Source organism: Nelumbo lutea, chromosome 5 (assembly GCF_056320005.1).
Source record: "Nelumbo lutea isolate HS-2025 chromosome 5, American lotus-T2T, whole genome shotgun sequence".
NCBI classification, from domain to species: Eukaryota; Viridiplantae; Streptophyta; class Magnoliopsida; order Proteales; family Nelumbonaceae; genus Nelumbo; species Nelumbo lutea.
The window spans coordinates 58,087,775-58,148,722 of record NC_142688.1 but is presented as its reverse complement, the minus strand read 5'-3'; the positions used below and the strand labels follow the sequence as shown (position 1 = coordinate 58,148,722).

Genomic DNA, 60,948 nt, shown 5'->3' with positions numbered 1-60,948 from the left:
TTTCCCCTTGTAGTTATGTATAGCTTGATCCCCCTTGACCACTCTAGGTAGTTTAACCCATCAAGAGGAACAACAGCCATAGGGAATGATAGGTCACTGTTCCCACTCATTCCATTCAACATTGTGGAGATTCTGGATGTAGCTGAATCTTCACTACTCATGATTCTCAGTTTAGAAGTACAAAAAACCAAAGCACAGTCTTACAAAGCTGCAACAGTCCACAACTAGACACAGTCCACAACCAAAGCACAGTCTTACAAAGTTGCAACAGTCCACAACTAGACACTTGCTGATTTTCGGCCTCACAGAGAGCCAAGCACAAACACTATAGCTGCAGTACTAGGGTTTATAACCTACACTATGTAGGAGTTCATAGAACAATATACGAACTGCACATGCAGTGCAACCAGGTCTGAATGGCCTACAGTTCACAACTTTGATATAGCTTCTCAGCCCCAAAAAAAACACAGTAGGAATAGTAATACAAGTGGTAATTCACCACACCTAATCGCTTGATATCCACTTTCCAGGGCAGCCGAATAGTCACTCAAGTTCTAGAGTTCATCAACAGCCCCTTAGAGAGCAGACTAGGGCAACATACAATTGGAGGAAGGGGAACAGTCCCTACTCAGATTTTGGGACATTAACAGTCATGCAAGAAGCCATAAACAGGGAAAACAAATCAGTTCAGTACTAGCAATAGGCAGTCAGTCATGACTCGAACTTCCCTTCAGGTCAGAGCCTTCCTTCGAACATCTGAGATGGTTTTCTACAGTCCTCTTAGCCGAAGCAACCCCAGTTACCAGCAAAAAATACATGTAGCCAAACCCTTTTTCTGTGCTAGGAAGTTGAACAGTCAGCTTACTTGTAGCAGACCCCTACTCGGTAGTGGAGACTAACCATAGCACTAGAGAAGCTTCCTCTTCCTTGTCTTCAAGCATCAAAACTATAGCTCCTCAGCAGTAGTGGAGAGAGACCTCAGCAACTATAGCTCCTTTGCAGCAGGCCTAGATGGACCTACTCTGATACCATGTTGAGCAGGAGACCAAGAAGAAGAAGAAAGAAGAGGGAAGAAGAATAAGAGGCAACTGAGTTAAGGCCTCAATCAAAGCTTAGCTTCACTTGAGTGAAGCTTTCTATTTATACTATTCTGGCCGTACATAACAATATGTCTACAGAATTACAAAAACACCCCTACAGGTACTAAGACTGTGTACAGTACATATAATACACCTGTTAACACCTTCAATAAAAGGTGGGTCGTCCTAATTTTCCCTCTTGTTGTCTTGACATTAATTTTATACCAATTGTTAATTATCGTTTTGGGTGGTGATTGGGTCTTGGGTCACACGGTTCAGCCAAATGATTTAACTAGTTAACTCATTCAAGTAAAAATATCAAAAATCTAAAATGTTGAAGATAGTTTTGAGCTCATTTTTAAAGTTAATTTTACGTCAAAATAGATTCATAATTTAGACAATATAGTACATCTTAAAATATGCAAGAGTAAGCTTGACCAAACCAGCATTTATATGAAGCAGGCTCCTAGTTTTGATGGTCAAGTCGGATCTCCTTAAAACAAAAAATGAGGACATGGAATCCAACCACACATTGGTAATATCTCCTATATATACATGTATCTTAAATTTGAATTAATATTGGCTCCTAACAAAGCGCACCCACATGCACATCTCAATGTGCAATAGGAAAATCACCCGTACTACTTGTCATGGGGAGATGTTCTCAATGCATAGTTGGGATTTTCTTTGGGGTGCATGTGGGGCATGCTATCTATCTATCTATCTATCTATCTATCTATCTATCTATGTATCTATGCATCTATCTATCTATCTATCTATCTATCTATCATCTATCTATCTATATCTATCTATCATCTATCTATCTATCTATCTATCTATCTATATCTATCTATCATCTATCTATCTATCTATCTATCAATCAATCAATCAATCAATCAATCAATCAATCTGATGTAGTGCAATTCGGGCACTCCTACCTGGCGGTGAGCTGGCCTCTAGCTGGCGACGGACGACACTTGAGAAGGAGATAGTGAAGGATTCCCAGGGGGATTACCCAGTGGGAATACTTCGACGGTCAAGTTAGAACGCTTGAAAGAGTAGTGAATAGTGCAAAAGAAGCTAAGAGCGTAAGTTGCGCTAGATCAATGAGAATGTAAAGCTAATTCCAGATCTCCCTTCCCCTTCGGCTGGGGGCTCTTAAATATAAGCGTTCTTGTCGAGCTGGGCATAACCGCCATTGGATCTCTGTCGCAGCCGTTACTGGCCAAGGCTGCGTAGGTGATTATTGCAGGGTACTACCCAGTCGGGTGAGTGACACGTCTCATGAGGACAGGCACGCCTCCATCTGTCAAGAGAGACATGGGTGTAGACTGCTGAAAAGATAGGGACTGCTCCGTCATTCCAAGGACGTGGCGCAGTCTAACGGATACGGTCTTGTCAGATAGAAGCTTCCTGAAAGCATCACGTTACTTGGTCGCAAGCTACTTTATAGCGATCTCTTAGGGATGCTTCGGGGTGGTCCTCGTCAAGATTGTCTTAGGGGCAGCTCTTCTGCTCAAATGTTGGAGCAAGCTAGCTACCCTAGCTTGCGAGCTAGGATGATCCTGGAGTACTCCCTTCTAGTAGCTCGGGAGACCTCGAGCTCGTGCGGTAGCGAACTCTTCCTTCAACGAGCTATTGCGTAACGAGCTATTCTGCGGGCTCGTTGCTTAATCACAGTCAAGGTGCGGTGCTGAGTTGTTGCTCGTGCTGAGTCACATCCACATGCCATCGTCTCAAGGGGTCGGGTCAAGTCATCCTCCATCACAATCTATCTATCTATCTATCTATCTATCTATCTATATATTATTTTTAATTATATATAACAACAAATAATTTTTTGTATGTAAATTTTTTTATTTTCTACATCTACTATTTTATATTTTTATATGAAATTTGGCTCAATATCTAGCGTGATCCAATCTAAGCTTGAACATATAAGCTTTTGAGTAAAGTCGAATTTGAGCTCATATCTCTAGCTTGAATCAAGCTCGATTCAAGGGACTTGGTACAAAGACGATTGGTAGAATCAAGAATGCATAATGTTTAATATCACTTTAGCTATTTAAGGTAATGCAATTGGAAAAAAATAAAGATATTTGAGAGTCTTACATGCTTGAAAATGTTTTATTTATTATCCTTTATTTTACTTAAATTTTCATTTTAAATATGTTTTTCATGTTACGGTTATGTATTTTAATTTGAAATAATAATATTTTAAATATTTATTTTAAAATTTAAGTTTATATTTTTAATTAATATTATGCTTTATTTACATTTTTTAATTTTTATCATTTTCTAATTGTTTAACTTTCTTTGAATTTTTCTGCATTTTGGGCACAAGATGCCCCTTGCAATATTTTTGCGCCTTGCATTTTTAAAGACTGACCAATGTGCAATATCTTGATAATACTATCCTAGGGAGTAAAATTAATATTGATCTTGAGAAGATAATACACATGGTGAATTGGGCTCATCCCATGACCCAAAAGGCCTTGAGAAGTTTCTTACGTTTAACTAGATACTATAGCCAGATTATTAGGTTGCGTTTGTTTGCGATACAAATGTCGAACTGGGGTATTTATGTACTCTAGTTCGCATTTGCGAGAGTTTGTTTGCGATACATATATGTATCGAAAATGAGTGCAAAACTGTATTTTTGTCTTGAACTTCAAAGATCCAATTTTTTTCTTCGACTAATAAAGGTTTTCATCATTTTTGGTTGACTCTTTCTCAGACCTAGCCAAGTTTTCACATCTTCCGCTCTGTCTTCAACAATAAAGTACGTGCACGGTGAAATTCTTCCTCTTTGTTACTCTACTTCCTAATTAATCATTTTTTATGCTATCATTCTTGTTTGATAAAGATATCTTCTTCAATATGTGATATTTTTCTTTGAAGGTATATGTATGATATTTGCCTTTCAATATGTGATATCTTCATTAACAAAGCTATGAATTATAAATTGCATATATATATCACAAAAAGAAACCAAAAGAAACCAAATCTGGAGAGATAAGAGGACGCTCTGTGAAGAAATGAAGACCAGAGAGAGACTCTAGTTGGGTTTCTTTTAGTAGGATTGTTCAATATGTTTATGACCATGATTTTTCTTTCTTTTTGTTTTGTTTCCAAAGTTAGTTGAATTTTTGTTTTTTGAAGCAAGTTAGTTGAATTTTCGTTGGTGGTGGATTTATTGTTGTCTTGCATTCGAAGATGCAATGTAACTTTTCTCTCTGTCTAGGTCTTCATAAAGGATCTTACCTATCTTTTCACAATCTATGGAGTCCAACACTAATTAAATCATTCATCAGATCATAGTTTGAAGCAACACTGCTGAAAACATTACCAACCAATTCTCCTTCCTTTACCTCCTTGACAGAGAAACTAATGTATTTTTATAAAGATAGACAAGATAGCCCCTACCAAATAAGATGCATTTTTAATACATCTTTGACAGAGAAACTGATACTTGAATTTGATAGCTTGGTAATGAACCAAACTAGGCCCAAGACACAATCTGTAGTTGTCCTGCTTCTCAGGCCAAGGTAGAAGCAAGACACAGACTAAACTGAACTCCCCATTTGCCTCTGGTTTTATCTTTGTAAAAATTCCTTACTACTGAAGCTAGTTGTGGTAGACCCAATTTTTTAATAGGGTTATTCTTAGGGTACCTACTCTGTTGTCTGTGATTGCGTCTTTTTTAACAAGGTTATTCTTAGGGTATAGGCTGAGATCCTACTGATATGGGTCTATCCATATTGCATACATCATCCAATTTACAAGTAAAAAATCAACATCAAATTGAAGAATAACTCTACTTCTAAAGGATAAAGGTTTATCATATATGGTTAGACTTCTATAAGCATTGACTTACCAGATGTAGTGGATAAGTGTTGCATGACTCAATTTTCTCCTCACAGTAAAGATTAGATAGAACTAGGGTGAGACCAACCCTAACCTATATAAAGCCAATCTACACAAGCCCACACCAATTCTAAGGTTTATATCTGATCAGCTTTATCCAACTTAGTTGGCTACTCTTGGAATGGCTAATAAGGTTCAATTTGAAACTGCAGTTCATAATTGTTTTGAACTTAATCTAACAATTCTTAATAAAGATCACAAATTTGGTAGGGTCTCATGAATCCAACAAGGGGGATATCTCATGATGCAAGATTTACGGCTTGAATGTGCAAAGTTTATAGCTCTAAATAGTGCTTTCATTGTAATAGCACTCTAAACATTATTTTTTCCTTTTATAATGACCCATTCCTTTCATAAATATATTGGATAATTCTCATGGGCTCTTTTGACTTTTCAATCAAGCATGGAGATAACACATGACACTATGGCCAAGCATAGGCGGATCAATGCGGCCATTAGTTCAATTATGGCATATCTTGTGGTGGTTGTCAGCGTCAAACATTATACTGAATCTACAAGTCGAAGGGTGTGGGAGGTCAGAAGCCTAGGGAAGGGAGTGTTTCTTAACACTATATTTAGTAGTGAGTCATCTTGTTTATCTCAGATTAGGATGAGAAAGCCATGTTTTGATTCCCTCTATCATTTACTTGTTACACATAGTGGACTTTGGCCAACCATTAACATGTTTGTCAAAAAGCAAGTTGCAATGTTTTTGCACACCATAGGGCACAATGAAAGGTATAGTGTCATACATGTTACCTTCGGGCATTTACAAGTGATCGTAAGCTGGCATTTCCATAAAATCTTGTGTGTTGTACTTAGATTGTACCTTATGTTGGTTATACAACCTACTAGAGAACAAGTACCGCCAGAGATTAGGAATGACTCCCGATTTATGCCATATTTTAAGGTATGTAATAGATTACTATACTTTTTACCTTAACACCTCCCCAGATCATGAAATTAACTAATTTAGTTAAATGTAAGACTGTATAGGTGCAATTGATGGGACCCATATCCCATGCAAAGTGCTTGTTGAGGAGCAAGGCAAATTTTGTAGTAGGAAGGGGAAAACAACACAAAATGTAATGGTTGCAGAGACATTCGATATAAAATTCACTTATGTATTAGCTAGGTGGGAGGGTTCGACCACTGATGCCATAGTCCTGTATGATTCCCTACAAAGGGAATGCAAACTCCACGTCCTAGAAGGTAACTTAAATTGATACTTCATCCTTTCTAATACTCGAACAATGGACTTCATTGTCTTAACTAATCGCTTGTTGCTAATGATCACTCAACAAAATATAGGAAAATACTACTTAGTAGATTCCATATACAAAAATATGCCAGGCTTCCTAGCACCTTATCGAGGCTCCAAATACCACCTCAATGAGATATGAAGGCGGTTGCTAAAGTCCCTTCGGGAGATTTTCAACCACAGACATTCATCGTTGACAAATGCATGGAACGTGCTTTCGGTGTTCCAGAGAAGCATTGGGCAATTCTTGATGCAACACAACATTTTGACTTTGACACATAGGTCAAGATTGTGATAGCTTGTTGTGTGCTTCCCAACCATATCATGGGAGTTATTCCATGTGACCGGTACACTCGAGAAGGGATCCGTGAGGTAGACAGGCAAAATACATCCGATGGGGATGAATTTGTGGAAGAAAGCACCAATGCAGATTCTCTTGCACCAAGGCTACAAATAAATGAACTAGCAAAGTGGTCCACATTTAGGGACCAGATTGGGTTAGACATGTTTTGGGACCAGAGGAGACTACGAAGTGATTAGGAGTTGTAGTATTTGGATTAATTGCACATCATCATTGTTAGAACCAAATTGTGTCAATTGTAGTTCTTATCATGTTTAAAACATCCAATATATTTGTTTTATTAAATATCCATGACTTACTTGTTAGGTAGTTTAATATATCAGCAATATTGTTTAAACACCATATTTCTGTATTGCACATGCTTACTTTTATATTATTGATTACTAGAGGTATTTTCAATATTTCTTCATGATAATTATGTACATGTCTATGTGTTATTTATTTATTGCATGAAATGGAATACTTTTGGCCAGGGATGGCCTCTAGTAGAGATACAATAGGAACATCTATTAGTAATAAGAAAGATGGCAATAAAGGAAAGGATGTGTTGTTTGTCTCTCAAACTATGTCCAAGAAGGGTGATTGAAGTTGACAAGTAAGATGGAATGATGTCATGGACAAGGCATTGATTGAGCTACTTGCTGATCAAGTAACATTGGGCAATAAGATTGATAAGGGGTTTCAAACATCTAGATACACATCAGTATGCAAGGAGATGGCTGCCTGCTTCAATATTGATATGAGAACAACCCATATTAAGAGTAGAATGAGAACAGTAAAACCCATATACATGGAAGACAAGAAGCTACTCGGGACTAGTGGCTTTAGTTGGAATGAATCCATGAATCAAATCATAAATGACCCAATTGTTTGGGATGATTACATCAAGGTAAATGTGGCATATTTGGTTTTTTAATTAATGTTTAAAAATTAGCAACTAGTAATGATGCCATCTACAATGTAGGCCAACCCACTTGCATTGTACATTAAAGACAAGGTGGTGGAGATGTTTGATAAAATGTATACAATTCTAGGAAATGATTAGCCTATGGGTGATAATGCTATGGTAGGGTTTGAGTCCATGACTGAGTGTAATGCTAATGTTGATGGTGCTAAAGAGGATGACCCTGAGTTCAATGATGATGCAACAACTCTATTGATTGTTGATGAATTCATCTATGAAGATGGCACTCAATCAGTCTCCAACAACAACCGGAGGCAGGTTCCTCAAGCTCAAAAAAAGAAAGAGTGCATGGATCAAAACCGAAGCCCAACCAGGACTTTATTGATGCAATTGACAGAATGAATATTATAATGTCAAAAATTGCACATGCACTTATAGTGGACACTGAGATGGATTTTTAAACCATTTATGGAAGGAAGTTATTGACTTGGAAGGGTATGATATCCAAGTTTGGAACACTAACTTTGGGTACCTAAGTGAACATGAGAAGGAAGCAATGATTTTCCTTGTAAGGGACAAGCCATTTAGGGCTTAGATGGTCCTGTCCATCATATCTAAGATGATTGGTTTTGGTGGAATGCAATAGTACCTCTTCTCTTATTATGAAGTTTAGACAATGGAACTTTAACACTTTTACCCTTTTTTGTTATAACTTAGGTTGATGCACTTGTTGATAAAACATATTAACTAGTTGGTGGCAGTTATAATATCTTCTAATACTCATTTTAGTACTTACTTATACATTGATACTTTTGACTTATTGATATAATGGAACTTTCTTGTTATATCTCTTTGTTTGTAGTATATCATAATATGTTTGTTGCTTTGCAAGGGGAGAAAGCCAGTTGTGTAGGATGAAAAAATCCTATGTTGTGTTCAAGGGAAGAAAGCCAGGTGTGTAGGACTCGTGGCCTGAGTGTCAAAAGCAAGTTGCAGGGTTTGGAGGGAATTCTTATTGTTCATATAACAGTCAAGAAGAAGTTAAAGATGTATACTATAAGTATTGTGAAGTATAGTTGGATACAACATATTCCTCTGAGAAGTTGGTTGCAGAGCCATCCACATCAATAATTAGGCCATATCTGATAGGAGGCATCATTGAATATATATATATATATATATATATATATATATATATAAGAGAGAGAGAGATAGGGAGAGGGAGAGAGAGAGAGAGATTGATAAATAGATAGATGAAGAGAGAGAGAGAGAGGGGGAGATGTGTGAGGGAAAGAGAGAGATAGGGATGGTTCAAATGCAACAGTAGGTGTGTGTGTGTGTGTGTGTGTGTGTATTTGGTGTCTTCTATTATGGTCATGGGTTTGTTTTCATGTATTCCTTTTTATCATATTATCATTAGCAGGTCACTTATATTGAGCAGGAACCACATGTTGGATCACTTATCATTATCATTATCAGAACCAATTTTAGCATCTATTATGGATCACTTATAGGAATAGATTGAATAGGATTTGGAAGGAGATCCAACAAATGAGCTGATATAGAGTGAAATACTCATATATGTTATCAAATGAGCAGATATATGGACTGATATTCAACAAAATATGGGTCTGCCCATATAGTCTACATCATCTTAATCTAAGGGAGACCCAACCCATGTTACCAAAGTTCATTTGTTAACAAATGAACAGATATATGGATACAATGCAGTGGGAATGAAGTAGATGCTAAGAAGAGGAATTGTGAAGATGGCATGGCAGCAAAGCCTAAACAATGATGTAGTCGATGCAGAATTGGATAATGGATCAGAAAACAAGTTGTGTGTGGAACTTCTAATTAACCAGATGCTAATTATCATTGTTTAATCAAATTCAATCAGTTGGGCTTAAAATACCCACAGATGTAGTTGATGCAGAATTGGATAATGGATCGGAAAACAAATCTATGTACGAGCCTAGATTCAAAGAAAATCGACGATGGTGTGGAACTTCTAACTGTCTAAGCAAGCTTTTGTGTACGATTGCAATAGAATTAAGAAGATATCTCTCTCCTGCATGAAAATTGTAAGGATTCCTTCGCACTAATTTAAGACGATTTCCGCTAGAAGAAACCTCTCGTATATGAACGACTGGTATGGATTAGCTGCCACTAGCTGAATTGTGGACTCAGGACTATAAACATCTTGGCAAGCTCGACCAATTGGCCTCAAACACTACTAGACCGAGCTCACATGCACATTTGCTATCACTATGGTTGTAACAATGGATGGTCCAGATTTCTTGCACCTGGACTGGTGGTTATTATTGGAAAAAGGACACTAGGTAGTTAGAGCATTTATCTTTGCTCTCAATGATAGTGGGGCAAAGGTTTTCTTTCGAGAATTTTCATATTCCACTTGAGCATTTTAGATATGCTTTTTGGTTTCAATTCTTCCATATACTCCATAAAATAAAAATACATTTCTCTTTGAGATTAAGAATCTCACTTAAATCAGTAGCCCTCACTTTATGCCACTACTCAAACAGAGAAGAATCGTCATCATTAGGATTAAAAGAGGGCACCATTCTCCAAATTTGACAGGCAATCTCACAGTTTTTAAAAATATGGTCAAGATCTTCATCTTCGCCATAAAAACTGCAAGCCCCATCAATATTAAATCCTTTGTTTCTAAGGAAAACTTTTGTAGGGAGTTTCCTTTTAAGGAAAAGGTACATGAAGGTTTTCAATTTTGGGGTACAACTGAAATTTCAATTCAGGTTACTATTTCCATTGAATTACATTTAATTTTATAGGCCGAACTGGTAGAAAATTTATGATTTGTATTTAATCTCTAGATTAATTTGTCTTCCCTTGAGTCCGAAGGAATAAAATTAGTTTTAATTTTCTCCCATAAATTGATGGGGACCAAGCTGTTGATTTTACTCTCCATCCAAACATTCCTCTCTTTGTCCATAACCTCACTCACTAAAAGCTCAATATTATTAATCATTTCTTGAGGGATAGTCTCCTAAAAAACCACATCCTCAGCCTATCTATGTTTCTAGAATCTTATTGATCTCGCCGTGATGTTGGGTAGTTCTTATCCAACAAGGTCAGCCTCTAACTTTCTTTAGCAAAGCTTTGACCAGGCATGCTTACTTGAAGTCAACTTAGAAAAAAAAAACTAATGGCCATTGTGTTAGCCATCGACAAATGGCAAACCTACATGCTAAGGAACACATTTTATCTGTACAAACCACTGTAGCATTAAGCACTTGCTGGGTCAAAGAAAACTCAGCCAAAAGCAACAAAATGGGTTGTTAAGCTGTTCGGCCATGACTTCAAGATAGAGTACAAGCTGGGTCCTTCAAACACTGTGGCTTAGGGGTACAAGTCAAGCCAGCTTAGGTTTGATTGTGGTCAACCCTACCCAACCCGATTTGTTGAACCTCCAACTCTAGACCTAACCTAACCCAAAGTTTATGGGTTGGATTTGGTTTTAGGTCGGGCTCGGGTTGGGTTTGGATTAGTCTCAAGTTGGTCCGAGTTCTCCACATCCTTTTGACAAATATACTCCCTATACACTTAAGAGTTCATATTAATTCAACATTAACATTATTATGTGTAAAAGAACATTGTTATCATCTTTTAGAAAAAAAAAATTGCCTTTGAATTTAAAATTTTTAACATACAATATACATGGATACATGTATAAATATATAAATATGTATATATATACATACATAAATACTTGTACTGAAAAACATATCTAAAAAGTAAAAATGCTATCTTATTTAGGTTTGAAATCTGAAAACAAGTATAAATGATTTTTTGCTTTCTAAAGGCTTTAAAAAGGTAATATCATTTAAGTTGGAGCAACTCTCCAACATCTGAAACTGTGAAGTTTACTATTTTACCCTTAGAAATAGATTGCTTCATAATATTATAAATCATAAAAAGAATATTATATAAAATAGTATTCTATTAATAATCAAATACTATAATTTGTTGAAATAAATAATTGTTTATTAATTAATTAATTATAAATATTTTAATTATTATTAATAAGCATATTATGAAATATTCTTATTACTATATAAATATAATACTAATTATTATTATTTATTTAATAAAGAAATCAAAATATTCATTTAATCAATAATAAATATTTAACTTTGCTATTTATTGTTATTAAATAATACATTTTAACATTATGAAATAATATTTTATATTATTTTAAAATTATTATTATCTTTTACTAAATAACAATAATTAAAAATAATAATCATAATATAATTATTAGTAAATATTAATAATAAATGTTAGGATTTGTGCAAATAAAAAGTAACATTTTTTGTAATTTAAATAATAATAAATATTGAATAATCATATATTTTTATATTATGAAATAATATTTAATAATAATAATTATTATTATTATTATCATTAAAATTACAGTATCCAAACTACAATATCCTCTATTAGATAGCCTGAAGTCTAAGGCTCAACAAGACTCGAATCTGGCCCATGTTAGAGAGCAGTGTTTAGGCAACCCAACTTTGTATCCAGCCTATTTGCTAGTTGAATGTAAATTCAATCACCATATCCCCGTAACGCTGCTCGAGCAATATGGCAGCAGTCCTACACTCATGCTCTTCCCTAGAAGACTGCTCTAGTACCACAACAAAGGGCTTCTATTCATGCCCACTCTCACTCACTGGACTAGTAAGGGGCTGCTTGGACACAGATGGCCCATGCTCTTGCACTTCCTCGACCCCGGCCACCACACCATCAGAGGGCTGCTCCAGCACAGAAGGTTGAAGCTCTTGTGCTTCCTCAGTCTCACCCACCAGACTCCTACGGGACTGGTCCTGCACAATCATGGAAGGCTCTTGCTCTTGCCTAGGCTCTCCAAGTATAGAATCATGAGCAGCACCATCTCCACTAACTTTCACACCCTCCAAGTCAACGAAGTGCTTCTCAGGTGATTCATGTCGCTCGACAGAAGGCTGCAGAGACTTCAAGTCTTTGATCAAACACCTAATTACAAGCGCCATTGTGGCCTTAGCTAAATCGACATCACAAACACCCTGCGGCAAAACAAGCAAGGCAAGATTAGAACAAGAAAACACAACTCACTAAAGACCAAATAAATAATTCAATCACACATACCTCTTCACCCACAGCACCCTCAGTAGGGATTTGTGGGACCTGAACTTCGGGGTGAACCTCCCCAGCATCCACTTGCTTCAGCACAAAGGACTGTAACAGTACAATTAGTACAAAACAACGAAAGAAACAATAACCCACGTAAATCGAATAAAACACCATAAAAACATACCATTCCAAAAATCCCCAACTCCTTGTGGGACCTCAACGGCACATTGTATAACTTCACCTCGATCTCGGCAACCCCAAATTGCTTAAACCTCTTGGCACTAAGCCACTACTTCCCTCAACAAACACCCAAAGTCTGTTCTTCGGTTGGATCCCCCTCTAGAGTCGCAATAGTGACATTCAAAGGAAATAACTGACGGGGAGTAACACTGAGCTAAAACTGCTCACAGATAAACATAAACAGGAAAGGAGAGAATACATATGAGCAACGCCACTTGCATCTAGGATCCATTATTTGATGAATGGTGTCATCCATCTGGTCGAATAAGTATCCCAAGAACGTAGAGGCCAACGACAATTGATATCCATCGGCTGCAAGAATAAAAAGGGGAACCAACATCGTCCGAAGACCATGGGTTACCGAGAAACAGGAATAAAGATGCAACTTAAAGGATAAATGCTGCAAGGTGACATTGGTTGTCCCCTTTTTGAACCATGATGTCACATGAACCCTTGCTCCCAAACTAGTATTCTATCCATGCCTCCAGCAGCCACTTGCCACGGGCCAAATATTTGTCCACTTGAGACTTGAAAATGCGGATATCTTCTGTTAGCTCCACACACAAGTTAGACAAATTGACAGGAATCGATTCAATAAATTGCAAATGCTTCGTAGATATTGCTCCTCCCACCATAAGAGATTGTAGAGCAGCAGCATCCTCAATGGTGATACCAAACTCACCAAAAGCGTCAATGAAGGTGTGAGTATGGAAACACGTATAGCTGACCCCCTCCTTACTGGGAAGATCCATGAAACAATCAATGAAGTGAAGAATCCCATCATCACAGAGCAACTAGTAGAACATAGGGTTCTCCAAAATGAAACGCAACAGCCTTAGTAGTTCATCGGCGACTTCAAATCATCAATTCACGGCTTGTAACACTAGAACGACATAGAACAGTCGAAACAACCACACAAGCACATTAGTTCTTCCCTTCATGGCATCAAACTCCCCACCTTTGCCCCTCGATACTGGCATAGGGGGCCAAAAACCCTCTCCACCATCAGCCATCTTCATGGACTCACACTTAGGAAGCATATACGTAGTATCCACAACTCCGACAAAATCAACAAATGGACATTAAGACTTCCTCTGAGCATAAGGAGCCATTACTGAGTATAAAGGGAATCAAGAAATTGAAGAAGAGAAATCGGAATGGGGAAATCAAATGAAAACAGAAGGCACAACGAACTTAAAGCAGAAATGCAATAGAAAGCATAAAATCTTTTCGAGTATTGCCCTCTTATAGAAGCCTTGCACGAGGCTAGAAATCCAAATGGCATAGTGGAAGACTAAACAGAATGATTACTAGTCTCCTGCAGCCACTCAACCAAAAAATGAAGGCCCATGAAAATTATGAAAAATTACCCCTAAAAAAGCAGGATAATCGATAGAAGAATTTAAGAGGACGGCCATGTCAACAGGCCACCACTTCGCAAAAGTTAACAACCAATCCTGAGCCAAACGCCCTTCCATATCACATTAATGCGAGTCGACAGTTACGCATGAAGCAAGATGAAAACCACACCACACGCATAATGGTCAACCTCACCGCCATCAAATAGTACAAGAATGTGAAGAACACTTACATCAACCAATGTATTCCCATAGAAGCCAAATAACAGCGAATTAGGAATGCCCACTAACACAAAGGGGGCTGAAAGCTTTACTTGAATTACCAAATTCTCGAACACATTTCACGATAGAAAATACTCTACCAAAGGGGGCTGGAAATCAAAACCACAACATCAATTGTCTTTGGCAAATCATTTCCTATAGAGAAATAGGGAGCTAAGAAAAATCAAAATTACCAACACATAATACCCTGCCAATAAGACCCCTAACAGTAACGGGGGGCTGGAAAGCAAATTACTAGCCAGTAGTTGTCTTTTAATAAGTTAATTTCTATCGAGATGCAGGGGGTTGAGAACTTTGCCAAACATCGAACTCTCTCAATAGGAAGCACCTTGTCAAAAGACGAGGGGGCTGAGAATATAAACACAACCAATCCAAATGATCAAACAACCGATGCCAAATGACAAAGAAAATTGGTGATGAACTCAAAGCAACCACCCCCGCTTTTTGCCCAAATAATAGCAAGATATAGCAAAACAAAAATGCTTATCGGTAAGCTTACATTTATCAATAAGGAGGGGGCTAATAACCTACCCAAATTAAAAAAAAATTCATGCACATAGTCTTCCATGCATCCCAACCAAGAATAAGGACGATCACCAAACCCAACACAGCAAGCTCACACCCCAAGCTAGGGGACCCAACCACTGCAAGTCACGAAAAATCATAGAAGCAAAGTGCCCTAACACCCACAGTCCTCCATACCCATCACTCTATCATAGACCTCCGAAGTGAACCCTGACAATGCAAATGCTTATCGGTAAGCTCCCACTTACCAATAAGCAGGGGCTAATTGTAAGTACATGTTAATCACCACAACCGTAACAGCATAGAAGGCATTAAACTGATGCCACAAAGGCACCCATGACAAGTCTAGGACTCAGCACAAACCTACAATGAGCCCTAAAACCGCAAGGATTGCGATGAACCCAAAGCTTAAAGCGAGCTTGCAATGAGCTCAAGGCCACTACAGGCCCGCAACAGGCTCAAAGTCATGTAGCAAAGGTAAACTTGAATCCTCCGCAAGCCTATGATGAGTCCAAGCTCATCGTAAGGCTACGATGAGCTCAAAAGCCATCACAAACCTATGATGAGTTCAATTTCATCGTAAGTTAGAAACAAGCAAAAAAAAAGGAAGTAGCCCACGTGTATTATAAGAATCCTCAAACGAAAGGAAACCTCGTCCTTGAGAGTTAAACACTTTTAACTCCTTCCTTTCAAGACCTCCTTAGTGGGAGTTAAACACTTTTAACTCCTTCCTTTCAAGACCTCGGGGTCTCTTCCTATAAAAGGAGGCCTAATTCATAACAAGAACAACATTCTGTCATTCAGAGCTTTTAGCCTACCCTCTACCCCCAACCTTCCTTTATCTTTCAAGGAGACCTCCATACATAGCCTTACCACCCCACTCACACCACCACCAGGACATACTCTAGCTATTCCATGATTCAGCCATTAGGAGCCACTTAGGGGCCTTGCTCACATATAAACAACTAACCAAGCATTATTACAGGAAGGGAATGAAGAGAATGGTCTATGATTATGTTCAGCACTGCTAAGTGTGTCAATAACACAAACACAACACGTAGAACTCATCTGAGTTTTAGATCCTCTACCTATCCCTGAGAAAATAAGGGATGATATTTCTATGGATTTCATCACTGGTTTCTGCACATTCCTAGCATTGTCTCACTTAACACTACTTCATTGGTAGCCAAGACTTACATCCAAGAGGTAGCCAAGCTTAAGGGTATGCCACAGACGATATTGATTGACCAAGACCCCCTCCTCTTCATGAGCAGGTTTTAGGAAGTATATTTTCAAGCTCAAGGGGTGAAACTATTGTATACCGCAAGTTATCACCCTCAAGGATGACAAACAATCAGAGATGGTGAATAGGTGCATTAAGACATATTTGGAGTGTTTCATTGGAGAGAAGATGAAACAATGGGCCCACTAGTTACCATGGGCTGAATACTGGTATAAGACTTCTTTATGACTCCATACCTAGTAACATACTTGAAGGGATTCCATCTATGACCATGGGCTTTTGATATATAATATATATGATAAGTTGTTGATTACATCGTTCTCCATTGTACAATTATTATGCATCATATGAATAGTCTACAATTTAGAGTGACAAGTTCAATTTTTAAAATGGATAATTTATCAGATGACCCAAGAAAATCAACTTCCAAGGATGTAGGCTTTGATAGATTTAAAGACCAATCCAATCTACAACTATTTCTTCTACAGCTTTGGACCCCTTTCAATAGATTTTCTCCATCATAAGAAATTATTCTAGGCATTCCCTACCAACCCCTTTTGTTGCCAAAGAGTTGCTTAACACATTTGAGCTTCTAGGTACCAATTGAATAAGGCATTCAAGGAGATACCTAGTGAATATGCCTATCTCACGAAAGTTCTAACTTTCTAGGAATTTTGAAATAGCATTTGTCCTCAACCAACTTATTACTATTTGAAAGTCACCTTCCACTTGCACATTCCTCTAATCCTCCATCTTCAATAATTTTAGACCTTGAATCAAGAGCAACAGTCCATCTCTCAGGGAGTTACCATGACCAACCGGACCTAAATATCCAAGGATAATATCACCTCCATTCTTTGTTGTATTCTTGTTTGGAAAGTACAAAACACCCCCTTCCCCCTTAGTATGTAGATCGTTTAGTTAGACACCCTCTAAATTCTTCACAAACCACAGCCTAATGATCAACCGTAATCCTCATCAATTCAAATACCTTCTCTGCATCCCTTCATCTCTCTTCAAAAATCCTCACATTTATTTCACACCATAGCCCCTACAACACTCCCCCATTGTGACAAAACCTTATGCCTCTGAGTGCTACAGTCCACCTCTGTTTTGAACAAGTCTACCACTTCAACAAGTGCCACCCAAGTTTCTCCAAACAACCTAAAAGCTAGCTGCCACATTCAAGAGGAATAGGAAGGACACACACATGGGGAGACAAAATCCAGAAATTCCATCTTTTCGCAAGAGATGATTCCCTTAGGCTATGTTTGATTTGAATGAAAGGTGGGGAAAGGAAGAGAAAGACGGCGAAACCTATACAAGGCTTGTAAAGGTTTCCCTACATTTTCCTTCCTTCTTTCCCTACTTTTTCCATCAAACCAAACATAGCCTTATGCTATCACATGGAGAAATTTTGCTTTCAACCCCATCTTTCAAATGTTGTTCAAACTAAGGGATATCATTATTAGTAGAAGGGTCACCATGCTTCATTTATTTTACGGTTGAACTTGTCCTTTTTTATGCATTCGTAGGACCACCCCACCTCCTTTTTAATATACTAACCACCCTTTATTTTAGGATTGAACTTTAATGTTTTTGTTACCGAAGAGCCAAAGGAATGGAGGTATTTGCACTTTTTTTCTCAAAACTATAGGGGAGGCCTTTGTTAGGGTCAAAACAACAGAGGTGGTTTATAGAATTATTATAAGAGGATTTTTTTATAATTTTACATAAATAATAATAAACCAACAAAAAAAATGATTAAAATTTTCTCCAAAAAATTAATAAAAATTAGCATTATGATACAAAAAATACAAATTTATCTAGAGAATAAGAAATTATTCACTCTCACTAAAGCGCACCTTAGACTGTGATCAGATAAAAATTAGACATAACCCTAAAAAATAATACTTGAATTGAATTTAGATGGACACTGTTTACTTGGAAATGTCATATAGCTCCTCCATCTTCAATTTTGGTGATAAATAAAGACCATGCATCGCACCGATCCTGACTAGTTTTTTTATCTTGGGATAATTGAAATAGGATGAAGTAACGGGGCAAACCCACACATGTGAGCCGGTTTGTTATGTGAAGGCTAGCGTGCTACAATATGAATGAGAGTGAAGCCTGGCATACCTCACTCACTGAACCTCACTATTGTTAATCATTTCTTGAGGGATAGTCCCCTCAAAAACCACATCCCCAGCCTATCTATCTTTATAGAATCTTATCGATCTATCTGTGGAGTTGGGTAGTTCTTATGCAACAAGGTCAACCTCTAACTTTCTTTCGCAGATCTTTCACCAAGCATGCTTAGTTGAAGTCAAGTTAGAATAGAAAAGCTAATGGCCATAGTGTTAGCCATTGAGAAATGGCAAACCTACATGTTGAGGACCACATTCTATCCATACAAACCATTGTAGCACTAAGCACTTGCTGGGTCAAAGAAAATTCATCCCAAAGCAACAAAATGGGTTGTTAATTCGGCTATGACATCAAGATAGAGTACAAGCCAAGTCCTTCAAACACTGCAGCTTAGGGGTGCAAGTCAAGCTGGCTTAGGTTGGGTTGAGGTCAACCCTACCCAACCCAAGTTATTGAACCCCCAACCCTAACCCTAAACCAATCCAAAGTTTTTGGGTTGGATTAGGTTTGGTATTAGGTCGGGCTTGAGTGGGCCCGAGTTCTCCACATCCTTTTGTCAAATGTACTTCCTATACACAAAGAGTTCATATTAATTCAATATTAACATTCTTATGTTTTAGAAAAACATTTGCCTTTAAACTTGAAATTTTCAACGTACAATATACATGGATACATGTATAGATATATAAATATGTATATACATATACATAAATACATAAATACTTGTACTGAAAAAATATATCTAAAAAGTCTAAATGTTGTTATTTGGGTTTGAAATCTGAAAAGAAGTATAGATGATTTTATGCTTTTTAAAGGCTCTAGAAAAGGTAAAATCATTTAAGTTTGACCAATTCTCCAACATCTGAAACTATGAAGTTTACTATTTTACCCTTCAAAATAGACAGTTTCATAATATTATAAATCATAAAAAGGATATTAAATAAAAGATTATTCTATTAATAAATAAACATTGATTTGTTGATATAAATAATTGCTTATTAATTAATTAATTAATTAATAAAAAGTATTTTAATTATTATTAATAAATATATTATGAAATATTCTTATTACTATATAAATATAATACTAAATATTATTATTTATTTAAATAAATAAATAAATAATATTTAATAATAATACTATTTTTATCATTAAAATAATAATAATACTAATTAACTAATTAATAATAAATATTTCATACTAATATTTATTATTGTTATGAAATAATATTTTATATTATTTTTTAAATAATTTTTATTATTTATAAAATAAATATTATTGTTTTTTACTAAATAACATTACTTAATATTATTATTGTTAAATAAATGTTATTATTTATGCAAATCAAAAAGAATTTTATTGATTATCTAAATAATAGTAAATATGGAATAATTATTAGTAAATATTATTATAAATGTTATGATTTATGCAAATAAAAAATAACATTATTTGTTATTTAAATAATATTAAATATTAAATAATCATATATTTTTATATTATGAAATAATATTTAATAACAATAATACTATTATCATTAAAATAATAATATTATCATTTAGCTAGTTAATAATAAATATTTCATACCGATATTTATTATTATTAGGAAATTATATTTTTTTAATATTATTTGGAAAGTAGCAACCACCCAGTACCCCCTTGGTAGATCATTTAGTGAGACACCTCTAAATTCTTTACAAACCACAGCCCAATGAGCAACCCTAATCCTCATAAATTCAAATACCTCATCCACATCCCTACATCTTTCTTAAAAACTCCTCAACACCATAGCCCCCACAACACTTCCTCATTGTGACAAAACTTTGTCTCAAGTGCTATAGTCCACTTGAGACAAAGTTTTTCCATCTTTGCATCTTTTCGCACGAGATGATTCCCTCATGCTATCACATGGAGTAATTTTTCTTTCAACCCCATCTTTCAAATGTTGTTTAGACTTTAGACTAAGGGAGATCATTATTCTTGTTAGAAGGGTTATCATGATTCATTTATTTTATGGATGAACTTATCCTTTTCTGTGAATTCATAGGACCATTCCACCTCATTTTTAATATAGTAACCACCCTTTATTTTATAGTTGAACTTTAATGTCTTTGTTTTCAAAGAAACAAGGGAAGGGAGGTATTTGCACTTTTTTTGTCAAAACTATGGCTTTTATTAGGGTCAAAACAATAAAGGTAATTTATAGGATTGTTATAAGAGGATGTTTTTCTTCATGATTTTACCTAAAAATAATACATAAATAATAATAAAACAATAAAAATTAATTAAAAAATCTTGTCCGAAAGATTAATAAAAGTTAGCAATAAGATACAAAATATAGTATAAATTTATCTAGAGAATAAAAAATTTTCCACTCACACAAAAGTGCAACTTAGATTGTGATCAGATAAAAATTAGACATAACCCCAAAATATAATACTTGAATTGAACTTAGATGAACACCATTTACTTGGAAATGTCATAAAGCTCCTCCATCTTCGATTTTGGTGATAAATGATGACCTTGTGTTGCATGAGTTCACATCTCCGCCCCACAAGGGGCCGCTCCACAACGTCCCACAACACATCCCCGCTGTGTATTGGGAACATTTCCCGATGATGATGCACACTCGTATCAACATGGGTGATGAATAGGATGGTGTTTGGTATCGATGTAGCTTTTGGAAGAAACAGTGCCAACTCAGCATTGGAGATGCGTTTAACAAAAAAGCACCTAAAATATTGTTTGGTTGAGCCATTTATCTCTCTCGAAAGCCGTGTGAACCATTTATTAGAAAAACACAACTTTTGATGTTTTTCATCTTCAAGTCCCATTTTTCACTATTTGACTTATATGGCGCCTAATGGCATCTAGTGGTGCCTAATGTCACTGAGGTGTAAAAAAAGCATACAAAACGTTTAAAACAGATTTTATCTCGTTTTTTAAAACAAAACTTTTATTTATAAATACCATCGATACCAAACAACCTCTAGGTTTTTTATGTTAGGATAATTGAAATAGGATGAATAAATGGGGCAGAGACACATGACGTGCTGCAATGTGATTGAGAGTTAAGTCTGGCATACCCTAATCCCCAAATAGTCCCAACCAAAAAACAACCCCCAAATAGAAAATTTGATTTTCTGCCAACAAAACACCTTCCAACCAATCCCGAAATAGAGAATTGGGATCTTCTGCCAGCGAAACATCTTTCAACCCTGTATCAAGTTCATCACACGCCGCACATCTTAACTTGATACTGGGATCCACCGTGAAAGTTCGACCCGCCATGTATGAGATGTGAGGTGTGGGATTATGTACGTAGAGGGTTGAAACGTGTCTTGTTGATAGGTGATCCTACAACGAAAGATAAACCCTCCCCCTTCGATCTTCCTTCGCAGCAAAACAGTATCAGGGTTTTGTTCTAGAGAATCTTTCTTCTGCAACTTAGGGTTGTTCTTTGCGTCGCGGAAAGGATGGCAACTTTCATGATGATTCAGCGAACTGGAAATTCCATTTTCGCAACATTTTTAAAGGCACGGACTCCATACTCGTATAAGCTCTTCTCCAACCACAGTCTGAAGCTAAAAGTCTTGTTCTCCGCCTCTCGTAATCTTCCATTAAGATCCTTCGGCACCTCCGCCATCCCAAATAACTTCCAGAGGCCCCAGCCATCTGATCCTAGGGTTTTCCGACACGACGGTGGTGTAGCTCAACGTGGAAACCCTAATCAGCGGAATCCTCAGGATCAGAGTTATGCCCAACGCGGTAACCCTAACCAGTGGAGCTCTCAGAATCAGAGTTTTGTTCAGCGCGCTAACCCTAATCAGCGGAACTCTCAAGATCAGAATTTTGCTCAACGCGGAACCCCTAACCTTTGGAACCCCCAAGATCAAAACCACAAACAAATCGTTGAAAATGGCGCTCCTAGTGCGCCTCCTGCCAATGTTGATTTGATGAGCCTATGCAGGGAGGGAAAAATCAAAGAAGCTGTTGATTTCATGACCCAAGGCGTTCGTGCTGATCTTCCCACTTTCCGTGCACTGTTGAACTCATGTGCTAACTCAAAGTTACTTGAAGAAGGGAAAAAGGTACATGATTATGTGTTGCGGTCACCCTGTAGGACTGACCTTCAATTGATGAATAAAGTGATTGAGATGTACATAAGTTGTGGTAGTATGACTGATGCCTGTAGGGTGTTTGATCGAATATCTGAAAGGAATATGGATACTTGGCATTTGATGATTAATGGGTATGCCATAAATGGGCAGGGGGATGATGGATTGCAGCTATTTGAACAGATGAGGAAGCTAGGGTTGAGACCAGATGCGCAGACTTTCCTTGCTGTTTTATCTGCTTGTGCTGGTGCAGAAGCTGTAGAAGAAGGTTTTATACACTTTGAGTCGATGAAAAATGAGTGTGGGATTTCTCCAGGGATTGAACATTATTTGGGGGTTGTTGATGTTCTTGGGGCATCTGGGCATGTTACTGAAGCTAAGGAATTCATTGAGAACATGCCAATGGAACCTACAGCAGCAGTTTGGGAGACCTTGATGAATTTTGCTAAAATTCATGGAGATATTGATCTTGTGGACCATGCAGAGGAATTGTTGGTTGTTCTTGACTCCTCTAAAGCTGTTGCTAACAAGATCCCAACACAACCACCCAAGAAGCGTTCAGCAGTTAACATGCTTGAGGGGAAGAATAGAGTGAGCGAGTATAGAAGTGCAACTCCCTACAAAGGAGAGGAAGTAAAAGGCTTGAATATGAAGGAAGCTGGTTACGTGCCGGACACAAGATATGTGCTCCATGACATTGATCAGGAGGCCAAAGAGCAGGCGTTGCTTTATCATAGTGAGCGGTTGGCCATCGCTTATGGTCTAATTAGCACTCCAGCGAGAACACCTCTTAGGATCATCAAGAACCTCCGTGTCTGTGGTGATTGTCATAATGCAATCAAGATAATGTCTAAGATCGTTGGCAGGGAGCTAATTGTTAGGGACAACAAGAGGTTTCATCATTTCAAGGATGGCAAATGTTCTTGTGGGGATTATTGGTGATGCCTGTCTTTGTATTAAAGTTTATGTTTTGTTCTATATGGCCACATGAACATTGGTTAGTGTATAAAGGTGGATCAGAATGTCCAGTTCTTTTTGTGGAAATTCATGGTGTTAATTATTTGTAGAAGAGGAACTCTGGGAAGTGGGAACATGGGAATGCTAGAAGGTACTTAAGATGTGCTTATAAAGGTTTTTTTTTTTTTCTTTTTTTATCAGCAACTATGAAAACGATCTATTATTAAAAATAGGATATTACATCTTATGGTACAAAACTGAGAGCATAACCATGCTATCCCTCTGCAACATGGAAATTGCAGGCATTACAATTTTGCCCAAATTAAAGAAATTCACCCCTTGTTTAGCCAAGAAATTTTGGGATGGTAGCATGGGCTACCTTCTTCAGGGGTTTTGGCATTTTACATGTACAAAGTTTAGCAGTTACCAATAAAAAATTGTAATTTTCCCGTGTTAGTAATAGACTTCATGAAAGGGCCACACCCATTTACTTTTGGCTCTTCTAAATTTCTAATCTCCCCTGTTCTATCATCTATACCAGATCCTTATTGTAGGATGAACAACCAGGGCAAAAGCTACATGGAAAGCAGAACTGTAGAATCACAAGTGGTGTTTGACTCTAGTGTTAAATCCCTAGCCCAAGGAGGACATTTGGTATTTTAACTTTAGTACAAAAGTTGTACTTCTTAGGATGACTCAGTAAGCAAACTCACCACCTTTCCTCTATAATATCATCAAAGGTGTCCTTTCAAGGCATGCAGAACATAATTATGTAAGCAGTTTATAATCTGAAAACATGTCAATGCTGTTGACTTAGCAGTGCTGAATTCAGCGGTGTGCAATATTTATTAAATCATAATAGTAGAATTTTGTTAGGTTTATTTCCTTGAGGTTAACGTTGGACATTTGGACTGCATAAAATATGGCGTTTTGTTGGGTGGCTCACAGGAAATTTGACACTTGCAAAATATAGAAAGATCAATAATTGGTGTATGTTCCCCAATTCTTGTAGTGTGTGGATGGTTAACAGAAAGACAATGTAACACTTCTCAGCCAATGCAGCTTTTGTTATTTGCATCTGAAACTATTTCAGTCTTTGAGTAATAATTGCACATTCCCACTAGTGATTGAACCCAATGGAAATATGGCTTCAACGTGGCAAAGGTTTTCTGAGGTGAAAACCTCTTTGATCTGCGCAGTTCATACTGATAAGAAAGATCATTAGATGTTTCTAGGTCTTTAGCATGGCCTTTAGTAGGTTGAAACTTGTCCACAAGGTTCGATGCCTTTGTTTTCTTAGTTACTCTAGAAACAGATTCTTGTTAGGCTTAAGCTGCAGATTTTTCCTTTTTTTTTTTTAATGAAATTTGGTGAGGTGTATCTTTTGTTTTTGGATTACTAAATAGTCCTTTGCCCAATGTTGGTTTCAGCCAAGACTGCAACTTGGGCCGGGTTGGCTCGAACTCAACCCTGGGTTGGGTCAGGTTGATGTTCGGGTTAGGATTAGGGTTGAAATTCATGAATTCGGCTTTATTTCGGATTGGGTTAGGGTTCAGCCCTTATGCAACTCGACCCAACCCAAACCCAACTCTATAGTATATGTCGTATATAAATATATGTTATATGTAATATATAATATACATTGATTTCTTTAGATGCATGATATTTGTATAGCCCCCACCACATAATATCATGTATTTTTTTTAAGATAATCACTTCACTTAATCCTAACCAGAAAGACTAAAACCTTAACAACATTAATTTATGCTTTTTGAAAATTTTATTCTTCATTTCCTCTATGTTGTTTGCCGCCCAAGAAATATCTATTGTAAGTCATAATACTTGTTTTTTTTGAATTTTGTACCAAAAGAACAAAAAAAAAAAAAACGTAAACAAGCAAGTACTAATGAAACATAGGATTAATATATGTATTGAAAGTTGAGTTAAGATCTAAAATTGAGAAATTCTATGATGTTTTAAGGGATGAGAAGGTTGGGTTGGACCCAACCCGAGTCCAACCCAACCTGAAATTGACTGCGAGTTGGGTGGGATTGGGTTAGGGTTGAAGGAATTTAGTTAGGGTTAGGGTTAGGGTTGGGTTGGTCGGGTTGGGCTAGGGTTGGGTTGAGGATTTAGAACTTAGGGTTGGGCTAGGGTTGGCCTCAACCCACCTAACCAGGCCTGACTTGTAGCCCTAGTTTTAGCCTTTCAGGTAATTGGGGTCTTGGGAGGGGTGGAGGAGGACTTTCAGAATTTTGTTGCACAAAGTGGCCCTTCTTGGACTTGAACTTTATTTCTTTTGCTTTCTAGCCTGAGATTTTATAAGGACAGTTGAAGTTTCTGTTTAGCAACTTAATTTATATTGTTAATGGGTCTGGAGGTATTTTCTATCTAGTGCTTGGTCTATAAAGCTTGCATAGTTTGGAGTAGCAATCAAGAAATTGTTACCTCGATCTAGAAATTATAGTAATGGTTATACATAGATTTTACAAATTTAATACATTTTTAATGAATTTTCTTTGATTATAAAAGCACAATGTCCCCCTTTTTTGGTAAGTAATTGATTGTTTGCATTAAATTTGGCCCAAAAGAAATAATCCCTTGGCACTCCTTGCTTAGCTAATGTGTCAAGCATAGAGTTTATTGATTGATTGATCCACTTGAAGGTAGGTTCGCATCCGCCCCCCATAGAATTGCCCCGCAAAATACTTCCCACGCGTTGTAGGTGCATTGCCTGTCCGCCTACATGTGGATTAAAGAAACTCTTGCGGACTTAATGGGACGGCCGTTAGCTTTGCCTTGTTAACTCCCTCTTGCCCAAAAGGGCATCATCCCCTAGGCTATTCTGTGTTGGTATCCTTTTTCTATAAACTCTAATCTCAGAGCTGAAACCTTCACCTTTCGTAACCCGTCAGAGATTGCCCTCGTTTGAGTTCTATCAGTCGATGCCGATGACCGTTCCGACAAGAGATAAGTATCCTCGACCTTCAATTAGTTTTTCTCATTTTCTACCATTCTCAGATCTAAAACCCATCAGAGTGGGAGCCTCCTTCGAGTTTGCTTTGTTTTGACTTCGTTTTTCTTCACTGTAATGAAACCAACTGATTTCTCTGTATAGATGGTTCTCCTAAAAAGCTTCTCACCTGTGATCTTTACAACTTTTTGTTTCTTTTTCACAAAAATTTAACCACTTCCATTGGCGATGCAGACCATGAATGCAAATCAGACATTACCATTTTACAACCACCACCAGAGACTGGGATTCCTTTTTTTCTCCTAAAAGGAACCACTGAAATCTTTTCAAGATCCCCAAAAGCTCATTTTGGGGTTTGGGCGGCTTCTCCTTTTATCCTTTTCTTCTTGTTTGCTTCTCATGGCGACCATACCAAATGCCACTACCAATGCTGTTAGTTTTGTTACAGTTACACTAAATAAAATTCTTTCCTTCGAGAATCCAAACTGATGTGTCCACTTCCTCCCATGGAAAACGGGAAAAGATAAAAACTTGTGGGTTAGAAACTTAGAGTTTAGAGAGAAAAAGAAAGAAAGAGATGTAAAGAAACAACTTCAAGTATGATCAAGACCAACCAATTTCAAGTTCTATCAATACACATTTCTGCAACTCAAAAACTAGAATGTCATTGCCAATTATTTTTTGTTTTTCTTTTCTTTCCTCTAACCATCATCAAATGAATAACTACATTCACTCTCCCCAGAAGAAATAGAATTGAAAGAGTGAGAGAAAATAAAATTGAAAAAATGGAAACAAGAAATATCTTTATGGGCTCTTATAGGCATAGATCAACAAAGAAAACTCAACTCTTTCTTGGTCCTTTTGCGTTGTCTTTTCCTCCAACCACAACTGGTTGTCCAATCCACTTCTTGTCCTACACATGAAAATAGCATATCTAAAGTTTGGACTGAAGAAACCAATCATGAACATCCCACATCATATCGACCAAAAACCCATCAATAAAGATGGTTCGGTTCCCTCTGAAATTCCATTTCAACCTCTTCACTCGAATTACCTTCCTCTTATCGATATGGATTGATAGCATCGAATACTTCAACTCTTCGTCTTCTCTGCTACATATGATTAAAATGTCATGGGCCATCCCAATATCGCAGAATTGCACCTTGGTTGAATACAAAGGGTTCCTTGAGAATCTCTGAACCATATTTTTTCAAGGTGCCAAGGCGAGGCTAAGCGATAAGGGGGGTGCCTTGTCACCTAATCACCTAAGCAATGGATATTTTTTTTAAGTAAAAACATATATCCTAGGGTAGTTCCCTAGCTTCCATAATTATGCTTCCTTAATAAATATGCATAACAACAAATTTCTCAAAGTGCCCTTTTGGTTTAAAAATTTGACTAACTCTACCCTTAATGTTTACAAATTGTCTTAAAGTATCCTTAAATTTTTTAAAAATTATCTAAAATCTCCCTTGCCGTTAACTTTTCGTCACACTTCATTCACATGTTATTGATATATTTTTAAATTCCTAAAATACCCTTTTATGGTTCTACTTCATCTCAGTCTTCATCTTTGATTCCATCTCCAATTCTATCTTCATTGTCTCTATGTCCATCTCCTACTCCGGCTCCATCTTCCTATCTCCATTATAGTAAAACACCTATTATGAGGATTATTTAATTGTTATTTTACAGTTGTTGTTAATGTGTTGTCAGCTTAAGATGTTGTCAACTAATTAGTTTCTTTCTTTCTTATTAGCTTGTTACTAGGGAGTGCCACCAAGGGCATACTTGTAATTTCTCATTCCTTTATATTAACTTTAATGTAAATAAACAAACTAGCTACCGCCAGCTATAGTTTGAGACTCTTAATCGCATCTTCCTCTTCTCCTCTCTTTTCCCTTCTCTTCACTCTCTCTCGTCTCTCTCTCTCCATGAATGATTACATGGTATTAGAGCATCATTTTGGGCTATAAAAAAACTATTTCTCTCACTTAAACCAAGCATCATTCTGAAGTATTCTCAGTTCCTTCTTTTTTTCTTCGATTTCTTGGATGTGTAAGACAAAGAAACCTAACCGAACTAGTCAGGCCACTTGCAACTGCTTCCTTTGGGTTATTCCTTGGTCACAACACTAAGAAAACCCTAGTAGAAGAAGGGTGATGCGGTAAAGACTCCCTTCTCTTTGTTTGATGCTGTGAAAGTTAATTTCTAGGTTTGCACCTTCATACAAGTGTTAGACAGGGTATGTGTTCTTGTGTTTTTTTGAGGCCAATGGTGTGAAGGCCTTATTTTTTGCTTTTACACCTTCGTTTAGATGTTGGGCTGTTAGTAAGCATGTGTTGTAGTTGAACTAATAGTATACTATTCTAACAACTGGTTGTTGGACTGATTACTGGGTTGTTTTAATGGTTGAACCATTACTGGGTTGATTTCAGCAGTTTTTTTTCTCATTCTAGAAGTATATTTCTTGGGGGTTTAGTATTCTGATTGTGGTTGTTGTGTAGTTCTGTGGGGTTTGGTCTAGTGAACTTGTGATTCTGGTTCTTGTAGTATGGACTCTCTCCCTTAATGGCAAACTATGGTTCAGCTTCATCGGGGGTTACACCAACCCGTAGCACAGTTGGTATGGGAGGTGAAAACATGATGTTTCCCATGCCCATTACCCCTTTAAATAGTCTAAACTATTAAGAGTGGGCTAAAAGTGTAAAACTTTACATAACAGTAAGGGGAAAAGCCGGTTACATAAATGAAAGAATAAAAGAACCCAAGAGTGAGATAGTTGAACATGATAGGTGGGACCAGTAAAACAATATGGTGATGTCTTGGCTCCTTGCATCCATGGAATTTGATGTGAAAAATAACTTTATGTGGATAAACACTACTAATGAGATTTGGGAACAAGTCAAAACCACTTATTCTGAGCAAAAGCACTATGTCAAGAATTACCAGTTGCAAGTTGAATCCTCAACCTATAAACAGGGGAATCGTAGTTTGTTTGCCTATTATTCAGCCCTTACTTCAGTGTGGAAAGAATTGGATCACTATTAGGCTATAGAATAAAAACATGATGATGATGCTAAGGCCTATAAGAAACTGGTTTTTAAGTAGTGGTTTTTTGCATTCTTGCTGGGTCTAAACCATACTTATGAACCCTTGAGAATTTAGATCTTTAAAAGTAAAGAGTTGCCTTTGGTTGAAAAGGTGCATGCCCCCGTTCAATCTGAGGAAAGCAGGTAGAGTGTGATGATTACAACTAAGGGGGAGCAACAAGTAGCATTGGTTGCAATAGGTAGAAACAATATGGGAAAGAAAATATACTCCAAGAAGGCCGATGATAAAGACAAGTTGTTTTGTACCTACTATCGGCACTAGAGACATGCATGTGACACATGTTGGGTCTAAACCCTACTTATGAACCCTTGAGAATTTAGATCTTTAAAAGTAAAGTGTTGTCTTTGGTTGAAAAGGTGCATGCCCCCATTCAATCTGAGGAAAGCAGGTGGAGTGTGATGACTACAACTAAGGGGGAGCAACATGTAGCATTGGTTGCAATAGGTAGAAACAATATGAGAAAGAAAAGATACTCCAAGAAGGCCGATGATAAAGACAAGTTGTTTTGTACCTGCTATCGGCACTAGAGACATACATGTGACACATGTTGGGAGATTCATAGGAAGCCCAAATGGGCAGTGAAGAACTAAGAATAGGGTAGAGTATAAGGACAGAAGAAGCCGAATACAACACATAATGCAACACATGTGGCAACCCAAGATACTCAGTCTATTGGTATTACTTAGGACCACTTTACTAGTTCTGACCCCAAGGAACATATCATGAATTCCTTCAGAGATCACTTGGAGTCATATAATAGGCTTTGCGATAGATGGATATTTCAATTATTGGTGCTCCTACTTCATTTGAGTCTACATTAGGTAATCTATGTCACCACTACCATTGACTCCCCTTGGATCATTGACTCAGGGATCTATTTCCATGGTGACTTTAATGAGTTCTTTGCCTCCCATGGATCTATTCATAGGAGATCATGTGCAAAAGCACCACAACAAAATGGTGTTGCAGAAAGAAAAAATAGACACCTCCTTGAGGTAGCTCAAGGGATGATGTTACACATGAATGTTCTAAAAAGGTTTTGGATGGATGTTATACTTGCAATTGCTTATGTCATCAATTGCATGCCCTCTAGAGTGCTGAACTACATGGCCCCTCATTAGTTATTGTTCCCTCAGTCCCCTTTATTTTCCATTCCCATTAGAATCGGTGCTTTGGTCCTGTTAGTCATAAATTTTTTGTGTCTATGGATGTGTCATTCTTTGAGTCTGAACCATTCTTCCCTACTTCTTCTTAAGGGGAGAATAGTGTGGAAAAGGAGAAGCAGGTTTAGGTCTGTCAAGTCTCTCTTCCTTTTATTTCAGACATTGCTCCCTTTTGTGTCTTCCAACGTACACACTACAGAGATCAGCAATGTGATAAAGATGTGGAGCACCCAAATATTGAGCAACCAACATTGTTAGACTCCCAGGAGGTAAGTCTAAACCATATTGCACCTATTGATACTCCTGCTCCTATTGTGGATGACCTTGACATTCCAATTGCTCAAATAAAAGGAGTTAGGTCATGCGCTATCAAACACCACATTACCTAGTGTCTCTCCTATGATCACATTTTCCCTTATACCGAGCCTTCCTATCTGTAATTGATTGCACCCCTATGCCCAGAAATGTTGTAGAAGCCTTAAAATGCCTTGAATTGGATAGATGCTATGAAGGAGGAGATTAATACCACAATAAAAATCAAACTTAGGAATTAGTGGATCTTCTAATGGGGAAAGACCTAGTGGGGTGTAAGTGGGTGTTTACAGTTAAACACAAGGCGAACGGGACAATTGAAAGGTACAAAGTAAGATTAGTAGTTAATGGTACACTCAAATGTATGAGGTTGACTATGATGAGACTTTTGCTCTAGTAGCTAAGATTAACTCAATTAGGATCCTCTTATCATTAGCTACTAACCTTGACTGGGAACTGCACTAATTGGACAAAGAATGCTTTTATAAATGGTGACTTAGAGGAGGAAGTGTACATGGTTCATCCCCTAGATTTTGTTTCAAGGGAAGTGAAAATAAGGTGTGCAAGCTAAGAAAGTCTCTTTATGGTTTAAAACAATCTCCTATGGCTTGGTTTAGTAAGCTTCACATGACAGTTCAACAAGTAGGGATCAAGCAATGTTAGTCTAATCAGAAATTCTTTGTGAAGAGATATTAGAAACAGATTGTTGTATTGATAGTGTATGTGGATAATATCATCATTACAGGAAATTGGACTTCAAAAATATAAAAATTGAAACAATTCCTTGAATCTAAATTTGAAGTGAAAGATTTAGATTCCTTGAAGTATTTTCTTAGAATTAAAGTCGCTTGCTAAAAAAGGGGTATCTTCATTTCTCAAAAGAAGTACACCCTTGATTTATTACAAGACATAGGCAAGTTAGGCACAAGGACAACAAATACTCTCATGGATGTTGATCACAAATTGGGTGACTGTGATGGTGAATCTTTAAAAGTTCCAAAAGTTAGTGAAAAAGTTGATTTATTTGTCCATGACCCATCCAAACATTACATATTTAGTTGGGGTCTTGAGCCAATTCATGCACTATCCTAGGAAACCACATATTGAAGCAATTGACAGAGTTCTTAGATACTGTTTAGTAAACATAATTACCTAAAGATGAAAGTCTTTATAGATGTTGATTGGGAAAGTGCTATGGATGATAGAAAGTCCAAAAATGGGTATTACACATTTGTGGGAGGAAACCTAGTAACCTAGAAAAACAAGAAACAAAGTATAATAGCAAGGTCAAGTGTTGAAGCTGAATATAGAGCTATGACACATGGGGTGGCTGAAGTCCTTTGGCTAAAAGACCTTCTAGGGGAGCTTGGAGTTGTTTATAATCTTATATCTCTTTACTGTGACAACAAGGCAACCATAAACATTGCCAGCAATCCTGTCCTACATGAGAGAACCAAGCACATTGAAGTGGACAAATACTTCATAAGGGAAAAATTGGAAAAAAAGAAAATTTGCATCTCTTATGTCAACTCCAAGGAACAACATGCTGATGTCCTCACAAAAGGATTTCTATACTCGCGGCACAATGAGTTATGTGACAAGATAGGCATGATAGATATACTCATCCCAAGTTGAGGAGGAGTGTTATGAGGATTATATATATGTTATTATACAGTTAATGTTAGTGTGATGTCAACTTGAGATGTTGTTAGCCAATTAGTTTTTTTCTTTCTTATTAGTTTGTTACTAGGGAGTGCCACTAAGGGTATACTTGTAATTTTTCATTCCTTTATATTAAGTTAATGTAAATAAACAAACTGGCTGCCACTAGCTATAGTTTGAGACTCTCAATCGTATCTTCCTCTTTTCCTCTCTTCTCTCTCTCGTCTCTCTCTCCCTCTCCATGAATGATTACAACACACATTAATAGAAAATGCCAATTAAAACACACATTAATGATAGAGAATGACCATGTCTCTACAACTTGATTTCTCCCTATAGTATTAGTAATAATAGAAGACATACACTACATCTTTATGGTAATGTGGTACACCCAAATGTCCACCTCCAATTCCATGTTAGGGGCTTCCTCCATGATTTTTCTTTTATAATAACAGGTGTACACAACAAAAAAGCTAATATTATTCATTAAAATGAATTTCAATAAATCATAACAAATTAACAACAAAGAAAAAATTCCACTTCTCGGTGGGGGAAATTCGAGGGCAACAAAACAATCTTACAATTGGCCCTTCTCTATCAATTAAAGGTTCCGATTCAAGGAAAGTCCTCCTTGCCTACTCTAGATTAAGACAACCCTTGGGGGCAGAGGATGAGCCAAAAGTTGAGGCTAGAGAAAAACATGCAATCGGAACCGAGGGAGGGGCCCTAGGGAAAAATGGTGTTGTCATGGATGAAAAGGCTATACCACCCTTTTCGCTCTCTACCCAGTCAATCTTTGTCGTTTGCAAACAAATTCATCCACCACCCAGTCCTTATGCTTGAATCTAGTTGCAAAGACCTGAATTCAAATAAACAACAGAGAACTCTCTTCTTGTAGTGATGGCCAGGACAAAGATTGAAAGAGGAAAGTCATTCTTCTTAAACCTCTTATTTTCATCAGTTGGGTTTTATTTTGAAAATTTGAGGAATAATGGAGGGTAAATTTGATATTTCATTTTGTTCCACTAGTGCTTACCAGTGGTGTTAATTGTTAGAAAACTTAAGGGTACTTTAAGACAATATGTAAATAGTAAGGGTAGAATTAGTCAATTTTCTAAATTATAGGGTTACTTCAAGAAATTTGCTCTATCCATAATTTTCAAAAGAAAAGTATGAACTTCGTATTAAAGTATAGAAAATCAACATATTCCAACATATTTATGAGAAGAAAAAGAAGAAAGAAAAGAAAATTAAAAAATATATAGGGGTCGAACCTCTTATTTCTGTTATGGAAAAAAAAGAAAAGAAAAGGTGGAAGAAGAAGAAGAAAAAATTAATATATAAACACACAAGATTACTAAAGAACAAGAAGAAAATGTATTGATTGGACAACATTTTATGTTCTTCCTTATTGGTTCAAGTTTTAAAATCTTTGAGGGTTTAATACAACATTTAGCAACGTTTGTGTGATTAAACCTAACAAATAAGAAACTAATAACAAGAAATCAATGTGTAAACACACAAAATAAACATTTTAGTTTAAAAATGTCTATTTTATAATTATACCCTTAAAAAATAAAAATATAAAAAATTTTTATAACATGCTATAGAGACTACTTAGTGATTAGGTGAGGTGAGCCTCCAAAGGCACCTTGTCGTCTAGGCACCCACTTATGCATCACCTTGACAACTTGGCTACGAACACTCTCCCAATACCTTAGGAACTAGGGTTTCCAAAGGAACTACCATCACAGTTCAGTTTCACTCTATTGTATATGGATGACATCTAAGTTTTTGTACTGTCCCTTTCATGGTAGAGGATGCTTTTATTACATCGATCCCACCCTCTAATGAAATCATCAACTGAGAAGTCCTTAAAAATCGTTATTGTTTTAACTTTTAACCCATTGGATTACTTTGAGCTTAAGGCCTTCTATTAAAGCATTCACATTTTTGTATTGGCCCTTAAATATTATATTATTTCTTTCCTCCCATACTGCTCATAAAATAGCTCATCTTGTTGCTCTCTACATCACCTTCCCCCTTCTTTCTGGCATCAAATTGAGACTTGAGCTGAATAAATTAGCAACTTCCAGAGGTGGAATCCATCTGCACTCAAAGAGAACAAAAAAATTCCCAGACACAAGGTATACATATGGACGGGAAATTTGTAAATGGGGCAAGGTCTCACCACTAGCATTTGCACAATAAACAGATACGAGGGGGGAAGGGCTGTTCTTTGGGGCATCCCAGATATCAATGAAACACTATTAAAGATTTTGCCTATGCTGTCAAGGAGATATGTGAAGCAGGTGTTTCTGGTGATGATATATAGGACTGCTCTTAAATGGTGTTGCTTCATCAATTGATGGTGGAGAGGTTGGATCAAACGATCAGAAACAGACAGTTGGACAGAAAGAAAGTATTAGTAATGGGGCTTCACACAATGAACGGTATGTATCGAAATGCTTTAGAAAGTATTATAAATTTGTACATGATATAAAATATAATAGGTTTATATTTATGCATCTTGGGTATTGGATACTTCAAAGTCAAAACTCAAACTCATCCCGAACTCTATTAGGTTTTGATAAACAGATCTTATTAGGATCGGAATGGATCAGATACCCAAAAATTCCCACGAATGTGCCATTCTAAGTGGTAGCACATTCTAATTGATTTATAAATTAAAAGTTATAATTTTTTTATATCTTATATAAAACTATAATAAAAATATTATTAGTGCGGGCTGGGCCGGGTTTAAAGTATTGGGCCCATGCCCAAGCCCAGCCCAAAATTTTCTGAGTTCGATGCAGGCCCGGGCCAAGAATGATCACCCCTAGCCTAGGCCCATATTTCTGGCCCGAGAAACAGGTCGGCCTAGGCACGGCCGCATGCGCTTACTTGAAGTTCTTTCCATAATTTCAGGCCCAGACAGACTGGGACATGAACATGATCATCCAAACTCGGGTTGGTCCAGGTATCAGTCTCTACAGTCCATCTCAGATTGATCAGAACCAGACAAAACACTTTCTTTTAACTCCTGCACGAAAAGCTTTTTTTTCGTCCATCAAAATGGAATCTTTCATTGGAAATATAAGAAACACGTTTCGCAATATCATTTGCCTACCATGGTAAGGCGCAAACCAAAATCTCCAAACCAAAAGTCCAGACTTGTGAGTCTGTCCACTGCTCTCCCTCCACTCCAGTCTCCTGTGGTCCAACACTCCCGGCCAAAACACCATTAATGCTCAAAATAAAATATAAATCAGTCAGAAGGAATGAAAGAAAAACCTAAATCCGCCTTCTCATACCAAACCCTAAAAAAATATCCATTTCAATTCAAATCCACCTGCGCATAAAACAGGAAACAGAAAACACTCACCATCTCCCGCTTCCTTCCTTCCTTCTGTTCCCCTACTACTTCTATCCATTACTCTCTCAGTCTCTCTCCCTCTCGCTCGCTTCCTCGCTGAGCAGAAGCACAAGCAGCAGCACCCAAAAGAAAAGAAGGCTGTGAGATGCTTAGTGATGCAAAAGCTGCTTCGTCGAAGCCCTACAGGCCCCCTCCTATGCACTTCCACCGTCACCACCCACTCTTCCCGTTGGCCCCTTAACAACAAAAAGAACCACCTCCACCTCCACCACCACCAACTCAACTTCTTTCCATTCCGGCCACAATCCCCAATGCCTGCTACCGCTTCATTCAAATTCCGGGTATCCTCAGGGCCCATAACCCCTCCTACCGCTTCGCTTCCCAAGAAGCCCACCACGGCCTCTGCGGCCGCTGCTGTTCCTTTTGCCTCCGGTAGCTGCGCGGGGTCTTGTCAGTGCTCGCTCGAGAGTGGAACGCCTGGCAGAGCTTGGGTTGTCTTTAAAGAAGGCCGGTCGGCTTTACGGCCTGCTTGGTTGCATACTAAGTCCAAAGGGGGTTTTCCGGTGGTGGTTGCTGAGGCTTCGAGGAATTCGGAGAAGGTTGGGAGCGGTGGGGGTTTTGATGCAGGAGGAACTGAGGAGGGTTCGGAGTCGTTGCCTGGTGGTGAAGTGAGACCGTTACGGTTACAGAGGAAGCAGAAGGTTGGGGGCTCTGCTACTGCATTGCCTCGGAACCCTGACCTTTTGACGATTCCGGGAGTTGGGCCTCGAAATCTAAGGAAGCTGGTGGATAAGGGTATAGCAGGAGTCGCAGAGCTTAAACAGTTGTACAGAGACAAGGTAAAAAAACACTAGCTTCTGGATTATGCCGTTCTGGGCTCTACAAGCTCTGTAATCCTAGTATCCTATACAAAGTTGTAATTTTATAGTATTAAACTGTCATATATAAGCTGTGTTGTCAGATTATGACTCAGGAAAGTTTGAAATGGGGTTATTTCTCCTGTAAAGATTGCCTTTTAGTAGAGCAATGCACTCGCGAGGATGAACTAGAACCTCACCACTAGTTCCATGCCAATTCCTTCCCTTAGCAGAGAAAACCCTCTTACTATTGCCAGTCAGGACTTAATAATGAAACACCTTTTGGTAAACAAATGGAGCTTTCTTAGACATTTTCTTAATTAGGACATGTGAGTTTTTATTTTTGATGATGATATGAAATCTCGGTGGATATTTGTTGCTTAAGGCATGACTTGAGCTACATTACAACTTTACAGTTCCTTGTGCTCGGCTATTATGCAATCTCCTGATAGAAGTTTAGTCCATACTTATGTGCAGTTCTTTGGGAAGTCTAGTCAGAAGATGGTGGAATTTTTACAGAGCTCCGTGGGAATCATTCACAGGAACCATGCAGAAAGTATAACCTTGTTTATCAAGGAGAGCGTGGATGAAGAGTTGGAGGAAGAAAGCTCCAACTCTGATGTGAAACCTACTCAGAAGAAACGGCTTACCTTCTGTGTAGAGGGAAACATTAGTGTTGGAAAGACTACTTTCCTTCAAAGGATAGCCAATGAAACACTTGAGCTAAGTGATCTCGTTGAGGTGGTTCCTGAGCCTATTTCCAAGTGGCAGGATGTGGGACCTGATCACTTCAATATATTGGATGCCTTCTATGCAGAGCCACAGAGGTATGCTTATACTTTCCAGAATTATGTATTTGTAACAAGGGTCATGCAGGAGAGAGAATCTGCTGGTGGAGTTAAACCCCTTAGACTGATGGAAAGGAGTGTCTTCAGTGATCGGATGGTATGCACTTTATTTCTTGTTCGTATTAATAAATTAGACGTAATTTGCTACGAAATTTCCGGTATTAATGGTTTGGAAGTTGATTATTATTTTTTTGTTCCGTTGTATTACAATAGGTATTTGTACGAGCTGTTCATGAAGCAAACTGGATGAATGAAATGGAGATTAGCATTTACGATTCATGGTTTGATCCAGTTGTTTCTTGTCTGCCCGGGCTTATCCCTGATGGATTCATCTATCTAAGAGCAAGTCCTGATACATGCCACAAGAGGATGCTACTGCGCAAGAGAGCAGAGGAGGGTGGGGTCACCCTGGATTATCTGCGTGACCTACATGAAAAACATGAAAGTTGGTTGTTCCCCTTCCAAAGTGGCAATCATGGTGTCTTGTCTGTCAGTCAGCTACCCCTTCGTATGGACAGCTCTTTACATCCTGATATAAGGGACCGTGTGTTCTATTTGGAAGGAGATCATATGCACTCTAGTATCCAGAAGGTAATCATCTTGCCTACACCTTTACTATCACCTCTCATATAAGATCATATCTTATCTTACTAGTGTTCGCTTCTCACCAGGTTCCTGCTTTGGTATTGGATTGTGAACCAAACATTGATTTCAGTAAAGATATCGAAGCAAAGCGACAGTAAGTTTACATACACCCTTGTGCTGTGTTTTCCTAAATTTCCTTATATAGTTAAACTGTTAAAGACTTGAAGGTTGCAAAGGCAGCCCAAGCAACAGTGTTGCTTCCTGCAGTCCCTTGCCCAGGCAAGAACTTCCCTTTTGTTTACAAATTCATAGCTCTGAGGAGCACAAGATGTTGCGGAGTCAGTTGGGCTAAATTACTTTTATGATGTGGGAGAATCTCAGTGGCTCCTTTATTTTCTTTGATACAATGCATTAGTGGACCCACTATTGATTGCTGAGCTTGTTTCATTCAATTCTATTAGCTAGTGTTGGTCTTTATTGATGGAAAAAGAAAAAACAAAGCCTACACCATCTATACTTGGAGAAACCCATGGTATGGTTGCGTACCATGGGTTGATTGTAAATGAGTTTGACTATCTAATGATTAAATTACCAGGCTAATGACAGACTAATGATGATACACATCAGCCCCATACACGTGGTTCCACATGTTAGGCATATGTGTATTATAATGATTGATCGGTCCACTATCCTTTAGAGCATTCTCTCTGAAATAGATACATCTATTAAATGTTTGTTGCATTTGGATGAGAAGCCTTTTGGCTTCATCTTGATTTTCTGATAGGCAAGCTTCACAGGAGAATTTACACTAACATCTTTTGGCTGTTGGTGGTGCTGTGGGGTGTAGGGCTAAAATTGAGATTGTGTGCTAATGAGCACATAAAATATTATTGTGATGCATCAATTTCAATATATCATTCTCTGAAAGATGCCTTCTTTTTCTCACCCAAAATGTTTCTGAAAGGAAAATGAACTTGAGATTAACTGAGTGGATTGGTGTGTATTATCACTTAAACTGATTTATTTATTTAAATTCTCGTGGTTGATTTTAAGGTATGCACGGCAAGTTGCAGAGTTCTTTGAGTTTGTGAAGAAAAAGAAAGAAGTTGAGTCTCCACAAGCTGACAACGAAGGAAAGAACTCAAACCAACAGGTAATGCTTCCCCACAAGGGTGGACTCTGGGTGCCAGATAGGAATCATTTCCCAGAGTCTGCACTGAAATCACTGGAATTCAGACGAGCTATATCATTCCTGTCTGGTTAGCAGCAGTTTCAAGTTCTTTCACCACCAATCTGGACACATTTCAGCTCCTGCATGTAAAAAGTGTTTTTCCTTTCATGTAGAGCAAGTTTTGGATTGAGAAATGACAAGAAATGCTTTGTAGATTTTCTACTCCGATTTAGAAAAAGCCAATGTCGTCTCTCTCCCTCTCTGCCATATGTTCTAGACTTCAGTAGATGTCGAATGGATGTCTGATTCCTACTGCCTATTATCTTGAAACAAAAGATGGTTTGCTCCAATTCCTTGATTTCAGCCATTGAAGTTCAAATCAGAAAATTGGCCAAATTTAAGGAGGTAAATTTCCTCCTATTTTAGCCAAGTTTGATATCCTTTTAAGCTAGTTGAAAGCAAGGTTGAGGAGTTTTGATGCTTGGATATAATTGGATGGTTGGACCGTTTAGACTGGGAATTTGGCCTGTCAAATTGGTCATAATGGGTTCGTGTGTTAACAATTTATTTAGATTATTATCTGAAGTACAAATTTTGATAAGCATTCGCCAAACTCTATATATCTATGTTTTAACATTGTAAAAATGTGGACCATGTAAATGTTTCTTCTGAGTTTTGAATTACCTTTTATCTTATATGAACTAGTCTCCACTTTACCAGATGAGGGGCCATTAAACCTATGACCTAGACTAGGGCTGTCAATGGGTTGGACAGAGCTAAACTTAAAACTAAACCAACCCGATTCCAATTGGTTCTGAACCTATTAAGACGCGTTATACAATTCATCATCATGCCCAAACCTAATGTCAAATTGTCAACTATATGGGGTTCTGTTACATGAATCCTGTTTTGCTAATCCATTGTTAGATTATTTCTTACTACTACAATACTATTTATATCCATTTTTGGTCTACCTTTAGCCCTTACTCTCCCTCAACTATCACTACAAAGCAACAGGAAACAGATTTTGCAGGCGGTCTACGACACATTGACAATATAGTCTATGCCTATTTTTCTCAATGTATTTGTAAATCTTATCATATCATGATGTTGAAATAAGTTGTTTTAACAAATAAGTAGTAGGTTTGTTCAATTCAGGATAAAAATAGAGCCTCAATTAATATCTACTAATTGGGTTAGTTCTGAACCTTCTGGTCTTCTGGGTCAAACCCTATGGGGTTTGGTTCGGTTATTTTTCAGGTTGGCATTGGATCTACACTTATCCAGAGTTCAGACCATACCTCCATTAACAATAATAGATACCCACAGAGAGTCATACAATAGGTGGAAGTGACCATTATTTGGTTAAAAACTGAAAAGCTCAACTAAAAATTTTGGTTTTTAACTTAGAAATTCGATTAACCAAAAAACCAAATTAATTGAAATTTTATTGAGTAATATGTAATATATGATCTATGATATAAAGCATGCATTTTGCTTTGTGGGTATTTCGTGATAAATGTTTATTAAAGCATTGTCATGTCATTGTTAAATTAGCATTTTTCTTATCATATTCATTCGTACAAATTAATATTTACAAAAGTGGGTTTTGATTTTTTTTTTGCATTAATTGCAGGGGGAGTTTCATTTTAATGCTTAAATGGTTTGAACAAAAAGACAATTTTACCCTTGAGACATAAAACATAATTGTTTCCTGCCTTGTGCTTAGACAACCCTAAAAAAAAACAGTCCTTTCAAAACTGGTTTTGATTGGTCCATCAATAGTTAAAAACAGATTCACTGATTCATATTTTTAGGTAATAAGATGATATATATTCAACTGCAAAGACGAATATAGAGGAGAGTAGCAAGAGATGCAGAAATGATTATGATGTTCAGGAGATGAGCTTCTTTTCTATATTCTATATTGCTTCTCGTCTTCTTTCTATTCTTCCATAGTTGGGGGTGCTTGTTGTTAGTGTTGCAAGCAAATGACTTTTATTTGCAGACTCATCGCCACCGCTTAAGATTGTGGCTCCATCTCTACCTTATCCACGAGTTGTGGTTTATGATGGGGTCTGTCATTTTTGTCACACGGGGTGAAGTGGCTGATCAGGGCAAACAAATATAAGATCAAGTTTTGTTGCCTTCAGTCCAAGGCTTGGACTGCTGAACCCCATTTGACACTGTTCTGTGTTGATCAAGATGTTTTTTTTGTCGATTTTTGTTGATTGAAAGCTTGAGTTTATACCATAATGCCCAACCATTGCACTAAAGATTGCAACTTACCAACCACTATTTTACTCTCCTAAATCCAGTACAATTAACACCCCTAGTTGGGTATTAGGCTAGAAGAAATCTTTCATCTATGCATAATACACTATTTAGAAGCAAACTAGGATGATCGTTGAGCTGTGGAAGGAATCTTTCATCTATACTCGTTGCAAGCTTTTTCAATCATATTTGCATTCTTGAACATTGTTGAAGTTGTGGAAACAATTAGATCAAGGTTTAAAATTTTAACATAATATGCTCAATACAGAAAATAATAAGAAATGGGTTTTTTTTTTTATTTATTTTTCCACGGTTTCGTTATGATATACTCTGTATCAATAGCATATTGGTGAATGGAAGCATATCAGTGAGTATCAGAAGTGTATTAATGGATACGCCACTGATACGCTTCCCATACACTATTAATCATGCATGATCATTAAACCAAAGCCACATGAGAAGGAAAAAGGCTCCAACAACTCATTATAGATATTTATTGTTGATGAGATAGATGTTACATCAAATAAACTTCATTCATGTCTGTAATACATACACAGATAGTCACGCCCAATACTTAGGAGAGAAGAGGGTCAATGATCTACTATTGGAAAGTGAAGACTGTTCTATGAATCCAGACAGAGAACATGAAAAGCCAAACTAGACCAACACAGCAACACTTAAATCGCTTGAAATCAAATGTTTCCTTGTTGTTATATACGCTAATTTATGTTGGACTAGACATTTCAGAAAATGTAATTCTTTTATTAGATTTAAGGTTCAAAGAAGGTCATTACATTATTCGATCCATTGGTGAAATCTAGGCCTGACAAGCATGAGAACATGAACTGAAGTCTAAGAACCACTTTATGCAAGAAAATGCCAAATATTCATGCCCACCTCTTCCATGACAATGGTAGCTGGAACTAGCATTGGGTAATGACCATTAAATTTCTTTATACAATTTATATTAAAAAATGTTGGAGCTATTTCATATACAAAATGCTACCACACATCCAACCATGCCAATGATTTTTAGTTAGAAAAGATGTTAATTTGTATTAACCCCCAGACCCCAATCTAGATTCTATAACTTAGTTGTTCTTAAAAAGAAGGAGAAAATAAGATAGAATTTATCTATTCCACTTTCATTCCTTGATAAATATCAAAATAAGTAGGTTTGTCTCAAAGTTGCCAATTTTGATCTTGATATTTCCTTCTCATATTAGTTTACCAATTTATAATTGTTTGATAAATACAAAGTTGGTGCCCAAGCTTTTATGAACTACTAGATTATTTTCTTTTTCTTCTAACATTTAAAGATGGGATTATCTTTATTCCAACATCTAAAACATTGTAAATTATAGAAGATAGTAATGAATCATACCAAGGACCAAAAGAATGCAAAATACAATGCTTCCTTACGCTGCTTGTTATAATTCCTTTATTTTAACAAAGGCAAAACAAAGATGTTCCTTTCATCCTCTGTGGATGCTAGTAATAAGTCTCTATGGGCTTTTTCTGCATTGCTTGAGCATGGTATGTGGGTGTTTGGGATACGTTCTCAACCATCTTGTTGTGATAGTCTTGCCCGTTTTTGTTTATTTTCCTTTCTGACTTTGATATCAATAATTTCTTATTTACTAGTGAAAGAAAAAATAAAGAAACTAATATCAAAGAGCCATATTATGATTGATAAATTTGTAGGAAGTGCATCAACATCAAATAGGAACTATGCCTTTGATTAAGAATTGGGTAGCATGGGCAGTTGGCATGAGAAGTAAATATGGTGATTCCAATTCTTCAAAAGGTTTCTATTGTCAGTTGGCACTGTCAAGAAGAAGCAACAATCACATAGCATTATAAGGATGTTTGGGGAACCAATCCAAAAGGAAACAAAACCCCTTAAGATATAGACACAAAGATGAATCCTACAAAGCCTCCAATGCCCTTACCCTTGGTCAAATGGTTTCGCTTAGCCAGCTCATTCCTACGAGTGATTAAGCTTTAAGCTTTTAAACAAACCAAAATTCAAAGGAAAACCAAAACCCTAAAAATATTTATGGAAATTTGAGTTAAATTGTTGATGAAACTTAAAAAAGATGAAAAAATTAATTAAAAATGAAAATCAAAAACCGAGGTTTTAGATTTTCTCTATTATTAAACAATTTAAAACTTTGCAGCTAAAGGGAATATGAGGAGAACCTTTAAAATGGGTTTTCTAGTAATAAAAATATTTCATTCAAAAAGAGAAAGACATGGGCAAAGAAATGAAAAAAGAGAGGGTGAGACGAATTAGAGTGCAGGGAGTTACTAGAGTTTTAGCAACAAACTTTTTCGACAAAGATGGATAAAGAATTTTATGTTTTAGTGTCTTTTAGAGAGGGGCATAAGCTAGGAAGAGTGGGACACTGGAGTATGAAGAAAATCCATCACTATTGTTGCAGATTTCAAGGAGTGGAAGTGAATAATCTAATGAAGCTATAAATTTCCATGGCACACATAATCCATGTCAAGCTCAATTTGAACCTAAATCTGAAATTCAAAAGCCAAATTTTAAAATATACAAGTTGAAACTTTTATTGGAAATAATGTGAAATAGGAGGTAACCCATTTCCCCTTAACATTAACTAACAAAAATTAGATGTTGACTTAGTAACTTATATTCCAAAGTTGGTCTACCATTAACAGAAAGAATACCCCCTTCAACATTGAATCCTATTGAGAAGAAACTCCATTGAAAAAATGATGTAAATTTTCTAGTTGAAAACAAAAATTAATCATAAGCCAATTATATATAAAAGGAGGAATTGGAAGATCATACATTTAAACCCTCTAATATTTTGGAAAAATAGAACAAACAAAAAAGAAGGCACATCAATAATTTAGATTAACCACAACAAGAAGTTCAAAGAAAAAATTCATGAGAGTATTTAACCTATTAGGCAGAATAGACCAAGAACAAGGTACAACTTCCAAATCTCAACCCCACATGTTGGACAAGTTTGAATTTTCAAAATGTAAGGGGTCCCAAAGCTTTAACCTAAATGTTAAATGAAGCTCATTCAATTGCATAGATAGATGGAGAGAAGATGCCCACACGATCTTGTTATTAGGAACAAAATGAGGAGTTTTCCCATCAATAAACTATTTACCCTTATTAAGAAAACTCACCTTAAGTATTTATGCATTCTCTTTGCTGTTCGAAACAATAGGAACAACATTCTCCTTGTTGGAAGTGGGATTTTCTTTCAGAGGTATTACCATATTCTTGTCCATCTAAAGTTAGAGAACCCTACCATTGCTACAATCCCCTTCGTTGCTGCTCCATTTGTATAAACATTGAGAGAATCAACATAGAATGAGTTGATTTCATTTGAAATCTTTGTGATTGAATTTCAAATTTTGGACCGCCTCTATCTTGATAGTTTCTAGTTTTGAGCATTGTAAAATGGTGAAGGATAACAGAATTAGGGTTTTTTTTTTTTTTTTTATAGAAACCAAGAGGGGATACACAAGACGGGGGGTAGCACGTCCCCATAAATCAGATTTACAAATACAAGCTAGATTCCAAGGAAGATCACTAAACTTGAGACTTACTGTACCCTATAGGGACGAAAAGGCTTGATTGGTGAGCCAGTCTATTGCTTGATTAGCTTCCCGATAGACATGATTGTAAACCAAGTCTTCGTTTGCTCAATTCTTCAAATCCAAACATTCTTCAATGATATTCTAAAGGTTCCAGGGGGGATCAATGAGCCGTTTCAAACAAGAAATCATGATCAAAGAGTCACCTTCAATGATGATGGAATGGTTTGGGAAATTCATTGCCAAGTTATGGGCCGCCTACGTGGCCCAAGCTTTTGCCAAGTTGATTATCGTAGAACCTAAGTGGTAAGGCTTGTAGCCTACCACCTCACCCATGAAGTTCCTAGCTATGGTTGCAACTGAGCACAACCCATTGTTTAGTCGGGACGCATCGAAGTTAATTTTGATAGTACCAATTTTTGGAGTTTGCCACACAACATATTTGCACGACTTATGGGAATCCACCCCATTAGTCTTCAAATTGGTTTCATAGTATTCCGAAAAGGCCAATAGAGCTCTTTCAATCACCACTTGAATAGGGGTTGACGCATTATTAAAGGATTTTTTGTTTCTATTTTTCCAGATGTACCATAATAAGAATGCACACTTTTCTCTTTCATTGTTTCCTCCATTTGAATTTTTCTTACCAAATTTAAGCTACTCCAATGAAAGATTAAATCCTGAAGGACACTCCAAAATGGGATTTATTACATCCCAAATTTGTTTAACAACTGTGTAATTTTTAAAAATATTCTCCACATCCTCGTAATCTCCACAAAAACTATATTTTCCATCCACACTTTAACCTCTATTTTGCAAAAGCAATTTTGTTGAAAGTCTTTTATTAAGTAGGAGATAGAGAAAAGTTTTCAATTTTGGTGGACAATTAACCTTCCAAATAGTCAAATTCTACTTTGGGTTCAACTCTTCATAAATAGACAAGTTACATTTTAATTTATGAACAGACTTAATTAAGAATTTTCCATCACAACTAAGTCTCCACACTAATTTATCTTATTTTTTATTTGAGGGAATAAAGATAGATTTTATTTTCCCCCATATATTCAAAGGAACCAAGGTACAAATTCTATTTTCAATCCATACACTCCTATTCTGATTAATAACCTCACTAAGAAGGAAAATATCATTTTCAATCCTATCAAGAGGAATAATTTGGTCCAAAGAGGTATTGCCAACCCATGTATCTTTCCAAAACTTGATAGATTAGCCCTTGTTTATTTCCTAACTTAACCATTTTTTAAAGAGATCTCTCCCCTTAAGGATACCTCTCCAAGCCCATGATATACCTTTCTTTTCCTTCACATTCCAAAATCCTCCTTAGGTACTTTGTTTTAATAATTTTAACCAAAAGGTTATCACTGTTAACTAATATTTTCCAGCCCAACTTTGCTAAGGGGGCTTCATTAACCCAATGGAGGCTTTTTAGCCCCAAACCACCCCAACATTTTGTAGTACACACCTTATTCCAATCAATTAAATGAATTGCTTTTTTTTTTCACTAGAATTTGACCATAAGAAGTTTCTTTGGCTTTTATCAATTTCATCAATGTTATTTTGGGGAAACTTGAAAGAACTCATGAGAAATTGTGGCATTGTATTTGTTGAAGCATTTAGAAGGGTCGCTCTACCTGCCAAGAATAAAGTGTTTTTTTTTTCCAGTTTGCTAGTTTATTATTAACCCTTTCCTTAAGATTCAAGAATGTGCTCTTTGAAATTCTACCATTTATTATGGGGGCTCCCAAATAAGTATCAAACTTTGCTTGGATTGGGATCTTTAGAATTTTTGCTATGATTTTTTGGAATCTCGTTGGTGTGTTTTTCGAGAAATGGAATGTAGATTTTAAAAATTTTGGGCACTGGCCAGATGCCACAACAAAATTAGTGAGAATGTCTTTTATATTCAAACATCCTATAATCGAGGTCTCAGAAAATATCATATAGTCATTTGCAAACTGTAAAATTGGAATTTTTGGACTTCCTTTGGCAACCTTACAACAAATTGGGCTTTTCTTACATAGAGATTCTTTCTCAAGTTTCATTGCTAATGCTTCTGTGCAGAGAGCAAAAATATAGGAAGAAAGAGGATCTCCTTATCTGATCCCTCTAGAAGGGGTAAACTCCATAAGGGGCTACCATTTATTAAAATTTGATAAGATACATTTTTTATACATTCCATAACCCATGTAATCCATTTCTCATGAAATTCAAATTTCCTTAAGATTTTCTCAATGAAATCTCATTCTATTCTATCATAAGCTTTTTTTATATCAATTTTGCAGGCAAGCATACCAGTTTTTCCTTTTTGTCTTTCTCATTGTATGTAACATTTCATGAGCAATAAGAATGTTGTCATTAATCTGCTTGTTAGGCACAAAGGCACTTTGGTATGGAGATATAATATTATCCAAGAAAGGCTTAATCCTGTTAACAAGGATTTTTGAAATAATTTTGTAAATGACATTACATAAACTTATGGGCCTATAGTTGTTAACATTTTCAGGTTTCCCATTTTTGGAGATGAGTGTGATAAAAGTTTTGTTCAAAATTTGGCACAATTTCCCAGAATGGAAAAAAACCCTAACAACTTTAAAAATTGAATCTTTTGTGATGTTCCAATAGTTTTTGAAAAATAGGGCATTAAGACCATCCGGACCAAGAGCTTTAAGATCTTTGATTGATTTAAGAGCCTCAACAATTTTCTTATCAGTAACCTCCCTAATAATTGATTTATTTTGATCCTCAGTTATACATTTATTGATCTCCTTAATAAATTCATCTATTCCTCTTATCCCTTTTGTTTGAAATCTCTGCTTGAATTTCTCATAAAAGACACATAATATTCTCTCTTGATCTTCAATTCTTTCACCCTCGTCATTTTTAATAGTAGTAATTTTGTTTCTAGATTTTCTTAAAATTGCTGAAGTATGGAAAAACTTATTGTTTTTATCCCCAAGTTTAACCCACTCAATCCTTGATTTTTGAGCCCAATATGCTTCCTCTTTAGTAAGAATAAAATTTAGTTATTTTTGCAAGGCACCTTCCAATTTCTGCAAAGATCTATTATTATTTTCATCCAACAAAGTTTTATGGACATCTTCAAGAGAATTTAAAATGTTTTGTTTTTTCTTAAATTCTTTCCAAATTTTCAGCATTGTAACCACTTTATTTCTTCTCTTTACGAATTGGATTGCTTTGGATCCAGAGCATTCAGCATTCCAAGATTTAGATATGACCTCTTGCACACTTGGATCTAAACACCACACCTGTTCGAATCTAAAGGGCCTCGGACCTTTATATTGAGGAGGATCCGTATGAAGGATGAGGGGGGTGTGGTCCGAGGAAAGGATCGGAAAATTTTGCAGAGTGCTATTTGGGAAAAGACTCCTCCAATCATCGTTAATGAGAATCCAGTCCAAACGCTCCCAAGTGAATTTATTTTTCCATGTGAATTGGAGACCCTTCATTTCCGACTCCATAAGGTTATAATCATTAAGGAGCTGGTTGAAATCCCTTGTTTGGCTCGCCCTAACCTCTCTTCCTCCTTTCTTATTATCACTTGTCTTGAAAGAATTGAAATCACCAACAAGGCCACAAAGCTCAGTTATTGAATCTAAAATGTCTTTAATCCATTCCCAGACAATTCTTTGTTCAGATTTATTAGGGGGTGCATAAACAAAAGTACACATACAAGATTTGTTTGAAGTTACATCAGTTATGCTAACATGAACAAGTTTGTCATTTGAATATATTATATGGAGATTACATAATTTTTTTTCCCATAAAATCCAAAGACCCCTAGCAAAACCTACAAAATCAACTAGAAAAAATTTTTCAAACTTCAAGGATTTCACTATCTTTCTTGCACAAACTTGATTGACTCTAGTTTCCATCAAAGAAATAACACCAAACTTATGCATGCAGTTCATATAAAAAACTTGCCTTTGGAGTTACGGTCTGCTCGCACCCCTGACATTCCAGCTAAGTAGTTTCATTGTTCACCCCAATGCTGTTTGGACCCATATTGTCCCATCCAAGAAGATCATCCTCATGCCCATAGTCTTCCCCATGCTGGTTTTTCTTAATCTTCATCTCTTCATTTGGTTCTGCAATCTCATTTTGGAGCTGCTCTATCCAGTTTTCCTCCATATCATCCTCCTCTTCATCATATCCTTCCCCAACTTCTTTAGTTCCTACATCTTCCTCATCATCAAGCCCATTTCATTCTAGTCATCTTTCATTTCTTGCAAATCAACCTCATAAACATTATCATTTGCTTTGTCCTTAATTAAAACTTTCCTTTTAGAATGAAAATTATTGGTCCCAACAAATTTTGTCACTTTGAAATATTTTTGTACCTTTTTCTCAACCCATCATTTTTGTTGGATATTTATGGTAGGTTCAATGATGGCATGACCAGAATTTATGAATTTGGTCTTAGCAACTCCATTAGTATATTCCAAACACAATTCCGACCGACGGATTTTCAAATGAGTATGAAAGTTGCGCTTGTTGTTCCAAGCCTTTTCCCTGTTGCATTCATATCCCCTTGTGCCGACCACCCTTATATTGCTTGGAGTTTTTTTTTGAAAACTAATCTTCTTCCTGTTGTTGATAGTAATCCACCCATCTTCATTGTTATTGTTTTGCTTAGCTTTTGGACATTCATAGGCTTTGTAACCTCGCCAACCATGCAAATGTCATAAAAGTTTTCATAGAAAATTTGATATTATGTAGGGCTGAGATTTGGGTTGATCCTAAAGCTGAGAAGAAAAGGACAGGGTGCCCAATATTATGTAGGGCTGAGATTTGGGCACCTAGAAATGGATGGTGGAGATTGAGGCACCTAGGGCTGAAAGGCGGAGATTAAAAGGAGTGGGTGGTCTTCTAGAGTGGATGGCTGATATAGAGGATGGAATGGAGGACTGAGATCTAGTGGCTAGGGGCTGAATGGTGAGGATTAGAAGTTAGGTGGCACCCTAGGGTTTAAAAACTACAAAGAGAGTGCCCTAGAATGAATAGTGGAGATTAGAAGAGGTGGAGGGTGGAGATTAAACAGCTAGGGGCGGCTAGGGTTTGCTAAGGATGAAAAGAATAGGATAAAAGGCGCCCTAGGGTTTGCTAAGGAGAGGGGAGCATGCTAATACAGTAGGAGGGATGCCATTCTAGGTTTAGCAAATAGGAGGCGCCCTCTTGTGCTCAGGTTTTCACAAAACACCCCTTTCTCAGCTGGACTTCACACCAGTTTTCCAAAAACTGCATTTCAGCCCCCCAGATTTTTACAAAATTTGCACAGTGACTCTCAGATGTCACAACATTGAATTTAAATGGGAAAAGGGCACATCCTGACTATTCTAAGGCTGAAAATACCCTTGAAATGATGCCCTTAAGTCATCAAAATGTAGATTTATCACCCACACCGTCACGATCCTGCCACCAACCCCTTAAGGCCATCCTCGCCAAGCTAGAGGCCTTAGAATGACTGATCAAGTGGGTTGTCGAACTGTCTAAGTTTGACCTGTAGTACAGTCGAGGCCTGCAATCAAAGCACAAACCTTAGCCGGTTTTGTGACAGAATGCACCTTCAGTCGATCCCTCCACTAAGCCCCATAAGAAGAAGAGGAAGAAAGGCCTTGGCTGACCGAAAGACCTCGACCTACCTGGAAGTTGTTTGTTGATAGATCATCCAACTATAAGGGAATTGGAGTCGACTTCATACTCCTCGCCCAAGACCGAAGTAGAATACACATTGAGGTTTGACTTCTCGGTCTCCAACAATGAAGTCAAGTACGCATCCCTCATCGCTAGTCTACATCTCACAAAAGACCTCGACTCCCAACACATTAAGGTCTTCAGTGACTCTTAGTTAATGGTGAACCAAGCCAATGGTGAGTACAAGGCCAGGGAACAGAGCATGTCCAAATACCTAGCCAAGGTGCAAAAGCTCCCATACCACTTCCAATACTTCTCCTTGCAACAAGTCCCACGGTCCGAAAATATGAGGGCCTACACCTTATCAAAATTGGCTAGCACCTCTAGTGCAACCCTTGGCCGCACTGTCTGTGTAGCTCGCCCTATACTCCTAGTATAGGTTGAGCCTTCCTAGATGGATCCCATCATTTCTTTCCTCATAACTGAGAAATTGCCTGATGATAGAAACCAGGCCAAACGAATCCGATGGCAAGCCGCCCACTACACTTTGCTTGAAGGGAAACTATACCGAAGATCTTTTACCTTGCACTATCTCCAATGCCTTTGCCAAGAGGAGGGCAAGCACGTGCTCTAAGAGATTCCCAAAGGCATCTGTGGCAATCACATTGGAGGTAAAGCCTTGGCCCAAAAAGCACTAAGGCAAGGGTATTTATGGCCAACAATTCAAAAGGATGTAGCCGAGCTGGTGTGGAAGTGTGACCGATGCCAGCGACACTCCAACATCTCCCGCTTGCCAGCCACAACCCTTTTAGCTCTTAGTAGCCTATGGTCCTTTGCCAGATGGAGCATGGATCTCCTTGGTCCCTTCCCTTAAGCCACAAGAAATAGAAAATACCTCGTTATCGCCATTGGATACTTTACCAAATGGGTCAAAGTCGAGCCCCTGGCTACTATCATGGTTAGGATGATACAAAATTATTTATGGAATAACATCATCTATTGCTTCAACTTCCCCCACATGTTAGTCACCGACAATAGGAAGCAGTTTGACGATGCAAGGTTCCGAGAATGGTGTGCTTCCCTTGGCATCAAGTAGTAGTATACCTCGGTGGGCTATCCACAAACCAATGACCTAGCCGAGGTCACCAACGTGACTATCCTAGAAGGGCTAAAGACCAGGCTCTATAGAGCCAAAGTCCTCTGGGCCGACGAACTCAACAGCATCCTATGGGCCTACCAGATGACACCTTAAATAGTCACGAGAAAGACCCTGTTCAACATAACTTATGGCACCGAGGCCATCATTCTAGCAGAGATCGGCTAACCGATGCTTCAAATCGAGGCATACAGCAAAGCCGAGAACAATGAAGAACTTAGACCAAACCTTGACCTATTGGAAGAAGCCCGAGAGTAGGCTCATATTTGGATAGCAACCTACCAACAGTGAGTAGCCCGTTATTAAAACTCAAGGGTGAAAGAGAGGCACTACAAAGAATGAGACCTCTTCCTTAGAAAAGTTATGGTGCTCGAGCCCAGTGTAGGCAAGCTCGACCCCAACTAGGAAGGTCCCTACAAAATCAAGCAAGTTGTCAGCCTTGGCATGTTTCAGCTCGAGCATCTGAATGGTAGACCGGTCCCTTAGACATGGAACTCGAAAAACCTTTGGATGTATTATTAGTGAATGTACTCCCTATTGGTTGAACAATGAATAATAGTGCAAGATTCCTCCCCCTCGACTCAAAGTCTTAGTGTACAAGTTCTTATTTTTCTAATGGCCAAGATCCTTTGGCCACACCAACAGCCGATGCATATAACCTTCTCCGAGGTTACATGCTTGGACTGGATGGTGGCCGAAACACACAGTTCCTTATGAACCATACATCCACCCTGCCTTCACGTTGAGGTAAGGAATGATAGGGACCACGAATATAGGCATCGACCAAAGACCTCGGCCTATAATGAACAATGAAACCAAAAGTAACCTTAGTACTTCGCCTAACTAGAAGAACGTGGTGGCATCGGCCAAGCATACCTCAGGAGCCTTGGCCGCCTAAAGGATCTCACCCCAAGGCACCCTAAGAAAGCCAAACCAGGCCGACTAAGGTATACTCCTCTCCCCGACTCCTTGGCAGTAGTAGACCACCTCAACTTTACTCACTTACTTGGTCAAAGGTTAAGAGGGGAACAATCCCGACACCTCGGCAATTGACGCTGAGGACTTCGTCTCCCTTCCCTCCCTGATGAGGAAAGGGGCCCCTCGATCATCTCGGCTGCACAACTTGGCCCCGACTGAACTCCTTTAACCCAACTTCCTCTACGAACGATTAAGCGACAAACCAACTAGGATGACAACTTCTTTGCTACTTGTAACCTCTCGGAATGGGGCATAGACTCCTAGGAAAAAAAATGAAAATGAAAAAGTACAAGAAACAAGCAACAAAGGTACAAGTTACGCAAAAAGTATATTCCATTTTCATTGTCAGCACTTTACCAAAAGTAGGCCTCGAATGGGGAGGTGAAGACCTTAACAAGAGGTAAGTTAAGCAAAATAATGAACAAAGAGAAAAGAGAAAGAAGAAAGAGCGACACGAGCAATAAAGTCCTTAACAATAGGAGTAGTAGAGTCCTCGGCAGCAGGAGCTAGGTCCTCAGCATAAGGGGCTTTAACATCCCTCGGGACTTTCAGTTGGTCCACCGGGAAGTCTGACATTAGCCTCAACACCTTGAGCTTGGTGTCCTTGACTCCCTCCAAATAAGAGTTAGCCCCATAACCGGCAAGGCAATGCTAGTACTCCGTCATCTTCTAGATGTTGACGACCTCCTTAGCCCTCTCCTCGACCTTTGCCACTTGTGCCCGAGCTGTTGCCAAGGCCTTGTCGAGGCGGACACGCTTGAGCTCATACTTCTTCATGGCCTCCTAGAGCTTAGCTACATGGGCCTTCTCTACTTGGAAGTCCTCCTCCATTGTCCTCTGGACTTGCTTCTCGTTCACAGTCAAGACAAATAGCATCTCGATTTCTCTCAGCCTTGGCAACCCGCACCTCGAGCCACTCTTTCTTGTCCTTGGCCTTCTTAAGGTGTTGGACGAGGAGCCTGACCCGGTCACCTAGGCCAATGAAGTATCGGTAGACCTACAAGGAAAATACCTTCATTATCAAGTTAAAACCAAAAAAAGGAAACACTAACTAGAGAAGTGATGGAAAGAAAAGTTTACCTTGGCCAGGTGGTCCTAGAGGTCACTCGGGTTCTCGTTCATCATGGCCAGATGATCCCCCTAAGAGATCATCCCCCTGATTAGGGCCCTCATGACCCCTCAATTTCAAGGGAGTCCCCCTCTCAGACATTCCATTGGGGGCGGAACACTCGCCACGTGACTAATTCCCCTTCTTCCCACGACTCCAATGAAGATTGAGGGCCAGAAGGATGAGGCCCCTCGCGGCCCCCTTGGCTGGAGACCCCCTCGACGTGTCGGTAGCCAATTCCCCTTAGGCACCACCCTCAGTTGGGTGGTCCTTGTGTACCAATCTCTTCCTCGAAGGGGGTTGAAGTGCATTGGTCGGCCTTTTTTGGTCAATCTCTCGCTGTTGACTCCCCTCGACCAACCTCTTGCCTTGGTCAGCTCCCGCGTTGTTCGGAGCTTAAGGCCAATGCATCCTCTCGACAGGCACAAACCCCTCCCCGACGAGCCCTCACCTGCTGCCCTCTTCTTGGCCTGGGCCCTCTCTAGTAACAGCCGCTTCGCATCTACGAATGTCTATGCAACAAAACAAAACACACATCAATACCTCCAAGAAAGAAGGAAAAGACCAATGTGTTAAAAGTCGATAGCATGATGAGGATTCAGTGACGAAAGGACTCAAGTTTCAAACTCGAACAAAAAAAGAATTGGTAATGAGGCATGAAAAATTTTCATGCCACAAAATAGGTTAAGTTTTTTGCCGAGACCAAAATTTCATTATGAGAAGAATGATTCCTATTGCAAAAAATGATTATCCAAACACATCTCATTTATTCTTGCCCATTCTTTTTTAGAATCGATAAGAATTAAAAAAAATGAGGCGAGTGGCAGCGAACCAAACATGGCTTAAGGGGATTGAATAAACGTCAGTCCCATCAATTCACACATGAGAGGGCAGAAAGAAGCATTGTTAGGAGACGTCGTTAGTAGGCAGTTGGCAGAATTTGGGTTGGTAGCCAGACTCCAATGTGGGTTGAATGACCATCCACAAGAGTCAGAGGAAAAGGGTCAGGTCGTCAGGCTGGGTTGGGTCGTCAGGGTTAGGCTTAGGGTTCGAAGTTTTCTTCTTCAAGCCTGCAACCCTTCTTCTGCTCCAACCTCCAAGTCGCCATTCAAACAACCTTTCAGCACCACTAACGGCCCTCTCCCTTCCAAACCTCCATTTGTCGCCTCTGTCGATAAGGCTTCAACTCTACAACTTCTCCCCTCCGCCATTGAAGCAAGCCTCAACGCTGCAAAGTTCCTATTCCGCTCTTAGTCGCCATTGAAGCAATACCTCTCACTTTATTATTTCACAGTTGTTGTTATTTTCCGGTGGTCCAAATAACTGTTAGCACCAATATCCTTTTGGGATCACCAAAAGGGGTAATCTAGGTTCTTGGTTATGTTGTTTCAGATTACTTAATTTGATTAAGTTTTAAAACAAAAACATAACAAATTATTCGTTTCAAACAAAGACTCCAAGTCGGCCCTGTTTTCCCATTTGTTTCTATTGGTTCTTGATGAAGCGCGATCCGGCCAGTCTTAGCTGTCCACGACCTTGCTTCTGAACGGGGTAGCAGGGAACCTGAAACGGAGGAGATGAGGAAGCTCCGGGGGGGACCCGGTGTAGCGGCTCCGAAGCTCAAGTTAGAATCCTTCAAAAGAAAGATAATACCAGATAGCGCAAAGTTTGCATACCTTCTTTGTTGGGGGGCAGGAGGCTCTTATAATCACTTCGCGCACTCGTTCCGAGGCCCTTGTCAGGTCGGGTATGATTACCCTTGCGCTTGTCAATTCGGTCGTCGTCCTTTCTGTTGGGACAGAACCGTCACTGCCTAACCGTCTTTCTAACTGGAGATGGCGGTGTCAGTGGCGGTGGCAGGTGGTCGTTTAAAAGTGCGGCCGCTAAGCGTCAGATCCTAAGTCAGTCAGGTGCGGCGCCCTCGGGCACGGACTTCCTCAGTGTCAGGCATGGTACGACTTGTTTGGTTTTGGTGCCCAGAAGGTGATGCGGAGTGGTGAGCGAGACGAAGTCTTGAGTTCGGAGGTATCTATAGGGCAGGTCAGTTCGGCGAGGTGAACCCCGAACTGTTACAAGGTTGGCCAGCTCGGCAAGGTATATCCCGAGCTGTTACAAGGTTGGTCAGTTCGGTCCCGAACTGTTACAAAGTTGGCCAGCTCGGTGAGGTATATCCCGAGCTGTTACAAGGTTGGTCAACTCGGCGAGGTATATCCTGAGTTGTTACAAGGTTGGTCAGCTCGGCGAGGTATATCCCGAGCTGTTACAAGGTTGGTCAGTTCGGCGAGGTATATCCCAAGCTGTTATAAGGTTGGCCAGTTCGGATTACTCTGGTTTTGGGCCAAGGGTGAGTTTGGGCCCCCCGTGGGGAGTTCGGTCCGCTGGTGTCCCCTTGTTCACACCTAGGCTTGACCCTTTTGTCGAGCTGTCGTTTCTGCCACGTGTCGTATAACTGTGAGGTCGGGCCAAATCTTCCTTCATCAATTGCCCCCCACTCCTCACGCCAAGGGTCTTCCCTTGGTGCAGGGAGTTTCGCAAGGTAGTAGGTGGATTTGCCCCGTCCTTTGGATCTTGACTGCGCGAGTTGCTTTTGCCAGGGTTCTTCGGTTTCCGAGAAGGCTGGAAACATGCCTACTCATGAATGCTGATGGTTGTGACAACGCGCGTTTTAAATTTCAAAAATTTGCGCCGCTGGGATGTGACAACGGGTCATTCAAAAAGGCGTGCCACTGTTGTACATGCGCGGGTGGATGCCAGGGAGACGTGCGACGCGGTTAGTTTCGGAAAGACGCGTGTCGGCGCGACGTCGGTTTCAAAAAGGCATGCGCTGACGTTTTGCTCTTTTCGGAAAGATGTGCACCAATCACGTCTCGACCTTTCAGGACGTGCAGTCAGCGAAAACGTGGGCCGTCGGATTGTCTTTGATCTGCATGGTTGATCCTTCGTTACTGTAGCTATAAATAGTGGGGGACCCCAGTCGATTTGTCACTTCTGCGGTGTCTACTGAGCTCGCGTCCAAGTTTTTTCTAGCTCGCGTCAAGGATGGTTACATAGCCTTCAAGGTTCCTTGGCTTGTTCCTGTCTCTGGAGCCTTCAAAACTTTCTTCCGGTGAGTACCTTCCCGAATCCACCTTTTCCTCAATGTCTAGCTTTGATAGCTCAGACGACTCTTCAAGTAGGGCCGACGTAGGTTCTACCAACCGAGTCATGTCCACCGACTGCCTTAGTGATCCTGAGGTGGAACTCGAGGACTATGAACCAATAGGCCGAGCCGCCTCGGGCAGTTTGGCGTCTACCTCCCGCTGAGGTCGGATGCTAGACAAGTTTGGTCCCTCGACCATGACGCCTGAGGGGCTTCAATCCATACTTATGTCTTACAACCTTCTTGGGGGGTATACAAATTTTATTCCTTCAGGTAGCTTTTCTTGGGAACACGGTCCTGATGAGATCGTGATTTTTCGAGAGCAGCTCGCTGCAGGGTTGCGACTTCCTTTCCACCCCCTTCTCGTTGAAGTCATAAACCATTTTGGTGTCACCATTGGCCAACTTCATCCGAACTCTATTCGGAACCTGGTGGGGACAGTTTCCCTTTTTTGCTAGCAGAACATCCCATTGGACTTAGAGATATTCTCCTCTATCTTGATGCTCAAGAGACAGGCGGGTTCTCTTCCTGGGGGAAGACGGGCATATTACCTTTCTCCTCGCTAGGGTTTTAAGCTTCTGCACGATCTTCCTAATAAGGTCCCGACGTGGAAGCGGGACTACTTCGGCGTGCGAAGTGCACAAGGATGGCCCTTTCAGACCGGGTGGGGTGAGGCTGCTCTTGATTTAGGCGTTACTCTCGATAAAGAGACGGTGAAGGGCCTCCGACAATGGGCACGACAAGGTTTAAAGTGCCATCACTACTTAACGGAGGCCAAGCTTATTGCGGCCGGCCTGAGTTCGGGTAGGTTTCTAGCTATGCGGTTTCTTGCTTGCTTTGTTCTTTTCATTTTTTCTGATGTCGAACTCGTTTCTACAGGTGTGATGGACGCGGAGAGAACTCGTGGGGGGCATCTATTCCAAGGTATGAAGAGGAGGAAGCGGGTCGCCAAGCGAACTCGTACCGAGCTGCCCCTGGATGAGGAGCCCCAAGTCCCAGACCACACGCCGGAGGATCTGCCCAGGGAGCCCGAGGTGACTCCACCGATGCACGAAACAGCCAGGGTGCCTTACGCTGAGACCACTCATACGGGCGCTCCTGCATACTCAAGTGCTCCTGCTCACTCTGGGTCCGCTCACACGCGGGCTGGGCCCTCGGGCTCGAGAGCTCAAGGGGAGTTCAGGAGCGTGTTGACGCCGAACTACGCTCTTCAAAAGAGTAGGGAGGCTACTTTCCCTGAGGAGATCGCGGTGTGGACCGATCTTCCCTTGAATCAAGTCGCCTGTTGCGTCGTAACACATGCTATGGTGGTAAGTTAGATTTCGTCTGCCTTTTTCATTTTCTGTCGCTTTTGCTGTTATTGCTCACTTGTTTCTTTTGGTAGGTGAATTCTTCAATTCATGCCTTAGCGGCCCAAGTGGAGAGGAGCTCGCGACAAGCGTGAGCTGCTGAGGCTGCCGCTCATGCTACTGAAGAAGCTTTCCATGCTGCAGAGGCAAATACCCGGGCTGCTGAGGCGGCCGCTTATGCTGCCGAAGAGGCTGCTCACGTCGCGATGGCCAGGCAGGCAAGGTCTCAGCGTGACGTCGAGGCCATGGGGATAGTTGTCAAGCATATGGCGGACTTGAAGTTGGATTTGCAGCATCAAGTCGAATATCTTCAGGAGGACATCAGGGAGAGAACACAGATTTTTTCCCAAGGCATTGAAGACGCCAAGAAGAAGGCAGTTGAAGACTACATTGCCTCTCCGCATTTTGACGATCTGATGGTAGATTCTTACAGGAGGGGGTTCAAATTGAGCAGGTGGATGATCTGGAATACGTACCCCGACCTCAATGTTAGTGCCATATCCACTTCGCGTATAACTCAGAAGATGGCCAATGTTGCTGATGGTGAGCCGAACTCTGAAGGAGAGGCAGGGCCTTCAGGTGTTGTTGAAGTGCCTTCTGATGGCGAAGAAGTAGCTCCGGGCATGTAACAACCCTTTTTTTTTTTTTTAAGTCCCTTCTGATGGCCAATGTACTCCTGTTTCTTGCAATAGAATAGATAGTCTTTTTGCCCAAGTGTTCCTTTTCCCCGAACTGATTCTTTGTCGAACTGAATATGCCACTTTCTTGTCCAGGTTATTATATTTCCACAACCTGTTTTGCCGCGAAGGCTTTTTGCAGCGAACTGATTTTTTTTGCCGAGTTGATAATATGCTCGACTTCTTTGCTTGTTTACGCCGAGGTTCCTCTTGGCTCTGCATCATGGCACATAAGACCTGATTTCGTCCATTTCGCTTGGCGGTTTATAGGTAGTATCGCTTTAAGTTCACGATGTTCCACGCTCGAGGTACTTGTTTGCCTTCCAAGGTTTCGAATTCGTATGCCCCCCCGAGCGCTCAAAAAGGACCAGGTCGGGCACCATAATCTTACAAAGGACCAGGTCGCCGACTCGGAAGCTTTGTTGCTTTACTCTGGTATTGTAGTAGCGAGCTACCTGCTGCTGGTATGCCGCTGTTCGGATGTGCGCAAGGTCCCTTGCCTCGTCCAATAGGTCAAGGTTGGTACGTAACTCGTCTCCGTTCGTCCGACCATCATATGTTTCTAGTCGCAATGTTGGTACTTCGATTTCCGCCGGGATCACTACTTCAGTGCCGTAGGTAAGGTTGAAGGGGGTTTCTCCCGTGGCGGTTTTTTTTGTAGTTCGGTGAGCCCATAAGACACTTGGTAGCTCTTCGGCCCACAATCCCTTAGCTCAATCTAGACGTGCTTTCAATCCACGCAGGATGGCTCTGTTCATTACTTCCGTCTCACCATTTGCCTGCGGGTGCGCAACTGATGTGAAGTTTTGCCGAATCCCCATGTTCTAGCACCACTCTTGGAACTTGATATCCTTGAACTGCTTGCCGTTGTCGGAGATTAGTACCCGAGGTAACCCGAAGCGACATACTATGTTCTTCCAGAAGAAGTTATGTATGTTTCGGGCCGTAACAGTTGCTAGAGGTTCGGCTTCTATCCACTTCGTAAAGTAATCTACTGCAACAACTAGGAATTTTCTTCCACCTGTTGCTGGTGGGAATGGCCCCAGGAGGTCGATGCCCCATTGTGCAAAGGGCCACGGGCTGGCGAGGTATTTGAGGTCGGAGGCGGGTTGATGGTAGATATTGGCGTGCTTCTGACACTTGTCGCATTTTCTGACGAGCTCGACAGCTTCTGCCTTCATCGTTGGCCAGTAGTATCCTTGTCGAAGTGCTTTTTGGGCGAGTGCTTTGCCCCCCAAGTGTCCGCCGCATAGTCCTTCATGAGTGTCGCGGAGTACGAACTCGGCTTCGGTAAGTCGTAGGCAACGCAAGTAGGGGAGCGTGTAGGACCGTCGGTATAACCGTTCGCTATTATGACATATTTGGCTGCCTGCCACTGCACCCTCTTGGC

The 60,948-nt window shown here is 39.0% G+C and overlaps 2 protein-coding genes across 2 annotated transcripts; both read left to right on the top strand.

The window, feature by feature from the left end:
* Positions 1 to 21,833: 21,833 nt before the first annotated feature.
* LOC148852603 (pentatricopeptide repeat-containing protein At2g15690, mitochondrial-like) lies at positions 21,834 to 23,647 on the top strand. Its single transcript, XM_088942395.1, has one exon. The coding sequence runs from the start codon at positions 21,962 to 21,964 to the stop codon at positions 23,543 to 23,545; it is 1,584 nt and encodes a 527-aa protein (XP_088798521.1). The 5' UTR covers positions 21,834 to 21,961; the 3' UTR covers positions 23,546 to 23,647.
* Positions 23,648 to 35,909: 12,262 nt separating this feature from the next.
* On the top strand, positions 35,910 to 39,939 carry DNK (P-loop containing nucleoside triphosphate hydrolases superfamily protein). Its single transcript, XM_088945148.1, has 5 exons — positions 35,910 to 37,000; positions 37,496 to 37,963; positions 38,080 to 38,457; positions 38,538 to 38,605; positions 39,505 to 39,939. The coding sequence occupies exons 1-5, from the start codon at positions 36,317 to 36,319 to the stop codon at positions 39,713 to 39,715; spliced, it is 1,809 nt and encodes a 602-aa protein (XP_088801274.1). The 5' UTR covers positions 35,910 to 36,316; the 3' UTR covers positions 39,716 to 39,939.
* Positions 39,940 to 60,948: the final 21,009 nt, after the last annotated feature.

Coding starts and splice junctions, on each gene's coding strand:
- LOC148852603 (XM_088942395.1), top strand. CDS start 21,962: ATGGCAACTTTCATGATGATTCAGCGAACTGGAAATTCCATTTTCGCA.
- DNK (XM_088945148.1), top strand. CDS start 36,317: ATGCAAAAGCTGCTTCGTCGAAGCCCTACAGGCCCCCTCCTATGCACT. Junction 38,458..38,537: donor TGCACTCTAGTATCCAGAAG/GTAATCATCTTG, acceptor GCTTCTCACCAG/GTTCCTGCTTTGGTATTGGA. Junction 38,606..39,504: donor GATATCGAAGCAAAGCGACA/GTAAGTTTACAT, acceptor GTTGATTTTAAG/GTATGCACGGCAAGTTGCAG.